General features: G+C 44.8%; 1 protein-coding gene across 13 annotated transcripts; it reads right to left on the bottom strand.

The window, feature by feature from the left end:
• Positions 1-1314: 1314 nt before the first annotated feature.
• On the bottom strand, positions 1315-60352 carry slc8a3 (solute carrier family 8 member 3). Of its 13 annotated transcripts, XM_060924554.1 has the most exons (9): positions 58614-60187; positions 23780-23859; positions 22525-22548; positions 22299-22320; positions 6784-6788; positions 3170-3285; positions 2921-3020; positions 2468-2740; positions 1315-1938 (listed from the first exon to the last, which is right to left on the bottom strand). In XM_060924554.1, the coding sequence occupies exons 1-9, from the start codon at positions 60170-60172 to the stop codon at positions 1562-1564; spliced, it is 2556 nt and encodes an 851-aa protein (XP_060780537.1). In that variant the 5' UTR covers positions 60173-60187; the 3' UTR covers positions 1315-1561. The 13 variants fall into 13 exon arrangements, with proteins under 13 accessions (XP_060780537.1, XP_060780528.1, XP_060780536.1 ...); XM_060924545.1 differs by lacking the exons at positions 6784-6788; positions 22299-22320; positions 22525-22548 and adding exons at positions 14042-14049; positions 14660-14705 and having other exon boundaries at positions 3170-3294; positions 23753-23859; XM_060924553.1 differs by lacking the exons at positions 6784-6788; positions 22299-22320; positions 22525-22548 and adding exons at positions 10441-10449; positions 17537-17551 and having other exon boundaries at positions 3170-3267; positions 23753-23859.
• Between the last annotated feature and the right edge of the window lie 5145 nt (positions 60353-65497).

A 65497-nucleotide genomic window follows, 5' to 3' on the forward strand; every position in this document is an offset into this window, starting at 1 on the left:
ATCATTTCCGATATTTTGTTTCTTTTGACTCCATGAACGTAAAACACACTTTCTTATACGTCAGTGTCGCTTGTACATGACACATCATTCAAACATGAAAATTACACAATACAGAAAAAAAAAATCGCAATCAATTTTGCCATCATGGACTTGTGGAGGTCACATAACAACCAAATGGCTGTGTTTACCTTCATCTACACTACAACATGAAGCAACGTGTCACAGCCTCAGCATGCTCCCTGCGGAGTTCGGCTCGCTTCCATGAATGCCATGATGTAACTGTGGAGCAAACGGACGCCATGCGGAGACGTTGCTCGCTGTGTCACGCTGAAGAACACGCTACACGCCCACGCATGTGATTGGTTGTTAACAGAGAGATGTGCCAAAGCTGATCTAATCCAAGATGGAAGAACGGAAATCTTCTTCCTGTTATGTATAAACTGTAACAGTGCCACCTGCAGGACTGGAGCTCTCGTCATGTACAAAACCACAGAATGTGTGTGAGCTTGTACGCTCATGATGGTAATTTAATCTTTAAACAACACTCACACACTTCTCCACATAATGTTGTAAAATATGTTTTCAGGCTTTAGTGTGTTATTGTGGACTTGCGCTCAGCTCACCAGAACTGTCACCTTTACACACGAGTGTCAAGAAGGTTTCGCTCTGAAATGGGAATTTAGTAAAAATTGGGTCAACAAACAGAACCCAAAGACGTAAACACCATGAAGCTGCAGAGTTTCTCAATTCCCTCTGTGTGTGTATCTCACTCAGTGTGTGTGTGTGTGTGTGTGTGTGTGTGTAAGCCAATTGTACAACATATACCGAAAACATGGCAACATGACGTTTCTTATCATACAATATGTAAATCCATTCAGGAAGTGAGACAAGTTGGATTCGTTTTTCTACGGTCCCTCTTTCCTCTTCTCCTCCAGTGTGATCTGATTCTTTTTGTGTGTGTGCGTGTGTGTGTGCAGTGTAAGCTTGTGAGTTTTAGCGCAGTTAGCGAACACAAAAAAAGGAACAACATCATGAGGTCCACTCAGTAACAGTGGTCATATCCGATACATAAACTCTGATCTGATACATAAATTTGAAAATAGTCCGCTCTCTTTTTGTACCTTATTTTTTAAATTGTTATCTTTTTCTGTGTTTTTTCCCCAAAATACTTAATTAGAAAAAAGAGTCCGGTTCCTCTGCAAGCGGCAAGAAAAAAATAGAGACTCTGGAGAAGCTCAGACTCCTCACACTCTGTACAGAGAGAGAGAACAAGTGCAGCGAGTCTCATCCATCCCTCTATTTCCTGTCCTCTTCTCTCTCTCGCTCTCTCTCTTTTCCTGTCTCACTTTCTCCAAAAACATACTCAATGTCAGACACAAATGTTTCCTTTCCAGGACTCTCTTTCTGTCTCTCTCTCTCTCTCTCTCTCTGTGTTCCTTGTTTGTCTCACGTCTTACTTTAAGAAGATCAGACTCCTGTGTTTCTTCAAGTTCTGCTCCACTCATCCTTCTCTCTCTCCTTCTCTCTCTCTGGCCTTCCACCCTGTCTTTCCACCGTGTCTCTAGAAGCCCTGGATGTGGCAGTAGGCCTCAAGGCTGGACAGCAGGATGTAGAGGAACCACAGCATGATGAAGAAGAGCGTCGTGATGATGCGATGGCGTCTCGGCCCGCCAAGCTCTCCGCCGATGTTGCCACGGCGACGGTACATGAGGGCAAGCACAGCAAAGACGGAGAAGACACTGAAGAGCGTGAGGGAGAAGGCGAGTGAGCCAGCTTGCACCTCAAATACACGGCCGTGAACACGCCAGTACACGGCTGCTACAGTCCAGGCCACGCCCAATCCCACAAACACATTCACTGCGTTACTCCCCGTCACATTCCCGATGGATGCGTCCGCATACACGTCCTGCACCGCCGCCACTTTACTCGCAAATGTGTCTAAGACAGGAAAGGGAGAGAGAGAGAGAGAGAGAGAGAGAGAGAGAGAAATGTCAGTAAAGAATTAAAAAGAGTAAGAAAAAAGAGGCAGAGGGAACAAGTGGAAGGAAGAGAAAGAAAGAAAGACTGAATGAAAACATTGGATTAAAGGTTTCATTACAGTATGTGAGATAAACATCAATATCCCATGTGGTGCTAATATCACTCAATAAAATGACCAGCTACGTAACATCACATCGCCACTGTAATGCTAACATTAGCTATGATAACAACAGATAGCTATCGTAGCTAATGATGTGAAGGAGTGAAAAGGTGAATAGTGATGTCACATGAGCCGATTTGAATAGTGATGTCACGCGAGCTGATCACATTTATCTTGTTAACTCTGATCACTCAGTTAAATGCAGAACATTTCATGTGCGAGATGTTTGTCATGCTCTTGCACAGGTACAGATGTTCTAGGCACAGCGTGTTGTATGTGTGTCATGTATTAACCCCTCCCACTTCCTACATGAACACACCCACACACCTGGGACAGAGGTGCCAAGGGCGACAAAGACAACAGCGGTGACGGAGTCCTTGAGGCCGATGGTGCAGCCAAAGTGTGAGGCGAGATCTCCGATGATGGCCGTGAGGAAGCCGATGATGATGATGGAGGTGAAGAAGCACGCCCAGCCATTCCAGTGCTCAGTGGGAGGGACACATGCAAACAGAACCTTCCAGAACACAGTTAGGAAGTGCATGACGTAATCGAAACAAGATGGGAGACGCTCCTCCCCAGCATCATCATCATCCTCATCACCTGGGGGAGAGACAGAGAGTCAGAGAGAGAGAGAGAGAGAGAGAGAGAGAGAGGGAGCGATGTGACGATAGTAAAAGACATCATTCAGTTGAGAAAAGCGATGAGAAGGTCCAGGCTCAGCAGTCACTGTGTGTCAGTCGAAATAAGAAGCAGGCTGTGTGTGTGTGTGTGTTTGTGTACCTGAGCTGACTGTAATGGCCTCCATGAACTGCTCTCGCCATGAGTTGGTGCCAACAACCAGAGCCAGGTTTGTCTTCTTAATCAACTTATCTACTGTGTTCTATACACACACACACACACACACACACACACACACACACACACACATATTGCTAGGGGAAGTATTCACTGTGTTAATAATACATCTTCAGTTGTGTCTTGATGACAATACAGGTTTGTGTGTGTGTGTGTGTGTGTGTGTGTGTGTGCCTTGAACTCGTAGGACTCTTCAATGATAACTTCGAGTTTTGAATGCTCTCCCAGGACTGGCTTCCCCATCTCAGCTACTCTCCTCGCTTCCTCTTCCTCTGATGACAACTTCCTGTCTGGAACATCTGACAGAGAGAGAGAGAGAGAGCGAGAGACTTGAATCTTGTACGTTGATTGGATGATGATCATGCAGTTAGACTCGATCAGATCTGATTGGTCAGGTGAATCTCTGTTTTCTCAGGCTGCGATCTGATTCGTTAATCATCCATAACATGCAAATTAGCTCAGAGCTCAGAGCAAAAACACAGCCGGTTCATATTCTCTTCACCTCAGACATGTGTGTTACAGTTACTGTGGAACCCTGAAACACACACACACGTGCACGCACGCACACACACACAGGCAGTAAATGACAGAGTTATGGTTTTGAAATTTTCACGAGTTTTTATATTTATTTAGTTTTTCAGTTTGTTTTTTATTTCAGTTTAGTTTTAGTTCATTTTACAAGTGCATACGTATTTTTATTTTGGGAATTGACAAGTTTAAGTTTAGTTTTTACTTAGTTTTAATGTTAGTTTCAGTTTTCAGATATTCCATAATAACTAGATCACTTAGACACAAGCTGTTTGCTTCTGGTGCAATTAGACGGCATATTGTTTTGCTGATTCCTGTCACAGATATCGCATTTTGTTTATTGCGTTGTAAACAGGCGTCTTCACACCGAATTAATGCTTAGCAATAATTTTCGCTGAACATGTTTTTCATATGTTTTAGCCAACACGAAAGAAATCTGTGTTTTCTAAACTAAATGACACTGGATCTCATGACTATCGTGCGTTTTATCGTAGATCTTTCTGATAGAAAATTCTGCTTTATTTCTTACAGATATAAGTTTTAGTGACTGCTTGTATCAATGGCCTCACGCGTGGAGCAGTGCCCCATCCTGAAGAGAATAAGGGAATGCATCGACCTGATTTTTGATAGCATTGACCGTATGGTGTGCATACAAACTTACGTAAGAATGACACGTGTCCCACCACGGGAAACTGACCATAAGTGCAAGGCAACGTATCTCATAAACACTTGACCACTGGACAACGAAATTTGTATCTTTATTTACGTAATATACAGTTAGGTCCATAAATATTTGGACAGAGGCAACATTTTTCTAATTTTGGTTCTGTACATTACCACAATGAATTTTGAACAAAACAATTCAGATGCAGTTGAAGTTCAGACTTTCAGCTTTAATTCAGTGGGTTGAACAAAATGATTGCATACAAATGTGAGGAACTAAAGCATTTTTTTAAACACAATCCCTTCATTTCAGGGCTCAGAAGTAATTGGACAAATTAAATAATTGTAAATAAAATGTTCATTTCTAATACTTGGTTGAAAACCCTTTGTTGGCAATGACTGCCTGAAGTCTTGAACTCATGGACATCACCAGACGCTGTGTTTCCTCCTTTTTAATGCTCTGCCAGGCCTTTACTGCAGCGGTTTTCAGTTGCTGTTTGTTTGTGGGCCTTTCTGTCTGAAGTTTAGTCTTTAACAAGTGAAATGCTGCTCAATTGGGTTGAGATCAGGTGACTGACTTGGCCATTCAAGAATATTCCACTTCTTTGCTTTAATAAACTCCTGGGTTGCTTTGGCTTTATGTTTTGGGTCATTGTCCATCTGTATTATGAAACGCCGACCAATCAGTTTGGCTGGATTTGAGCACACAGTATGTCTCTGAATACCTCAGAATTCATCCGGCTGCTTCTGTCCTGTGTCACATCATCAATAAACACTAGTGACCCAGTGCCACTGGCAGCCATGCATGCCCAAGCCATCACACTGCCTCCACCGTGTTTTACAGATGATGTGGTATGCTTTGGATCATGAGCTGTACCACGCCTTCGCCATACTTTTTCTTTCCATCATTCTGGTCGAGGTTGATCTTGGTTTCATCTGTCCAAAGAATGTTCTTCCAGAACAGTGCTGGCTTTTTTAGATGATTTTTAGCAAAGTCCAATCTAGCCTTTTTATTCTTGAGGCTTATGAGTGGCTTGCACCGTGCAGTGAACCCTCTGTATTTACTTTCATGCAGTCTTCTCTTTATGGTAGATTTGGATATTGATACGCCTACCTCCTGGAGAGTGTTGTTCACTTGGTTGGCTGTTGTGAAGGGGTTTCTCTTCACCATGGAAATTATTCTGCAATCATCCACCACTGTTGTCTTCTGTGGGCGTCCAGGTCTTTTTGCATTGATGAGTTCACCAGTGCTTTCTTTCTTTCTCAGGATGTACCAAACTGTAGATTTTGCCACTCCTAATATTGTAGCAATTTCTCGGATGGGTTTTTTCTGTTTTCACAGCTTAAGGATGGCTTGTTTCACCTGCATGGAGAGCTCCTTTGACCGCATGTTTTCTTCACAGCAAAATCTTCCAAATGCAAGCACCACACCTCAAATCAACTCCAGGCCTTTTATCTGCTTAATTGAGAATGACATAACGAAGGAATTGCCCACACCTGCCCATGAAATAGCCTTTGAGTCAATTGTCCAATTACTTTTGGTCCCTTTAAAAACAGGGTGGCACATGTTAAAGAGCTGAAACTCCTAAACCCTTCATCCAATTTTAATGTGGATACCCTCAAATGAAAGCTGAAAGTCTGGACTTTATGTCCATGTCCATTATATAACTATAACTTGAATATGTTTCAGTAAACAGGTAAAAAAAACAAAATTTGTGTCAGCGTCCAAATATATATGGACCTAACTGTAGATGGGTTTTTATCTAGAGCTTCTTTTTAATTTGCTTTTTAAAAAAAGCATTGTGGGATTATTTATGAACATATTTTTTTTCTTCTCCGTGCTCTCACGAAAGGCGGTCGCATTTCTCTGCCTCTCCCTTCCCTTATCTTCCCTGCTTCTGCTGTCTCATCTGTCTATTGTCTATACTTTTGAGAGACTCTCTCCGCACTGCTCTCCAAACTAAAAATCATGGAATTGATAAACTGGTCTCTTTATGCAATTGACACAATTTTCTCAACGAGAAGCCTGGGTTCGGGGGAACCAGCCTGTCCTGCCGGAACGTTCGCAGCTGGCTACATGATGGACGCGTGGGAGAGGTGGCGGGTCGTGTGCCTGGCGGTTCTTTCTGTGGAGGACATTGAAGACATCTACCTATTCGGAACCATGATTACAGGACTTTTGCTGATTGGATTAGGCACTGCCCTGGTTTATCGAGGAAATCAGAAGACGGTGACAGCTGTCCAAAGCCCCATAAAGCTGCCCGACATGACTGAAGCGGTGGGCAGAGCTGTCGGCACTCAGACTGTGACTATTCAGAACTTGAACCGCAACATGGATAACATCATGGAGAAGCTTTTGGCTTTGCAAAGGAAAATGGATCGATTTGGAGACCAGAATGGACAAACAGAGTAGTCGTATAAAAGAATGCGTCTACTCGCCCCAAGACCAAACAGTTCCAATCTTATCTGCTTTCGGCTCCCTCAGCCAGCACTGGCCTTGGCCAAGGCCGTTGCTGGGACAACAACTCCCCCTAGAGATCACTGCAGTGAGACTCTCTCATATTCCTTCCCTTACTTCCCGCAGTTGCTGCTTTTACCCCCACTGTGACAAGCGGGTGCGCGACCAGCGCTGTCATGGCTGCAGGAACGGACAGCTGCTTGCTTGCACTGGGTTACCTCTACCTCCACCCCTTACCCCCCACCCCTGATTGCCCCCTCCCCCTCCCAAGTCCTGAGTTTTCATGTTGTAAAGTGTACTTGTGTTATTTTGTGCTTATGTGCTGAGGTGTTTTTTTAATGTTCCCACACTGTACTCCTCACAGGAGCATAGTGTGGGGGTTGCTTTTTTCTCCTCCCCTCTCCTCATGTTACTCTGTATTTTTTTTCTTTTCATCCCTGTCTTCCTGTCCTGTCTACTCCCCCTCTGTCAATTGTATGTATGTGTATATGTAAGGATGGGTTGATGGTCAATTTCGCTGGTACTTGTGACTAGTGACAATAAAGTAAGTAAGTAAGTAATATTTATTTATAAAGCACATTTAAAAACACAGTTTTAAACTGGGGCGGCACGGTGGTGTAGTGGTTAGCGCTGTCGCCTCACAGCAAGAAGGTCCTGGGTTCGAGCCCCGGGGCCGGCGAGGGCCTTTCTGTGTGGAGTTTGCATGTTCTCCCCGTGTCCGCGTGGGTTTCCTCCGGGTGCTCCGGTTTCCCCCACAGTCCAAAGACATGCAGGTTAGGTTAACTGGTGACTCTAAATTGAGCGTAGGTGTGAATGTGAGTGTGAATGGTTCTGTGTCTATGTGTCAGCCCTGTGATGACCTGGCGACTTGTCCAGGGTGAACCCCGCCTTTCGCCCGTGGTCAGCTGGGATAGGCTCCAGCTTGCCTGCGACCCTGTAGAAGGATAAAGCGGCTAGAGATGATGAGATGAGATTTAAACTGACCAAAGTACTGTACAGAGTTAATAAAACAAGAAGGAATAAATAATCACAAAAAAGGGATAACACATGCAATCATGAACAAAACCACAAATATAAGTACACAGGAATTTTGAGAAATAAAGCAGGAAAAGGGGGTTAAGACGAAGGAAAAGCCAGAGGATAAAGGTAAGTTTTAAGCTGGGATTTGAAAATTAAAATGGAAGAGGCACTTTTAACATTAGAAGGTAATTAGTTCCATAGACATGGAGCGGCAACAGAGAAAGCCCTGTCACCTTTCGTTTTCATGCGTGTTCTGGGCACAATTAATAAGTCTTTATTTGCAGATCTAAGGGATCTGGATGTGGATTGTGTGTGGATGAGGCTACTAATATAGGATGGAGCCTGGCCATGTAAAGCCTTAAAAACAAGCAGTAAAACCTTAAATTTTACCCTGAATTGAACGGGGAGCCAATGCAAGGAGGCAAGAGTTGGAGTAATATGCTCCCACTTCCTAGTGCCTGTCAACAGTCTTGCAGCTGCATTTTGGACTAACTGAAGACGTGATAGAAAAGACTGAGGGAGGCCAAGGTATAAGGAATTGCAGTAGTCTAAGCGTGATGTGATGAAGGCATGAATGACTTTCTCCAAATCATGATAGGACAGAAAGGATTTGAGTTTGGCAATGATTTTTAACTGATAGTAACTGTTTTTGACGACATAGCTGATTATCAAGGCAGAGCTCAGAGTCAAGGATGACGCCCAAGTTCCTGGCGTGGGACTTGACATATGGGGAGAGATAATCTAAGCTATTAGAGAAGTGGTTTAGAGATTTATGAGGGCTAAAAATGATAACTTCAGTTTTATCGCTGTTTAGTTGAAGAAAATTATTTGACATCCAAGACTTAATGTCATGGAGGCGGTTAATGAGAGGTTGGATGGAAGCATTCGTTTTTAAAGGGAGATATAGCTGGAAGTCATCAGCATAAAGGTGGAAAGAGATGTTATGCTTCCTAATGATGTTGCCTAGAGGTAGCATATACAGGCAGAACAAAATTGGCCCCAGTATGGACCCTTGAGGGACCCTATAGAAGACAGGGGCAGAGGAGGAAAAGAAATTTTCTAAAGAAACGGAAAAAGTCCTCTGGGTGATGTAAGAGATGAACCAGTCTAACGCTGTACCAGTAATGCCCACCCAATGTTCAAGGCGGGACAGTAGGATGTTGTGGTCGACTGTGTCAAAAGCTGCACTAAGGTCCAATAAAATCAGAATAACATTTTCACCAGAGTCTAAAGTGAGTAAGAGATCATTTGTCACCTTTAACAGAGCAGTTTCAGTGCTATGTAGAGGTCTGAAACCTGACTGAAAGGGTTCCAGTAACTCATTTGAACTTAGGAAAGGTAACAGCTGTGACAGAACAACTTTTTCTAGCACTTTTGAGATAAAAGATAACTTTGATATGGGACGGTAATTTTTTGGACGCCTGGCATCAAGATTATGTTTCTTAAGCATGGGCTGGACAACTGCATGCTTAAAACATGCTGGGACAGTGCCGGTGGTTAGGCATGAATTAATGATAACTTGGATGCTAGGGCAAACTATATCAAAAGTATCTTTAATGATATAAGAGGGAACAACATCCTGGGGTGAGGATGTAGGTTTCATATGCATTACTATATCCTTTAGCTCTGAGAAGGAAACCTGTTGGAATTGGTTAAAAACAGCTGTGGCACCTGGCCAGTCCAGAAGAGTATGGAGTGGAGAGGAGGAGAACTGAGATCTGATCTTTTCAATTTTATCGTTAAAAAAGTTAAGAAAATTCTAAAATTCTTCAACATCCGTAGAAATCGGTGGGTTTATCGCTGAGTTAATGGTGCTAAAAAGGATTTTAGGTCTATGAGAATGTTTACTAATGAGATCAGAAAAATATTTGGCTCTTGCCTTTTTAGCTGCTGTTTGATAATTTTCTAAGGAATATTTAAAAATATCCAGAGAGACAGTAAGACGTTCCTTTTTCCATCTCTGCTCCGCTTTCCGACAGGCCTGCCTGAGAGAGCGGGTGGAGTCATCCAGCCACTGTTGAGATTTTAGTTTGGGGCGTTTATATTTTAGGGGGGCTATAGAGTCTAGTATCACCAGACAAGAGGAGTTGAAGAGGCATAGTAAATCATGAGAGCTTGAAAGAAGAGTGCCAGCAGTAGAAATGGCAGTTGAGACAGCATTACGTTGAAAACATTCAGAAAACACACTAGCAGTATGACAATTCATATAATGAGAATAGTGGCCTGGGGATTTAGCGCTAAGCAGAGACTTTGAGAGGGTGACGTCAAACACAATAGGCACATGGTCAGAGAAGGTCGCATTTTCAATTTTTACATTGTGAACAGAAAAGCCCATATGATAAAACCAGATCAAGAGTATGTCCATGAATATGAGTGGCAGTGTTAATGTGTTGAAGAAGTCTAAAAGAGTCCAGTACATGGCAGAATTCACCAACCATGGGTTTACCTGGACAACAGATGTGGATATTAAAGTCACCCAGTATTAACAGACGGTCATATAATGTTATTGACTGAGACAGAAAGTCCGAGAACTCCGCTATGAAGTCTTTGTTAGGTTTAGGAGGTCTATAGATCAGTGCGCAAACCAATGGTGCCATAGCAGAATCTATTTTTACGCACTGCAGTTCGAAGGTGGAGTAACTTTCTACAGAGAGTCTAAGCACTTTAAAACGTTTTTTAAAAACTAAAGCCACACCACCACCCCTGCCAGCAGGCCTCGGGGTGCTAATGAAGGAGCAGTTTGTAGGACAAAGTTCTCCAAAGGCAGATAACTCACCAGTGCCAGCTCCAATCCATGTCTCGGTTAAAAACAGAAAGTCCAAGTCACAATCAGTGAAGAGGTCATTTAAAATGAAAGTCTTGTTTGACACCGACCGGCAGTTTACCAGAGCCACTTTTGCCGAAGAATTAGCTGACTCTCGGCGACAACCAGTGTATTCCAGCTGACGAATGTTAAGGAGGTTCACTCCGCCGCTTCGGACGCGCAGCCTCAGCCAGGCAGAGAGCGTCTGGCTCTGGTGTGGAGCGATGGATATGTGAAAGGAGTAGCTTGGATCCTGCGATTGCCGGGCGAGGTATAGGTCACTCCGTCCTGTACGGTCGATGGATAGCAGACAGGACCTTAGCACAGGGGCAACACTCGCCCTTTTCCTGACCCATACCCGGGCACCACCACGGGTTCCCCTCTTCCTGCACCATTTTCTCCGAGGAGTGATGTAGCAGGGCAGCCAGTGGACGCAATCTGCGAGAGGGTGCGTAAACGTTGGGTGGCACCTGAATGGAGCCAGACAGTCACTAAATTGGCTTTCTAGTGAATTTCGAATGTTCAGCAGTAATTGACGGTCATAAATCCAGGTAGATGCATCTGAGTAGCCCCAGAACAACAGCAGGAGGAACACAAACACAAACAGACAAGACATCGGGCGAACAAGTAGGAGCTGACGGCAAGCCGACAAACACACTGGCGCTATCTAGCTCCAAGGAGAGACGAGCATATAAATAATAATAAAGCATTCATTCATTCATTCATTTTACGGAAAATATTCATGACAGTTTCATATAAAATGAGTTAAAACAGTTTTATTAGTCTACTCGCTTGTTGGACAGTTGACAGTTTGTCGTGTCAGGGCGATAGACGGATGTAATCACAGGAAGAGTTTTATTGAAAACACGCGAGCAAACAGATCCAAAATGGAGACAAAGGCCAAGTGGAAAATCAGGCAGTGGTAGACTGAGACACAGGCAGGATATTAGGCAGAATACAATACTCACAGTCCAAAAACACAAACAGGGTCAAAACCAGAAAAGTGATACAAAATACAAGGTTTTCATAAAGTCTGTGTGTTACTCAGAGTCTTTATATGTGTGCGCTGTGATTAAGCTCTAATCAGGAACAGGTGCATAGGGATTAATCCTAATGGTGCTGCGCTCCAAGCTCCAATGCGCGTGGCAGTGACAGATATAGCCAGATAACTGTTTAATGTATCGAGTTTGATATTGGATGGTAACTGTATAGTAATGATGTAAAGTGAAAGTGCTGGTTCACTGCTGTCTGCCAGGGTGCAGGCACTTACAGATGCAGGCACAGGGAAAAGCAGGTGCATCGCAAACCAGTAGCCAAATCCAAATTGTAATCTAGGAAACGAAGTCAGGGTCCGTCAAAGGTCCGTCAATGAGCCAACGGAATATCAGAGACAAAACTAAGGTCAAGGTCAGAAATAAATAGAAACGAGGCCAGAGTCATGGGAATACTGGAAACAGGAAACAAAGGCTTGGTAAGGTCAGGTTGTAACACTGAGCAATACTTCGCAAAGTCTATTTGTCTGAGCATGGTTTAAATAGGCAGGCTGATGATTGGGAAACGGGAAACAGGTGTGTGGTTAATATTCAGGGGAGGAGGGCTGTGGCACTTGGGAGTTGTAGTCCATTGTGGCCATGTTTGGAGGCACTCTGAACTTGGGTTTTTGGTGTTATTACTGACAGAACCCTTCCAAGGCGCTCACTCTGGGAGCAAACTCTATTTGTAGAGTAACCTCTTTTCCTGGGAGCTGGCTTATCAGGATATTGACTGTGAAATTCTTGAGTCAGGAGTGGACCTAGGATGTCTTTAGCTGGCACTCAACTTTCTTCATCCGGGCTGTATCCCTTCCAGTCCACCAGGTACTCCAGACAGCCTTGTCTGCGATGGGAGTTAAGGATCTTTTGAACTTGGTAGATTGGTTCTCCTTCCAAATCTAGGGGTAGTGGAGGTTCACTGATGGGTGAGTTGGTGGCTAAGGGACCTTGAATGGCAGGCTTGAGGCATGATACATGAAAGGTTGGGGCCATGCGGCAACGTGGTGGAAGTTCTCATTTGTAGGGTACTTCTTTGACTCTGTTTAGCATCTTGAAAGGGCCTATCGAACAAGCTTAGAGCTTATGGCATATATTGGGGTTGGGCAGGCCTTTGGTGGACACCCAAATTCAATCACTGGGTGAGTATACAGGCATGTCCCCTGTTTGTCCGCATAGTTGGCTATGATGGCGCTGACTGATGACAACACACTACGAGTCTCTCTCTTCATTTTCATAGTTTTAGCTTTAATTGTTAGTTTTTTAGCACAATCTACATCTTCCGCAATCAATTATGACTGCCAGACTCTACTGGACATCAGACAAAATGTTCCAGACTTCTGTACACCGCTGGGGATACTGAAGGACATTGTTAAACCAGAAGTATCCTGGAGTTCCAACTCAGGGGCATCCCAAGAAGACCTATGTTAACCTACTATAGGATGACACTGGCTATGAGATCCAGGAGATTGAAACCAGCATGCAGGACAGACGTTTTTGGAGAGCCATCATCAGTGCTCAACAGCAGGAGTCAAGGGAGTGAGTGAGTGGAGTTCTGGCTATGAGCATCAACATAAGTGGAAATGGGGAAAACATGGCAGGCTACTGAGGAGGAATTTTAAATTTTAAATTTACTGTACTCAAATTTTACTTTTAATTTTTAATTTTAGAGTAAAAAACTTTACTCTACTGGTGAGACTATGACGGCGTCCTACTCTGCCTCCCATCCTGAGCATTTTGCTTGCCAATGTGCAATCTATTGGCAACAAAATGGATGAGCTTCACTGCTGTATCAGCACACAACGGGACATGAGGAACTGCTGTATGTTTTGTTTCTCTGAAACATGGCTAACACCTGACACCCCAGACAGCACCATACAACCGGAGGGCTTCTCCCTGTATCACCTGGATCGCTCGAGCATCACCACCGGCAAGTCAAAGGGAGGCAGAATGTATTTCCTAGTGAACAACTCATGGAGTACCGATGTGAACACTTTCGGTTCTTAAGGCAGGATGGGACAATGGCCTGAGACAGGGACTGGTTAAAAATCCTTGTGAAGACTCCAGCCAGTTGATCCGCACAGTCTTTCAGCACCCGTCCCGTCACACAGTCAGGTCCTGCAGCCTTCCTTGGGTTCACCTTCCTCATCACCCGCCTCACCTCACACTCCTCTACCGTGAGTGTGAGGCTGCTGTGGACAGGTGGCTGTGATGGAGCTGCTGTTGGTGTCACCTCAAAGCGGGCAAAGAAGATATTCAGCTCCTCACCAGAGAAGAGTCTCCCTCCGTGGGCGGGGGGTTGCTGGATCTGTAACTGGTGATGTGCTGGATACCCTGCCACACCTGCCTGGTGTTGTTGCTCCTGAGCTGGTCCTCTATCCTCCTCCTGTATGTTGCCTTGGCCTCACGGATGCCTCTTTTCAGGTTGGCTCTAGCTGCACTGTAGAGTGCCTTATCCCCCAACCTGAAAGCAGTGTTCCTGGCTTTCAACAGGCTCTGGACCTCCTTTGTCATCCAGGGCTTCCTGTTGGGATAAATCCTTATACATTTGTCCCTGGTGGCATTGTCTGTGCAGAACCTGATGTAATCCAGGACTGCTGTAGTGTGGTTCTCCAGGTCCTGGTGAGCAAAAATCTCCCAGTCGGTTCTTTGGAAGCAGTCCTGTAGCTGGAGGGAGGCATCCTCAGGCCATGTGCTAACAGTCTAGGTCATAATGGGAGCTTGTTTCCGGAGGGGGATATATGCAGGGATCAGAAGCAGGGACATGTGATCAGACTGGCCAAGGTGTGCTAGGGGTTTAGCCCTGTAGGCCCATCTGATGTTTGTGTACAACTTGTCCAGTGTTTTACCTCCCCTGGTTGTACACTTTATGTGTTGATGGAATTTGGGGAGGACTGCTTTCAGATCAGAATGATTAAAGTCCCCGGAAATGATGTGAGCAGCCTCGGGATACTTGTTCTGTTTGTTGCTGATGGTGTCATGCAAAAGCCCCAGAGCCGAGCTAGCATTAGCATCTGGTGCTATATACACAGCAGTGAGTAGTACAGCGTTAATCTCATGGGGGAAGTACGGTACAAGGGTCTGCATTTAATTGTCATGAACTCCACATCCGGAGAGTAGTGTCTAGCAACTACTGTGGAATTCGTGCACCAGCTGTTGTTTACATAAATGCATAGCCCCCCTCCTCTTTTCTTACCAGAGCTTTCCGACCTGTCTTGCCGGTGTGCTGTGTAGCCTGCTAGCTCAATAGCCATGTCCAGTATGAGTGGATTCAACCACGTCTCTGTGATCAGCAGAATGCAGCAGCCCCGGATAAGATTATCGGTTGCAATCCGCAGCTTCCACTTGTCCAGTTTGTTCACAAGAGACCTCACATTAGAGAGGAAAATGCTTGGAAGTGGTGGTTTGTGTGGCTGCTTCCTTAGCCTCACTAGCACACCGCCCCAGCGCCCCCTCTTTTGTTTACATTCTCTGCGCCACCACCGGCTCCTCGACGCTGGGATTGTAATCCACAGAAAGCCCGGTGCCCGTGCGATGTCATCCGGAATGTTGTGGATACGGAGAAAGTCGTATGACAAGCTTCCCTCGAACTTTTGTCCTATAGATAAAATATCCAGCCTGCTATAGGTGTTTTTAACCAGACAGGATGGAAAAAACAAACTCTGAGTCAGAGAACACAAAGCTGCTGCATCTAGGCACGCCGCCATCTTGCTGAACACTTCTTTGAGCTTGTGATAACAGGTGGGGACGTGTTCAATGCCCCCAGATGAGAGGTTCTCTATGAAAGTAGAAGCCAGGGTGACTTGGGGAAGTTGCACACGTTCATGGAAACATGAAGGAGACCATTGCAGGATTTCACAGTGCTGCCAGAAAATGAGGGTCATGTTGTTGTAACCAAGGGAAACCCAACATGATGGCTTGACAAGCAGTACATATGATGAACAAGGAGATGCATTTGATATGTAGGGCCCCAACCTGAATTACTATGGGTGCAGTGCAAACAGTGACGAGCCCTTCGCCAGTGGGTCCGCCATCTATGGCTTTTAAGCTTATTGGGCGTGGAAGTCTTTCAGTAGGCAGGTTGAAGCTCTGGACGACCTCGTAATCGATGAAGATGCCTTCTGCCCCAGAGTCTATGAGGGCAGAAAGAACATGGGTCAAGTCAGGAAGTTTCAGTAAAACGTGAATTTTAAGAGAATGTTGTACTGAATAGATTCTGTGACTCACCGGGCTGTTGGGGCTGGAATCATGACGAGGGTGACCTGTTTTTCTAGGGTTGGATGGGTGCACTGGACATTGTGCTATGAGATGGTCCTGTCCTCTGCAATAGAAATATACCCCCTTTTTCCGCCTTCTCTCTCTCTCAGATTGGGTCATGCAAGTATTGGATACTTCCATCAGCATGGGGTTCCGTGGAGATTGTGAAAGAACTGGTGAGTGCTGTAAGGAGGATTGGTTGCAGAGCAGATGGTCCGGTTTGATGGCCAGGTTGATCAGGGAGTCCAGTGACAAGAGTTCATCATGACACGCCAATTTGGTGAGGACATCGGGGTTCAGACCATGGTAGAAGGTGGCTTTGCGTGCTGGCTCATTCCATCCACTTCCAAGCGTGAATGTACAGAACTACAGTGTATATTCAAACACTCTCCTCTACCCTTGCTCGATTGTGAGTAGCTACTCTCCGACTTCCACTCCCTTGGGCTGATGATCAAACACTCCTTTGAACAACTCCATAAAACGGTCATATGAGGTTGTGTGCTCACTGCCGCGCTCCCATATGGCACTAGCCCACTTCATAGCCTTGCCCGTGAAAAGGTTAATGAACTGGGTGAGCTTCTGTTCTTCAGTAGCACCCGTGAAGAACAGTGAACACTGGAGGAGGAAGCCTTTGTATTCCGATACCACTCCGGAGAATTTTTAGGGTTGAGGAACCATCGTGGCAGCACTGGTTGAGGACATGGGATGTGTCAGGAGGACCTGCGAGACAACAGTTGTGACATTCGAGTATTGAGTTCACTTAACATCTGCTGGTGTTCTCCCAATAGGTGTCCATGCGCATTAAGAGCAGTTTGCTTCATTTCCTCTGTTGCATCCATGTTGGCGAAGTATCCTGTCAGGGTGCAGGCACTTACAGATGTAGGCATAGGGGAGAGCAGGTGCATTGCAAACTGGTAACCAAATCCAAGTTATAATCCAGGAAAAGAAGTAAGGGTCAGGCAAAGGTCGGTTGATGAGCAAACACAATATCAGAGACTAAACTAAGGTCGAGGTCAGAAATAAACAGAAATGAGGTCAGAGTCTGGAAACAGGAAACAACGACTCAATAAGGTCAGGTCGTCACACTGAGCGAGACTTTGCAAAGTCTGTTTGAGCATGGTTTAAACAGGCAGGCTGATTACTGGGAAATGGGAAACAGGTGTGTAATTAATATTCAGGGGAGGAAGGGCACTGTGGTGCTTGGGAGTTATAGTCCATCATGACCATGTTTGGGGGCTGCTCTGAACTTGAACACCCAGCAGAGTCACACCATAATAAATGTGGTGGTGGTGTTTCTGGCACATGGCATGTGGTGTCAAAGAAAGGAATAAATATGTATCATAACTGTGATGCGTATCTCATTATTGGTCTCATTGTCACAAGACAATGCAGTGATTTATTGAGGTGAAATACACAAAACTACACAATTCAATGGTTCATATGCTATAATATTATTAGGGCTGTCAAACGATTAAAAAAATGAATCGCGATTAATCTCAGAATTTCATATAGTTAATCGCGATTAATCACATTTTTAAAAATCTATGTAAATGAATAAGGCTTTTAAAGCGAAATGTTACAATTAAAATGGTGAACACATTTTATGCTAAAAGTACTTGTTAAAAACTGCTGGGACAAGAGAAAATGGTAAGGGAGTTTATTCACTCACATACTAGGCAGTACTGAACATACGAAACACAAAATTGGATTTTGTGATGGATTAGGGAGCTGTAGTCTCAAATATAAAACATGGCGTCTTCCACACCAACACCTGCCCGGTACACGAACTGCAGACAGTCCTGGGCACGTTGTACCTGGGGTCTGAGGAGGCCGAGGAAGAGCCACTCCAACGTCTTCATCAGATGTGAAGTGAGTGCCACCGGTCGGAAGTCGTTCAGCTCGCTGGGCCAATTCTTTTTGGGAACTGGAATGATACATGATGCCTTCCAGAGGGTGGGCACTCTCCCCAGCTGCAGGCTGAGGTTGAAGATGTGTTGGAGTGGTTCACCCAGTTCAGCAACACAGGTCTTCAGTAGTCGGGGACACACCTTGTACGGGCCTGCTGTTTTCCTAGGGTGAAGCTTTCTCAGTTGACCTCTGACCTGGTCTGCAGTAATGCATAGAGGAGTCTGTGTTGAGGTGGGGGAGGAGGGGAAGGAGGGGGCTGCTGTGATGACTGGGGGGAGGTGTGTTGAAGGAAGAAGGAGAGGTGGCTACAGTAAGGGGGAGGGTGGGGGGACGTGGGCTGGTTGAACCAATTGAAGAAGTCATTCAACTCGTTCGCCCTCTCCACTGTCCCCTCAACAACTCTGGTCTTTGTGTTGTGGCCTGTGATGGTTTTCACACCTTCCCAGACCTCCCTCATGCTGTTCTCCTTCAGCTTCTGCTCCACCTTTCTCCTGTAGCTGTCCTTAGCTTCCCTCACGCAGCGTTTCACCTCCTGTTGTGCTGCTTTCATCGCCTCCCTATCCCTGCTCCTGAAGGCGGCCTTTTTCCTGTTGAGGACAGCTTTGACTTCCTGTGTTACCCATGGCTTGTTATTAGGGTAACACCGTACAGTCTTAGCGGGGGAGACCACATATGCACAGAAGTTGAGGTAATCCGTCAGACAGTGTGTCAGCCTCTCTATGTCCTCACAGTGTGGGTTAAGCAGCACATCCCAGTCCGTGGTGTCCTAACAGTCTCTGAGGGCATCTTCCATTTCAGGGGACCACCTCCTGATGGAGCTAGTTGTTGCAGGCTGCCTTTGAACCAGGGGGGTGTACTTCAGCTGTAGATGAACCAAGTTGTGGTCAGACTTCCCTAGTGGGGGGAGGGGTGTGACTCTGTATGCATCCCTCACATTAGCATACAGCAAGTCAATTGTCCTGTTGTTCCTTGTTGGACAATCCACAGCCTGGTAAAAAGCCAAAGTAGAGTCCAAAGTAGCGTGATTAAAGTCCCCAGAAATTATGATAAATGCCTCAGGGTGCTGTGTCTGCAGCCTTGCTGTGACAGAGTGAATCCTCTTACATGCAGCGGCTGCGTCTGCCCTCGGAGGGATGTAAACACAGATGGTGATCACGTGACTGAACTCCCTCGGCAGATAATATGGCCGCAGGCTAACGGCTAGCAGCTCCAAGTCCGGGCAACATAAAACTGTCTTTACGGAGATATGTCCCGGGTTACACCAGTGGTTGTTAACATAAATGATGAGTCCCCCACCTTTGCTTTTCCCGCATGTATTAGTGTCTCTGTCGGCTCTCACAGCAGTGAATCCCCGCAGGTCCACGTTAGCATCCGGTACAAGGTGTGTTAGCCATGTCTCCGTAAAGATAAATAAGCTGCTCTCCCGATAAATCCGCTGGTTGTTCAGAGCGGAAAGCTCGTCGACTTTATTCGGCAGCGAGTTTACATTCCCCATGATAACGGAGGGAATGGATGGTTTGTAGCGCCGCCAGTTGTCCGGTAGCCTAGCCTTTAGCTTAGCTCCAGCTTTGCAGCCCCTGGGTTTCCTCCTCAACTCGGCCAGGATGGAGTGTCATATCCCGGCTCGTCTCACTGTTTTCAGGGCCATCACCTCCTCTCTCAAATAAGTGAGAAAACTGGCTCCTGGTTGCGTGTTAAAGTTAAAAATATCCATGTGATATAAGTAAAACACACTATGTCTTCGTAAGAAGAGCAAAAATGTAATAAAGGTGGAAAAAAAGAGGTTTAAAGAGCTAAAAACTACAGAGCTACTGGAGAGGCAGCCGTCTCACACAGCTGGAAGACTGGACTCAGCAGACTGCGTGGAGGAGACCATCACCTGGTGATTCAACAGGCAGGAAGACGGACCCAGCAAAGAGTTTTTGGAGTGTGATCAGGGCACAGTGTAACACATAGAACACTGTTGGCCATCCACTGCATCCCGGCCTAGCTCCAGCCGTCTTGAGTCTGTCTTGTCCCTGGACCCAGTGAGGTCAGGACGAAAGAGTGAGGCTGACGGCTGCGCAATGCTCCCTCACTCTAATCCAAGTCACGTGCAAGTCATGACTTCAAATTCAAGTCCTGTGGTGATGGGCAAGTGGCTAAGCAGCAGGTGCAGAAACACTGGAAGCTGTAGTCACGAACCTGCACACAGGCAGCCCAGGGCATAGGGTCGCTCTCTGCTGGAACAAAGCAGCAGCAGAGTCCGGGAGCCCCCTGGGTGTCTGAGCAGCCCTGTTTAGGATTTGCTCTGCTCACCTCCATGGAGGAAGGGGCTAGAAAATGTGCCCCAAACATAGCCTGCTTCACCTCACGCTGGCCAGCACACCACAGCTGGGGGGATCCCATTCAGCAGTCGAATTACAACAAAAAGATAGTGAAGGTACTCAACCTTGGCACGTGGAATGTCGACACGTGGGTGTACCTTCAAAGCCCGGACTGGCCTCATCAGTCATGGTGAGGACCCACACCCACCACCCATCAAAATGAAGTCATGGTCATCTTCGACCCCGAAGGACAAACATCATCATCAAATATCTACATTATATTCCAGCCCATTTTGGTGATACTTCTGTAATATATCACTAATAGACATGTTGTGTAATGAACGGGAATGAAGTAGATTATTTATTCTACCATTATTTTTCCTCTAAAATATATGTTTGAAAGAAAACCTGAAAGTGGATAGAGTGAGCGCACATCGTCTCATCAAATTACACAAAAGGACAGAACACAAAACCATAAGTTTAGTGCTTTTTTGGTAACAAGTTATAACTTTTCTGTATCATGTTTGTTATTCAGACAAAATGCAGTTCAGATTCAAATGCCAAAAGTTGTACATAAACTTTTAAATTACATATTAATGATATGCTGACTGCACCCCCCAAAAATGTACCACCAGCCACCAAATATCAGCTTTATTTATTTGTCACTAAGTATTGATTTAGTTTAAAATGATTGTAAATAAATAAACAGTGTTTGATTGTAATGTTGGAGACTTGTGTCAGGTGTTGTACCTGATGTGACACTGAGACTCTTCATCGTAGAGAGGAACATTTCAGTGTGTTTTTGAGGTTGATGAAAACAGGGGAGTTGTTTTGATTAATATGCTGTTGGTTCGTGCAGAAATCCCTCTGGGAAAGTTCGTTTGCGGTTCACTATTCGGAATTCAGCAAGCTGTAAAAACGTACACGGACTTTACTGAGCTCCATCCATTCCTCCCTCCAGTCTCATCCTTTACATAAATAAATCAACTTTACTCACGTCCTTCCAGATAGAAATCATTGTAATGGGAGCATGTTAGAATATGATCCTGTTCTGTAGAGAGCCCTTTATCAGTGTACTGGATGAAACTCAGCACACAAACACCACAATCCTGTAAACAGCCCAGAAATCTGTCTAACTTCAACTTCCACTTGTAGAAGGTGACAGCAGGTGGCGCCCGACAGAGAAAGCGCTCAGAGACGCTCCTTTTCAGACAACCATTCATATGGCAGTTAGAGTGTTGACATGTTTCAAAATAATATTGCCATAAAAGCAAAACGTGACGCACAACATGGGAATGCTTTTTACTGACGCGCTCCACAGCATCTTGTTCGTGCTTTTCGGCCAGAAAAAAAAAACGAAATGGAAACGAAAACGAAGCTGATTTTACCTGGAATTCTATTTCCTTTTAGTTCATGTTGCATTATTGAAAACTGTTGTTTTTATTTTTATTTAAGTTCAGGAAACAACTGCTAGTTTTAGTTTCAGTTAAAGCTGTACTGCCTTTCAGATTTTTCAAGTGTAGGTCATAAAAAGGATTTTCCCCGACACCCAATTATTTTTGTTTAGTGACCGAAAGCTACTGAATTTGAATCGCAGACTTCCAATTTTAATAGTTTTTTTTTCTTTTTAAGTAGAACAATTAATTAATTTAGGGCTACATGGCCCTAAATTCTCTGCTATTTTGTCCTGCTTCAACATGACACAATTCAAGATACTATGTCATGCATCTCGTGGTGGGCTTTCCCCGTTCACGCAAGGCATTGTGGGATACAAATTTGAAACAAGAGAGAAAAATGGAGGACGTGAGTGTGCGAATGAAACGTGACAGACTGACTACAGTAACAGAAAGCGAAAAGAAAAGATGTTATGTTCTATACGAAGGAAAGGAAACGCAGGACCAAACTAATAAATATTGGCGCTCAGCGAGCACCTCGGTGTGATCAGCTGTTCGTTTAGCGACAGAATGATGGAACTGTCAGTGCACGCTCAAAGGGAAACCTGTAGATGGCAGTAATGCAACACTGTGGATGCCAGCTGCTGTAAAACCCAAAAGAAGAAGAAGGTAAACCTGCGCATGCGCACACGGACTTCCTCTGTCTGCTTGACTGCGCCAAGCGAGCGATTTCATGCACATTATTTGCTTTAATCCCCTCAAATTAAATAACTTCCCAGCCACAGAATGGCCTGATATTTTGTGAGATATTCCAGAAATAAACAGATATCACAATCACCTCATTTCAGACGGAACTAAATTTCACCGATTTTATGAAATTGAAAGGCCGTACAGCTTTAATTATATTATCCCTGTGAGGGAAACCATGACAACAATACTCACCATCAGCTAACAACAGAGCTACAGCAGAGAGAGAGAGAGAGAGAGAGAGAGAGAGAGAATGAAGTAAATGTCAGTGAAAAAAAACAGAAGATGAGATGATGATAATGTGATGATTTCACAACATGCAGTGGTTTATTCATCTGTTTGTTTATTTTCTTCATGTGTGTGATTTAGTGGATTAATTTTGCAATCCCAGCCACTAACAAAGTCCTGTTACTGCACATGAAACTCCAAATCCCAACAATTCTCTCTTACTCACTCTCTCTGTCTGTCTGTCTGTCTGTCTCTCCCTCTCTCTGTCTCTCTCTCTCTGGTTTAATTTAAACCCATTACACTGTGGTGCTAGCAGACAGACATCACCATGACAACAGTTACTGGACAACCGCCTCCACCTCATCTCCTACTCACTGAGCACAGGGGTGGGTGTGTGTGTGTGTGTGTGTGTGTGTACTTCAAGACAACTGTCTTCCTGTTCCCGCTGATGTATATCATAACCTTAGATACTTGATTAATAAAAGAAAGAGAAGGGATGGTGAATGGAACAATCCATGGAGGGGTGGGGTGTCTGGGGTAATGGAATGTTCCAGAGAAGTGGGGTGAGATCATCAGCTGTCACCCTGTTGAGGAACTGCTGAAACATGAGAGACACAAATCCCCTAAAACTGCTTTCTATTTTAAAGCATTACTGACTGTAGTCCACAAAGTATTGGCACCCCACCTACCCAGTGCAGGAGCAGATCTGAGTTGAGTTCATACTTACTACGACTTAACATGGTGGTGTGTATGTATGTGTGTGTGTGTGTGTGTGTGTGTGTGTGTGTGTGTGTGTATACACTGTGATTAGCTGAAACGTCATGTGTAAGCATCTCAGTTAAAATCCATGTTTCTCAGGGGAGGATTATCAGTGTCACACTACTGTAATTCAGGAAGTCTCCTCATGTATTAAAGTAAATCCCACTTCCTGTCATTAACAGCGTCGTTAGTGTTCCTGAAGGAGGCTGTGTTCTCTCTCTCTCACACACACACACACACACACACACCATACTCTGTGTGTGTCTTTGGTTTTACGGCCAGCCAAGCTGAATGCAACACAAACAACCCCAAAGTCAAATGGCTCAACTGTCGGGGTTTTATTAAATAAAAGATTAAATAACAAAAGGAAAATGGGGGAAATTTTAATAAGAAAATAGAAAAAGCTTAGACAAAGCAGGAAGACATAGTTGGCATGGCAGCCATCCAGCTACAAAAACCTCTGCCCCAACTTCCAGGGCAGAGGAAGTTTTAAAGCACAGACTCCGCCCATCCGCCTGCTCACCTGTAATTACTGAAGACAAAAAACAAAAAAGCTTCCAAACAGCCAAAAATAAACTGGGAAATAGTGCCACCATTAGGGAGAAGCGAGACATAATAATGTGTGTGTGTGTGTGTGTGTGTGTGTGTGTGTGTGTACCTTTCTGCAGGCTCATGTCCACCATGCGCGGCTCCGCCAATTCCAGGAAGAAGTTTTTATTCTTCTCATACTCCTCATCATCAATTATCCTCACCTGGATCATTTTACTGACAGAGAGACAGATGGAGAGAGAGAGAGAGACACAGACCAATGGAGAGAAAGACAGACAGAGAAACCCAGAGAGTGAGAGAAACAAAGAAACAGGTAGGCAAAAAAGACAGACAGAGAAATAAACAGATTGAGGTGGACAGAGAGAGCAGCAAACGGAAAGTTAAATGGAGAGAGAGAGACAGACAGGGAGAAAGTTAGTGTGTCACAGTTGTAGAAGAGGTCAAAGGTCAAAGTCAACCCTCCATAAATTTGAGGTCTGATCAGTCAAAATATATATTTTCAGCTCTTACACACACATGCACACACAGGTAAACCCTAGTTCAGAAAGTTCCTTATCCCATCTGTCTGATTCCCACTGTGAACGTGGGAGGAGTCTCTGAACAGTGAGGGGCAGAGCCTAATGATGGGCATGATCGGCAGACAGACAGTTACAGGACTGTACCGGTAGATAACTGAGGTGTACTGTCCTCTTGAACACCAGTCACGTTAATCAGGATGAACCTATGTTCGTTGTGTTTGACCAATCAGTGACTTGTGCTGTCTAGAGCTCCGCCCACATGTCTTTGTTCAGTTCTCTTGTTATTCTGTATGAAGGAAGAGCAAATTCAGTCCTGGTACAGCGCCACCCACAGCGTAGTGGAGATGACACGTGGGATCAGGAGTTTGTGACTGTCAAGAAATTTTACAACAAAATGTTAATTAAGAACTATAAAAAATGTAAAAATATACAAATAAAATACAAAGTTTTGCTTTGAGCTCAGTGAGAGTGAAACATTTGTCAGCTCTACACAAAGGTTTAAAGACTGCTATAGTATCAGCTTCATTCATGAAATAATGGTGGATACATGAACATCACACCTCTATTGTGAAAAAGGAAACAGGAAGTGCAGCTAGTGACGTTTTGGAGTATTTATGAGTAAGGAGTTATGGCGAGTTATCAGAAGAACCTGCATCTGTTTTCACTGGATCACATGGAGTTTATGTGCACCAACGATGACGATCCAGTGACTATCATGTCGCAGGAAGAAATACCAAAATAAACAAACTCAACAGTAAGAAATATTAGCATCCTGCTGTTTTTTATGATGAACGAACTCTAGTGGTTCCTCGTACCTTCGTACAGCTGGTTTACAGCAATTACATTTGGTCATGTTTTGACTGAGAGTCAGGGTTGCTAGATTGGGTTGGTTTCATCAGTATCATCTTTTCTGCGTTACTGTCTCAGTCATTTACAGGTTACGGAGAGAGAGAGAGAGAGAGAGAGAGAGAGAGAGAGAGAGAGCACGCACAGTGGTGCCTGATGATTTTTTGAGAATTAGAAGTTTTAATTTGACGGCTCTGTGTAACGAAGGTAAACAGTGTTCTGGTGATCCAGCTATGTCACAGGTCAGATATCTGGTTTCAGTGCAGATGGTTACATCCAGCGAAGCCTATTTTCAGCACCATTATAACTTTTAAAATGGATAAACTGCTGTTATAAAGGCAGCACGGTGGTGTAGTGGTTAGCGCTGTCGCCTCACAGCAAGAAGGTCCTGGGTTCGAGCCCCGGGGCCGGTGAGGGCCTTTCTGTGTGGAGTTTGCATGTTCTCCCCGTGTCCGCGTGGGTTTCCTCCGGGTGCTCCGGTTTCCCCCACAGTCCAAAGACATGCAGGTTAGGTTAACTGGTGACTCTAAATTGAGCGTAGGTGTGAATGTGAGTGTGAATGGTTGTCTGTGTCTATGTGTCAGCCCTGTGATGACCTGGCGACTTGTCCAGGGTGAACCCCGCCTTTCGCCTGTAGTCAGCTGGGATAGGATCCAGCTCGCCTGCGACCCTGTAGAAGGATAAAGCGGCTACAGATAATGGATGGATGGATGTTGTTATAAAGTTTTTTTTTTAAATTTAAATATGCGGAGGCACATTAGGGCACTGACCGGCAAACAGAGTTTATTTCTAGGTTTGGTTTGACTTTAACGTTACCTCAGGCGCATTACTTTGCTCATTTTGCTCATTTTGAGAAGCAAAGCAGAAACAGTTCTCAGAGAATAACAGCTTTTATTCTATCCACATTCACTGGATATGTGCAATCCCACACTCTGACTGGCTACTCTACTACTAGGATATCAGCTCATGTACCATGAGTAAAGAAAAACAAAAGGGCGAAGCATGTTGCTGAACCAACCAAGGACGAAATAAAAAGTCTACTCAAAAACAAAATCCCAAAAAATACAACAAAGTAACCAAACAGAGAATGAAAGTCTTTGATGGTAAGAACAAATCTTTTTTTATTTTTCAAGAGTTATTGTTACAGCATTTTTCACAAATTGCTCCTGTCATTTCACCAGTTTGTTTACGTTCTAATTGGAAATGATTTTATCAGATGTTTTGTATAAAGTTTTTATTGATCAAATTTGCAAAAAATATAAAAATAAAAATGCTTTTTCTCAAAGTCCAGTGAATGTAAAGAGAATAAAACAGTTATTCCACTCAATCTCGTCGTACATGGCTTATAGACAACTCTGTGCTACACGCCTGTCAGTAAACCTATTGAAAATGAACAAACTACAAACATGGACACCTTGAATTACAGTTCCCAAGAACCACAGTGCCCTCTGTCTCCAGCCTATTGAATCTTAGTTGTCACTTGTTTCCTTAATCACCTGTCCCTCTATTTAAGCTCCCCTAACACACACACCGGTGCAAAGTATCGTTCTGCTTACTCAGTTCATGCCAAGCCTTGTTTCTTTCTGACTGCTTCTCGTATTTCTGACCCTTTGCTATTTCTCTCACGGTTTCACTTTTTGTCTTCCCTTTACTATGTTGTTCGCCGATTGCCCAACCCTCGCTAGTTTACCGACTCAGATTCTAGTCTCTCGTCTTAGCTTTGTTGACAGTTTGTATCTTGCTCTCCTCTACACATACATCTGTAAGTGTCTGACTCTAACAGGATACTTCGCCTAACGTGGATGTAGCGAAGGATGCGAAACAGACTGCTCTGAACGTGTAGGGGCGTTTACTAGGAGAACATCAACAGATGCTCGCCGACCTCAACACTCAGATGACACAACTCGCAACTGTGATGTCGCAAGCCCCCCTAGCATGCCCTGAGTCTCCTCCTAGCCCAGCACTGCAACTCTCCACACCGGAGAAGTTCACCAGAGACACCATCACATGCAAAGGTTTTCTACTTTAAGGTTCTATGTATTTCGCTACCATGCCTAATCTATCTGACGAGAACAAGATGGCTAAGTTCCTATCCTTTCTCACTGGCAAAGCACTCCGCTGGGCTACTGCCATTTGGCACAAGGGTGGTGAGCAGACTATGTCATACGAGCAGTTCCTCTCCCTATTCAAGAGAGTTTTCGACCATGAACCGGAAGGGATTGAGGTTAGTGAAAGTCTACTTGCCAGCTCTCAAGGTTCTTGCAGTGTGGCTGAGTATGCCCTGGACTTCAGGACATTGGTGGTTGCCAGTGGATGGAACGATCCAGCCCTGAAAGCAGTTTTTTGCCAAGGTCTGTGCCCTGAGATCATTAGTGAACTGGTCTGTAGAGATGAGAACCTCACACTGGACTCCTTCATTGACTTAGCTATTCATCTCAACCATCTGTTAAAACATTGACCCTCTATCCAAGAAAGTGCCAGGTCTGCTCAGCCTTCTGAGGACAGCTCACCCATGGAGGTGTCACGCACCCGGTTAACCCGCGCCAAACGTGCGAGACGATGTAAGGAGGGTTTGTGCTTCTACTGCGGGAGCTCTGAGCATAATATCAGGCACTGTCCTATCCGTCCAGCCCATGTAGCTCCAGCAGAGACTCCAGCAAGATCTACGAATCCAGTGAGAAAGTTCAACTCAAAATCTTTTAAGATTCCAGTCTTATTAAAGGTGGTGTCCTCCACATACGTCCTTTCTGCTTTTGTTGATTCTGGGGCAGAGGGGAACTTTATCAGCAGTACCATTGTTCAGAGGCTCAACCTGCCGACCACCCCTCTGCACAATGCACTCTGTATTAGGACCATCGATTGAGGACCCATAGGAGACCGTCTCATCACCACACACCAACTCAGTTCAGATTCAAGTAGGAGCATTGCACAAAGAATTAATTTCCCTGTATGTGAACACAACCGTGGTTCATGATATCATCCTTGGGTATCCCTGGCTACAGCCTGCACAACCCTCTGATCTCGTGGCAAAATAAGGAAATTCTTCAGTGGCCACCCAAGTGCTTCCAGAGCTGTCTCTCTCGTCCCCAGGTCAAGGTATCGTCCACCTCAGTGGAGAGTCCTCAACCAGACTCCATGGACAACGTTCCTGACTGTTATCGGGACCTTTCGGAGGTCTTTAGTAAGGGGAAGGCCTGCGGGCTACCACCACAATAATGTTAACTATCAACCGATTTTCGAAAGCACTCAAACTCATCCCGTTACCATGCCTGGTTGTGAAGCCCCACAGCTTCACAAACTGCAGAGCTACTGTTCCAACAAATCTTCAGGTACTATAGCATCCCCGAGGATATAGTCAGTGACCGAGGCTCTCAATTCGTTTCACATTTTTGGACAAGCTTCATGGAGAGGTCGAGGGTATCTTTAAGTCTCACGTCGAGCTACCACCCTCAGTCTAACAGCCAAGTAGAGAGAGCCAATCAGGAAATCGGCTGTTTCCTGAGGATCTACTGCATGCGTAACCAGGGGGACTGGGCACGCTTCCTTCCTTGGGTCAAGTATGCACAGAACTCGCTCAAACACTCTGCAACACAGTTAACACCGCTTCAGTGCATACTTGGCTACTAACCGCCGTTGTTTCCCTGGAACGACACACCCAGCCAGGTACAAGCCGTTGACGACTGGTTCACACGTAGTCAAACAATCTGGGAGGAGGTCCATCAGTGTCTAGAATCAGTCAATGCCAAGTATAAAGAATATGTGGATAAACATAGAGGAGATACTCCAAACTTTTCCCCAGGCGACAGAGTATGGGTGGCCACAAAAAACCTGAGAGAACCCAACACCTGTAGAAAACTCCAACCATGCTACATTGGGCCATTCAAGGTATTGCGCCGTATCAATGAGGTATTATACCATCTTGAACTTCCCCCTCACAGCCGAATATCCCCTACCTTCCATGTATCCCACCTGAAACCTGCTATCCCAGGCCCCAGTTCAGGAGCACCCTACACTCAATCTAGAGGGTGAGCCCATCTACCAGGTAAATAAGATCCTCGACTCAAGACAAAGAAGAGGCCAAGTCAAATACCTGGTAGATTGGAAAGGATATGGATCCAAGGAACAAAGTTGGGTCACGACCAAGGACATTCTCGACCCACTTCTCAAACAAGAATTTCATGCCCAGTATCCTGACAAACCATCACCAAGAGGTAGGGGTCATCCGAGAAAGAATGTAGCTCCTCTAGGGGGGTTCTGTCAGTAAACCTGTTGAAAATGAACAAACTACAAACATGGACACCTTGAACGACAGTTCCCAAGAACCACAGTGCCCTCTGTCTCCAGCCTATTGAATCTCAGCTGTCACTTGTTTCCTTAATCACCTGTCCCTCTATTTAAGCTCCCCAAACACACACACCAGTGCAAAGTATCGTTCTGCTTACTCAGTTCATACAGAGACTCAGATTGTTTTGCAGGTCAAGGGGCCCACAGGGCCCCTCCTGGGAAAAAACAGGGGCCCATTTCTACAATGGGGGGCCCAGTGATTATCCTTCAGTTGAAGCAAACCTAGTGAGCGAAGCGAGCCCAATGAACAGCTGGGGCAGCCCAGGGGCTGTTTTTTTCTTCTCAATTCTGTTTTTTTTTTGTATTAGAAGCCATATGAAGCAATGTAGATGACAAAAATCAATGCTTCAACCAAATATATTGAGATATTGTTTAATCAGTGGCAATATTTTGGAATTCAACCACAGGCCACTATATATCACATCTATATTATCTCCTCCTTGTAAATTATAGCACAAGAATGGGTTTGTAGTAGTAGTAGTCACCAGTGGTAGTGGCAGTGGTAGTGGCAGTGGTAGTAGTGGTTGATGTTGCAGTAGTTGATGTTGCGGTAGTTGTTGTAAATCTAGTAAGACTAATTACCTTGGGTATTAGGGGTATCAGTTTTTTCAGGTGAATGTACTCTCTTTCTGCCGAAGAATGACAAAATAGATGTATTTTTCTTTTTTTCTTATCCATGTTTTCTTGTCTCTTTCGAATATTCGTACATAGACCATAAGACGCCACCTAGCGAAAGACTTGGATCAGGTTTTACTTGCTTGGGACGCTACAAACGGGGCGGCGTAAATACACGAACGGGTCCAACGTATATTCAATATGGCGGCGGTCAAAATTCATCTGATGCTGAAATCTGTTGAATATCCAGATAATTATGTTGGAAGTTGCATATTTGTGCAAGATTTTCGATATTGAGACCATGAAGTCAAGTAATACGCCAGTGTAGGAAATTGATTGAAAATATCAGCCAGACCACAGGGCAGGCAACTCTGAAAAGTTGCCTGCCCTGCTCAAAAGTTGCCTGCCCCAATTTCAACTATAATCCGCTGTAATATCGCATAATTTTCGAAAAATTGTAAAAGAGGCAATGCATGTAATGTTGTATCATGCATGTAATTTCATATATTCAATTTAGTTTTATGATTTATTACTGGTGTTTATGTATATAAATGTATATGTGGCCTATGTTTGATTGAGTTCCTATCTAACAAAAAATAATGTGGTGTTAGCGCTGCTATCTTTGTACCCTATCCTGCACACTATGTACCCAGCTCTACACACCTTACAGTAGATAGTTTGTTTGTTGTCATCGGATACCAGCCAGTCAAACTCTTGCTTCCAACTGTCCACAACAGTTCTTCTCTTATCTTTATCATATTTTTGTTGTGCTTTCTTTCTCTCTTCTTCAGTTTGTTTTCGTTTTTGAGAGGTCTTTGGACTGGTGGTTTTATCCCAAGATAGTCATACAACATTTTCAGATATTTGGAACAATTAACAATCAATTTTATGTGATATTTTGAAAAAACTCATGTGGTAGGATGCTGGTTTTCAAAGTCACAGACATAGATGTGACTTGGGGAGACTTGGGGTGGACTTCACTGAGCTGTGTGTATCGAGCTCTCTGATTGGCTGAACCTCCAAAGCAAGAGCCAATCAGAGCGCTCGTTTCATTTCTAAGCGAAAACAATATGGCCGCGCCTGCATCGGTAAACAAACCAACAGAATCTAGTGAAAATGTCTTGAAAAGTCCTTCAATATGATGAAATATCGAGAGAACGATGAACCCCCTCAAAGAGGGACCGCCCGTGGGGCTGGCAACTTATAAATTCATTCCGCCCTTGCTGTAAACTGACCGTGACGGGCGGTGGGGCGGGCACCCATTTCCTACACTGAATACGCCATGAAACGTTCCAAATAGGGTATAAAATGCTCGCGTCCATATTGGCCCCTGCCCCTCTCGACAATGCGTTCATTATTCGAAATAGTGCGTCTTAGACGCGGGCGCGCCAACAATCTGAGTCTCTGTTCATACAAAGCCTTGTTTCTTTCTGATTGCTTCTCGTATTTCTGACCCTTTGCTATTTCTCTCACATTTTCGCTCTGTCTTCCCTTTACTACGTTGTTCACTGATCACCCGACCCTCACTAGTTTACTGACTCCGATTCGAGTCTCTCGTCTTGGCTTTGTTGACAGTTTGTATCCTGCTCTCCTCTGCACATACATCTGTAAGTGCCTGCATTCTGACAGTGCCTTGTCGACTATCAGCTCACGTACGACTTGATTTCATGGACTAACTATTAAATATTGAAATACACTATGTGGGGGATTCTTTTGTAATTTAGCATATGGACTCCAGAGTTAATCCATATTTTCACTTGTTGCTATGATGCGAGTTTGTTGTTAGCCTTTTACTTTCAAGCTGTTTTGAAAGTAAAAACAGTAAAAAACTACTTTTATTCATGAGACAGAGAGCAGGACAGACAGACAGACAGACAGGGACAAACACACAGGCTCTGTGTAGGACAGGGTTTAGTCACAAACTCAAACAGGTCCAGAGATGATGATGAATACCTGTCTCCCTCTCTGTCTGTCTGTGTTCCTCTGTTTGTCTCTTTCTGTTTGTCTGTCTCTATCCCTTCTCTGAGCATCATACAGGAACAGAAGCTCTGCCTTGCTGTTGCCATGGTTACTTTAACATATACACACACTGTCAGCAGGGCGGGGTCTGTTCAATCCACTACTTCCACCTGTCGAGGGCACTGACTGAAGAGAACAGGCTCTACTAATGAACTCCTTTAATTGTGTGTGTGTGTGTGTGTGTGTGTGTGTGTGTGTGTGTGTGTGTGCGTGTAAAACCTGTCAGTGAGGTGTAATAAAGTTGTCGTGCTATTTTAAAGGTCTACCTCCTGATTACAAAGCCTCACTTATTCCCTTCTGTCCTCCCATATTATCACTCCCTACAGAGTGAGAGAAGGTGAGTCAGTGTGCGCACACACATACCGTACATCACTTCATCAGGGTTAGAGTGGTGAAGAGGTGCTAGCGCTGACGAGTGAGAACCACCACAGGATTGGAACCTTCAACAACCTTCCACAAATTGTACAATAAATTGTGTGTGTGTGTGTGTGTGTGTGTGTGTGTGTGTTCACACCACAAGAAGATGTGAATGTGTATTAGCGTAAACATGGCCCAGACAAAACTGCTGATTGGTCATCTGCTGTAATGCCCACTCTGACATCATCATCTGTCAGTGTGAATTTAAATTCTCAAACATTCCATCAGTGTGTGAGAAAGTGGATTGCATTAACACTCGCTCGCCGAACTGTCCCTCATCTGCCCCCTCACCTGCCCTCAACAACCACACACAGAGATAAACAAAAAAGCATGAGCTGTCTCTCTCTCCTGTCTGTCTCTCCTTCATGTCACCCTGATTATATAACACACACACACACACACACACACACACACACACACACACACAAACACGCCTGTCCTCTGTGGTTGCCATGGAGATCCAGCCTTCTTCATCTGGAAAGCAGCAGAGCAATGACTTCCTGGAGGGACACACACATACACAACACACACATACATACATACATACACACACACACACACACACACACACACACATATATATATATATATATATATATATATATATATATATATATATATATATATATATATATATAATAATCCAGAAGGAGTAAGCAGAAGGGAAGACACACTGCTCTCCAGTGACCTCCCCTTCCTAATACACTAGCCCCCAAGCTGTGTGTGTGTGTGTGTGTGTGTGTGTGTGTGTGTGTGTGTGTGTGTGTGTGTGTGTGTGTGTGTGTGTGAAAATGCTGAAGCCTGCTGCACTCACACTGTAACTGAACTATGAAAACACACACACACATCAAGTGTACCTGCAGCAAAAATTAAAGATACACTTCTGTGTCCATTTCGTCTGAAAGCACAAGATCTTCAGTTAAATGTGTTTGTGGGGTGCCAATATTTTCAGCAGTGGTTCAGATTGCTGTAATGATTAATGTCTCTGTCACACACTGCACTGCAATTATACTCTGTGAATAATAATCAGGGCGGTTTCCTCCAATACATACTGTAAATGTCATTACTGCGTCAACTCCAGCAGGTTCCTAATGAAGGAACAGAGAACCAAGCAGGTCTAAAGTTACTCACTTTAGGTTGTCATGGCAACAAGTCCAACAACAGCTTCAGAGAACACAATAAGCCCTGAATCTTATCCAGTATACTGACTAATCCACACATGAGGAACAAGCTTCTGGTGTAAAGTGTAAAAATGTTTACTTTATGGTGCTCCAGTGATAAACAGGAACCATGTGGAGAACGCGAGTGAAAGAGGGGACTGTAGAGAAGGGTGGAGTGATAAAGGGACTCCACAGAGCCCACCTTTGATCTAAAGGTAGGACTATGAACTATCAGGTCTCTTACATCTAAAATGCTAATTGTTAATGAACTTATTACTGATCAGCAGTTTAATGTACAGTGTTTAACAGAAACATGGATTAAACCAAACTAATATAGAGCATTAAATGAAGCTAGTCCTCCTGGCTACAGTTATATACACCAGCCTCATCTAACTGGCAGAATCTGTCATCCTCTGTCCTGACTCTCCTAGACCTTTCCGCTGCATTTGGCATTGTTGATCACCCCATCCTCCTGTCATCCTTATCAGCTGTAGGAATCTGCAGGACAGCCCTAGACTGGTTCAAGTCCTACCCTGGGGTTACCCTGGGGTCTTTTGTGACCTCGCCAACTAGTAGCGGAGCTCCATACTTAAGAAAATATGGTAACCCACTGAATTGATTTTTCATGGACACACAGGGATCCCAGCCGTGTACGTACGTACATGCCCCTCGCGATTCTGATTGGCTGTTTGATTTTGGCCGGAACTAGAAACGCGAGCACGCCTACATAACTTATTTTTGTCTACAGATATTTTCATATTTATTGGGTTTTTCCACCGAGAACAACTCAAACAATGCAACAAAAATAATATTAATTTTTACAAACTTTAGCACAAACTTTAAAAAGATGTCAGAACAAGTTAACCAAGGAGAGAAAGATGACGTCAAAACCAGGAAGAGAAAGAGAGTTTTCACAGAAGAAGAAAAGGAAAGAAGACGTGAAAGAGCAAGAGAAAGGCGAAGAAATCTTTCACAAGAAAAGTGACAAGCTGAAAGAGAAAGAAAACGTGTAAAAATTAATTAATAGAAATGATGAGTTGTAGGAATTTAATTCTAAATAGTGATGTTGATTTTGAAATCACTGCGAAATCCTTCAGGATCTGACGAGTTGACCTGAATCCAGTCAGTGTTTTCATGAATCGTTTATCTTTTGTTTTCAAAACATTTTGCTATAAATCCCTAAAGCACACTGTAGTTTATAGGAATAAAAAGAATAATATACACGTGAGTTTGGAGAAATTTATCTTCTCATGATAAAATTCAAATTGAAACACATCAGAGTACATCATCTGTTGCATGGTTGTTTTCATTTGAATGGAAGCTCTGCTATTAGGTAATACCTAATTTTATATTACATGCCTTGCTCTTGGAGTGGTCTTTGTTGGTCGACCACTCCTGGGGAGCGTAACAATTAGGGATGGCGAAAACTAAAAAAAATCTTGACCGACCACCGAGCCTCATTAGCCGGTTAAAGTCGGTTAACCTATGAGTTTAAACAGGGATGCAAACAGAAAACAGTAAATCAGAAAGCTGCGCACGTTTGCGTGGAAGCTGCGCAAATGCGCGCAGCTTTCTGATTTACTGTTTTCTTCTCATACTTCCTATGTTTCATGGACTGTAACGGCATTTGCTTATTTAGTCATTTTAATACAGAATTTACTCTGATGAAATTATTCAGACACTCCAACGCCCCCCCCCAAAAAAAAAATCGGATCTGCACGATTCAGCCGTGAAAAAGGCGGCATCCGCCAAAAGGCGTGCCGTTTGCATCCCTGTAATAATAATTTAAAAAAAAAAACAGAACAGTAATGTGTAAGCTAAAAAGCCTGTGTCTACACTTTTCTTTCACCAAGTGGCAGCTGTCTTCAACTGGGGCGGGAGGGCGGGACGTGACTGAATGGGTGTTTCTGATTTGTCAGCTGTCGTCCTTACACCGTATGGCATGCCCCAAGCGTTTACAACACAGAATTCCAGGTTCTCCACTCCAAAATCGGCAGCTTCAAAATGATTGATTTTTTTTTAACCGACAACCAAAAAAAAATTTAACCGGTTGACGTTGATTTGGTCAACCATCGGTCAAACAGTCACCGGTTAACATCCCTAGTAACAATGGTCTTGAATTTCCTCCATTTGTACACAATCTGTCTGACTGTGGATTGGTGGAGTCCAAACTCTTTTGAGATGGTTTTGTAACCTTTTCCAGCCTGATGAGCATCAACAACGCTTTTTCTGAGGTCCTCAGAAATCTCCTTTGTTCGTGCCATGATACACTTCCACAAACATGTGTTGTGAAGATCAGACTTTGATAGATCCCTGTTCTTTAAATAAAACAGGGTGCCCACTCACACCTGATTGTCATCCCATTGATTGAAAACACCTGACTCTAATTTCACCTTCAAATTAACTGCTAATCCTAGAGGTTCACATACTTTTGCCACTCACAGATATGTAATATTGGATCATTCTCCTCAATAAATAAATGACCAAGTATAATATTTTTGTCTCATTTGTTTAACTGGGTTCTCTTTATCTACTTTTAGGACTTGTGTGAAAATCTGATGATGTTTTAGGTCATATTTATGCAGAAATATAGAAAATTCTAAAGGGTTCACAAACTTTCAAGCACCACTGTAAAAGAACTATCGAGGAGAAGACAGGACAACCTCGAACTTCAATCATCATTTAGCAAGATTCCACCCAGAGAAGGAAGTGACACACTTTGTTCATTGTCCTGTTAATAGCAGGGCTTGCTGAGCGATGAACAAGCTTTTTATCTGTAGCCTGTTAACTAAAATGGGGCAGTCAAGCAGTGATGTTAGTCCAACACAGTAGCAGAAACAGTTTCACATAAAGGCAGCAACAGCCACCATCAAATGGTGCAGGTGGAGTTTTGTTCTCGGACTCGACTCGGCTCAATAGTGGACTCGGCTCGGACTTGACTCGAAATTTTCTTTTATGACTTGGACTTGACTCAGACGTAAACACTGAGGACTCAAGACTGGACTCAGACTCGAGGTTTAGTGACTCGACTCCAACACTGACTGAAGTTACCTCAGATCATTATCTCCTGTTGTAGCAATAATACAGGGTTAGTCAAAATTACGTTAACACTTAAATGGTAGAAACCATTTATTCACAAAACATACAACATGTGTGCAAGATGATTTACAAGACGGTCTCAACCTGTTCGCCATCGTGTTCAACACACAAAAACCAGCGAGCAACAGCACCATTTAATCTGCCACCTATGGCATACGTCTATCTACAGGAGAAAAATAATCCATTAGTGATAACATAATTTTGACTAACCCTGTATATGCACCTCACCATGTTACTGTGTCAAACATACATTCACATCAACTACTTCACAGAGTTTTATAAATAGTATCCCAGAGTTATCAACTTTGATTGGATCACTGTCAGACCCCACAGAACTTGATCAGGCAACTGAATGCTTCGAGTCAATGTTCCGCTATACTTTAGATAATGTAGCTCCACGTAAAGGAAAATGATTAGAGAGAAAAAAATTTGCACCCTGGTATAACGATTACACTCGCATTTTAAAACAGACCACTCAAAAATTAGAACGTAAATAGCATCAAAGAAAATTGGGAGTATTCCAATTAGCATGGAAGGAAAGCCTCCTGAAGTATGGATAGTTTTCACTGATGTCACAGAATTCCGGGAAAAGCCCAAATGCTGCCATCTTTAGGGTCAAGCCAACAAGAGTATTTTCATTATTGGTAGCTACACTGCCAAATAAAATTTAGAAATTTTCGTCGCTACATAACAATGACCATAAAACCAGCAAAGGGAAAGTACACAGACACTTTGGATAACATTTCTAGACAAGGATATAAATTGAGGAATCGACCCAGATGAAGTGGATAAAGCCCTTCTCCAGTGACTATGCAGACCTGCTACCCATTTCATATCCTGCCATCGTAAACTATTTTGTAAATACTCAGAGTGCCGACACACTCGACGATCCCAAGGCTTACAAATCTTGAGTCGTACAATTATTCTGTACGTGCTCAGGTACAGGGTTGCTAGCATCTGGGAGCAAGTGAAAATCGCATGCTGATTGCAGCCAAGCTCTGTATAACGCAACACTAACCATGCAGGATGAACTATTACGTAGGGTTAGACTCTGAATGTCTGATCATGTAGATGTGATTAACTGAGCTTTGTCTATATTTTTAATAAGTTGTAACACGCTGAGAAAATAAATTTAGAAACAATGTTAGTCTTTATAAACATATGAAAATGAAAACAGTCCTTGTGTGATTCAACAGAGATAATAAATTATTTGACATAAACAAGTCCCGGGCGGCACGGTGGTGTAGTGGTTAGCGCTGTCGCCTCACAGCAAGAAGGTCCGGGTTTGAGCCCCGGGGCCGGCGAGGGCCTTTCTGTGCGGAGTTTGCATGTTCTCCCCGTGTCCGCGTGGGTTTCCTCCGGGTGCTCCGGTTTCCCCCACAGTCCAAAGACATGCAGGTTAGGTTAACTGGTGACTCTAAATTGAGCGTAGGTGTGAATGTGAGTGTGAATGGTTGTCTGTGTCTATGTGTCAGCCCTGTGATGACCTGGCGACTTGTCCAGGGTGAACCCCGCCTTTCGCCCGTAGTCAGCTGGGATAGGATCCAGCTCGCCTGCGACCCTGTAGAAGGATAAAGCGGCTACAGATAATGAGATGAGATGAAACAAGTCCCCTGGATGAGTAAATAATCAACGTGCCATTACAGCATTAGTGAGCGATAATAAATCTCGATTGCAGTGAAAACACTGACCAGAGAGGTAATGTTTACACAATAGTACGGATAGGTTTACGTTAGAGCTGGGCGATACAGCCTAAAAAAAAATCGATTTTTTCACAAAAAATCTGATTTTTTATTTTAATTGATTTTCCCCCTACTAAAAATCAAACTACACATGACAAAGAAATGGTTCAAAACAAGTTTTACCTTTATTTTGTTTTCACTTAAATTTCCCCTTTGGGCTTAAAGTGCAAGCAGAAGCCAAAAAACAAGCGTGTAGATGAGATGGCAGACCATGCCATTGTAAACAGTGAGAACATACAGTAACTTTTAGAAAGCTTTCTCCAACATAGCTTAGTTTCAAACTGGCACTGACACAATGCACCCTCAAACTTAAAAAAAAATAATAATAAATGCCCCCTCAAAAAATATAAATAAATAATAATAAATAAAATTGTGTCCTTTTCGATAAAACTGACAAAATAGGAAAAAAAATCCCGACTTTTCCACCATATGTATGGGCACCATGTCTTTTGCAATAAACATCGTGATCACACCTGTGATTGCCTTCCACCGCGCCCCATTCTTATCATAAGGCACACAGTTGGAAAATGTGTCAGGGACGGCTGCTTGCTTTACTTTGGATGGTGTGCTAGTGCTGCGGCTGTTTTCATTCCGCTGTTTTTCATTCCACTTCTCCCGCTCCGCTGCAGGCTTCTGTTTAAGGTGTTGCAATAAATTTGTCGTGCTGCTTCCTTTGGAAACAAGCGTTTTCAAACACACCTTACAGCGAGGACTTGTTTGGTCTGTGTCCGACGCCACAAAGCCAAACCAATTCCAGATCACGGAGGAAGTTACTCCTTTCTTGGGCACAAGTTGCGGCTTTCCCCCCAATCGCTGCCATGTTGTTTGTGTGTGTCTATGGCAAGCGCGCGGGAGGAGGGCTATAGTGTCAGTGCCCGATCCGTCCCTACTGCCCGATCCGTTCTGCACATGCGCAGAGGGGAGCGTCGGTGGCGGAAGTTAAAACTGAGAGAAAACTGATTTTCATAAAAACATATCGTCCTTAACTGTAAATTCAAATTAATCGATAAAATCAATTTATTGCCCAGCTCTAGTTTACGCATTTCACTGCTTAGTTGTTTATTTAAAATACACACTCTTATTGACGCGGTGTGAGCAGACTCAACTGTCTTGGAATGGCTGCAAGTTTTTTCTATTAATTCTTGCAATCCAAAGAGTCCTCCTTTGTACACTCAGCTGGTTTGTTTGGTCGCCTTCTTGCTCTCTAATTGCGGGAATGCTGTGAAAGCTACGACTAACTGGGTCATGTGACCTATTACGGCAGCCATGAATGCAGCAGGTATGGACCATTGTTGGCTTTAAAGCTTTAACTTTGGACAAATTTAACTTGAAGGCCTTATAAAAGTTCTATGCATTAACAAAGCTTGCTCCATGAACCGAGCCATTTGACCCCAGTAATGGTGGATACCAGGGAATCCCTAGCTCTGTGATGTCATGTGAAAACTATCTTTAAAAAAGCTCTTAGTGCTGCTAGATCAACGAATCTCTCCAACTTAATGGAAGATAATAAATATATAGATTATTATTTCATACTGTAGAAAAATGAACAAGGAATAAGACACAGAAACATACACACTTTCAAAATGTTGTAGTGATGACTTTGTGGATTTTTTTCAATCAGGCAAAAAAATAAATAAATAAAACTATTAATTTAAAGCCAGACAATTTGATAAGTAGCTATAGATTTTACCTTCCGCATCTGTTCCATTTGTTCTTTCAGTCCCTGTTACTTCTTGAACTTCTCGTGCTCCCTCTGCCTGATGTTACTGTCAGCTGGGATTGCCACATCTATCACAACTACACTCTTCTGCTCCTTATCCACCACCGCTATGTCTGGTTGGTTAAACAGCACCTGCTTGTCAGTCTGAAACTTGAAGTCCCACAGGATCTTAGCTCTGTTGTTGTTCTCAGCCACTATATATCACACAACCCCAATTCCAAAAATGTTGGGATGCTATATAAAATATAAATCAAAACAGAATGTGAAGATTTGCAAATCATGGAAACCCGATATTTCATTGAAAATGGTACAAAGACAACATATCAAATGTGAAAACTGACAAAATTTATTGTTTTTTGAAAAATTAGGAGGGGTTCACTGCTCTGTGAAAGACAGTGCAACAGTTTAAGAATAATGTTTCTCAATGTAAAATTGCAAAAAATCTGGGGATCACATCATCTATAGTCCATAATATCATTAAAAGATTCAGAGAATCTGGAGAAATCTCTGTAAGCAAGAGACAAGGCTAAAAACTGACATTGGATGCCTGTGATCTTCAGGCCCTCAGGAGACACTGCATGAAAAGCAGACACGTGTCTGTAGTGGAAATCACTGTATGGGCTCAGGAACACTTCAGAAAACCCTCGTCTGTGAAAACACTTCATTACTGCATCCACAAACGCAAGTTAAAACCAGATACAAACAATATCCAGAAACCCCGCCCCCTTCTCTGGGCCCGAGCTCTTTTACGATGGACTGAGGTGAAGTGGAAAACTGTCCTAAGGTCTGACGAATCAAAAGTCAAAATTCTTTTTAGAAATCATGGACCCCACGTCCTCCAAGCTAAAGAGGAGAGGCACCATCCGGCTTGTTATCAGTGCACAGTTCAAAAGCAGCATCTGTGATGGTATGGGGGGGCATTAGTGCGCATGACATGGGTAGCTTGTACATCTGGGAAGGCATCATTAATGCTGCATGATATGTACATGTTTCAGAGCAACATGCTGCCATCCAGACAAAATCTTTTTCAGTGAAGGCCTTCCTTCCTTCAGCAAGACAACGCCAAACCGCTTTCTGCACATATTAAAACTGCATGGCTCTGTAGTAAAAGAGTCCAGATCTGTATTATGAAATACAAAATATGACAAAGGGGACCCCGAACTGTTGAGCAACTGAAATTGTATATCAAGCAAGAATGGGACAACATTTCACTTTCAAAACTACAGCAACTGGTCTCCTCAGTTCCCAAACATTTACAGAGTGTTGTTAAAAGTAGAGGTGATGCAACACAGTGGTAAACACGCCCCGTCCCAACTTTTCTGAAACATGCTGCTGACATCAAATTCAAAATGAGCATATATTTTTCAAAAAACAATAAAATTTCTCAGTTTTAACATGTGATCTGTTGTCTTTGTATTATTTTCAATGAAATATAGGGTTTCTATGATTTGAAAATGATCACATTCTGTTTTTATTTACAGTTTACACAGCATCCCAACTTTTTTGGAGTTGGTATGGGTGATATTCAGAAGCATGGTATTAGCTTCCACTGTTATGCTGATGACACACAGTTGTATGTTTCTGTAAAACCAGATGACAAACACCAGATTAATAGAATTGAGGAATGTGCGAAGGACATTAGACACTGGATGCTTATTAACTTCCTTCTACTTAATGCTGACAAGACTGAAGTACTTGTACTCGGACCACATGCAACTAGAAGTAGGTTTTATGATTACACAGTAACTCTGGATGGCCTTTCTGTTTCTTCACGTGCAGCAGTAAAAGACCTCGGAGTGATTATTGACTCCAGTCTTTCGTTTGAAACTCATGTTGATAACATTACGAGGATAGCTTTCTTTCATCTCAGAAATATTGCTAGGATGAGAAATATAATGTACACATGATGCAGAAAAACTAGTTCATGTTTTTGTTACGGCGGCACGGTGGTGTAGTGGTTAGCGCTGTCGCCTCACAGCAAGAAGGTCCTGGGTTCGAGCCCCGTGGCCGGCGAGGGCCTTTCTGTGCGGAGTTTGCATGTTCTCCCCATGTCCGCGTGGGTTTCCTCCGGGTGCTCCGGTTTCCCCCACAGTCCAAAGACATGCAGGTTAGGTTAACTGGTGACTCTAAATTGAGCGTAGGTGTGAATGTGAGTGTGAATGGTTGTCTGTGTCTATGTGTCAGCCCTGTGATGACCTGGCGACTTGTCCAGGGTGAACCCCGCCTTTCGCCCATAGTCAGCTGGGATAGGCTCCAGCTTGCCTGCGACCCTGTAGAAGGATAAAGCGGCTAGAGATAATGAGATGAGATGAGATGTTTTTGTTACCTCTAGGTTGGATTACTGTAATGCCTTACTGTCTGGATGTCCCAGTAGGAGCATAAACAAGCCCCAGTTAGTTCAAAATGCAGCAGCAAGAGTCCTTACTAGTGTCAGTCCTGCGCGCTGTGGCGCGTGTACCTGAATAACTCTCTGGTGCATTCCGGACTGCACATGCGTCAAGCGGACTCCAGCACGTGCACGGTTAACGACGCACACCTGAACTTAATTAAGGAGCTATGTGTGCACCTATTTAAGGACTGTTCTGATGCATGATCAGTGCGAAGTATTACACTACATCAGTATGCATTACCGATTCTTGCTTCCTGTTTCTGATTTCCTGTTTCCTGTGCCTGTTCCTCGTTCTCGTTTTTTGCTCTGCCTTTGATATTCTGTTTGTGCCTCACCTGACCCTTTGCCTGATTAACGTTTTGGATTTAGCCTGCCGATTTGGACTGTTTGCCTTTGTGTGTGTTTCTCATCTCATCTCATTATCTCTAGCCGCTTTATCCTTCTACAGGGTCGCAGGCAAGCCGGAGCCCATCCCAGCCGACTACGGGTGAAAGGCGGGGTACACCCTGGACAAGTCGCCAGGTCATCACAGGGCTGACACATAGACACAGACAACCATTCACACTCACATTCACACCTACGCTCAATTTAGAGTCACCAGTTAACCTAACCTGCATGTCTTTGGACTGTGGGGGAAACCGGAGCACCCGGAGGAAACCCACGCGGACACGGGGAGAACATGCAAACTCCACACAGAAAGGCCCTCGCCGGCCCCGGGGCTCGAACCCAGGACCTTCTTGCTGTGAGGCGACAGCGCTAACCACTACACCACCGTGCCGCCTGTGTGTGTTTGCACTTCAATAAATATATAATTCTGCACTTACATCTGCCGCCTACCTGGTATCTGACAGAATACTTCGCCAACAATGGATGCAGTGTAAGTAATACAGTTTGCCATACCTCACATATACTGTGTTCCTGTAACTTAACCCCTCACCTCGTACTTCCGGCAGCATTTCGGAATGATCGGCCCACTTGTGTACTATGGAATATGTCAACCTAGGGGATTCAGCTTGCAGTGTAATCTGTTTTATGAGGACTATGTAGAACATAAGCCTCCTGAACCGATCTGGGTGAGCCTTCTGCTCATGTAGACAGCTGGACGAGCTTGCAGATGGGTGGAGTATCTCAAGCCCATGCCTGAGTCCAGTTCCGAGTCCTCTACTGAGCCCGAGTACAGCCTGGAGCCCGAGTCAAAGCTCACTTCCTGCCTTGAGACCAAGTCATCCCCAGAGCTCAAGTCCAGTCTAAAGCCCAAGTCAAGTCCAGAGCTCAAGCACACTTCCAACCCTGAGTCCAAGCCAGTTCCAGAACTCAAATCTGAGTCATCTCCTGAGATGGAGTCAGAGTCCAGTCCAGAACTCAAATCATCTCCAGAGCTTGAGTCCAGCCCTGAGCTCAAGCACACTGCCAGCCCTGAGTCCGAGCCAGATCCAGAGCTCAAGCCTGAGTCATCTCCTGAGCTGAAGCCAGAGTCCAGCCCAAAGCTCAAGTCCACTGTAAGTCCTGGGTCTGAGCCAAGCCCAGGGTCCAAGTCAAGTCCAGAGTCTGAGCGTACTTCCTGCACAGAGCCCAAGTCATTTCCAGAGCTCGTGTCCAGTCCAGAGCCAGAGTCATCTCCACAGCTCAAGCCCAAGAACAGTACAGAGATCAAGTCCAAGTCCAGTCCAGAACCTGAGTCATCTCCAGAGCCTGAAACCAGTGCAAGTCAGGAGTCCAAGTTTTGTCCTGAGCCTGAACCCGAGCCCCCACCAGAGCCAAGTAGGATTTTGGATTGGGCGGCACGGTGGTGTAGTGGTTAGCATGGTCGCCTCACAGCAAGAAGGTTCTGGGTTCGAACCCAGCGGCCGGCGAGGGCCTTTCTGTGTGGAGTTTGCATGTTCTCCCTGTGTCAGCGTGGGTTTCCTCCGGGTGCTCCGGTTTCCCCCACAATCCAAAGACATGCAGTTAGGTTGACGTGGGGCGGCCTTGGGCTGAGGTGCCCTTCAGCAAGGTACCTGATCCCTGACTGCTCCCCGGGCGCTCTAGTGTGGCTGCCCACTGCTCTGAGTGTGTGCGTGTGTTCACTGCTTCAGATGGGTTAAATGCAGAGGATGAATTTCATTGTGCTTGAAGTGTGCATGTGACGAATAAAGGTTCTTCTTTTTCTTCTTCTTTTTGCTCCCAGAGGGAGCTCTTTGGGGGGGGGGGGGGTTCTGTCAGTCCTGCGCACTGTGGCGCTTGCACCTGAAGGCGCGCCCCAGGCTGTGCACACGTTGAGAGGACTCCAGCACATGCGCCATTAACAACGCACACCTGAACTTAATTAAGGAGCTATATGTGCACCTATTTAAGGACTGTTCTGATGCACAATCAGTGCAACATATTAAGTTACATCAGTATGCATTACTGAGCCTTTCTACCCTTGTTCCTGATTTCCTGGTTTCCTGATCGTTGTTCCTATTTCTCGTTCCTGTTCTCACTCTGCCTTTGATATCCTGTTTGCACCTAGCCCGACCCTTTGCATGTTTAACGTTTTGGATGTAGCCTGCCAATTTGGACTGTTTGCCTGTGGGTCTGTTTTCACTCATGTATATATCTTCACTGTTGTTATTAAATATATATTCTGCACATACATCCACCTACCTCATACCTGACAACTAGAGCTAGAAGATATGACTACATCACTCCATCTTATCCACACTGCATTGGCTCCCAATCAAATTTTGTACTGATTATAAAATACTACTACACTGTGTGCACAATTATTAGGCAAGTGAGTACTCTGACCCTACCATTATTTCTATGCATGTTTTCCAACCGCAGGCTAGATACACTTGAATGCTAATTGGATTTAAGCATTCTCAGGTGGTATTTATTTGTGTAATGAGGGAGGGTGTGACCTAAAGTCATTAATACCCTATATTAAGGTGTGCATAATTATTAGGCAGCTTCTTTATCTCAGGCAAAATGGGCCAAAATAGAGATTTAACAGACACTGAAAAGACAAAAATTGTAAAATGCCTATCAGAGGGATGCAGCACTCTTGAAATAGCTAAGCTATAGAAATGTGAGCACAAAACAATCAAACGTTTTGTTGCAAATAGTCAACAGGGTCGCAAAAAATGTGTGGAGAAGAAAAGACACAAATTAACCGCAAAAGACTTGAGAAGGATTAAACATGAAGCTACCAGGAACCCATTATCCTCCAGTGCCACAATATTCTAGAACTGCAACCGACCTGGAGTGTCCAGAAGGACAAGGTGTTCGGTGCTCAGAGACATGGCCAAGGTAAGGAAGGCTGAAACACGACCACCACTAAACAAGACTCACAAGTTGAAATGTCAAGATTGGGCCAAGAAATATCTGAAGACAGATTTTCCAAAGGTTTTATGGACGGATGAAATGAGAGTGACTCTGGATAGACCAGATGGATGGGCCCATAGCTGGATAACTAATGGACACAGGGCACTTTGACTCAGACACCAGCAAGGTGGTGGAGGGGTAATGGCATGGGCTGCTATTATTAAGGATGAGCTAGTTTGACCATTTCAGGTTGAAGATGGACTTAACATCAACTTCCAAACCTACTGCCAGTTTCTAAAAGATACATTCTTCAAGCAGTGGTATGGGAAGAAGTCTGCATCATTCAAGAAGGCCATGATTGTTATGCAGAACAATGCACCATCACATGCACCCAAGTACTCCACTGCTTGGCGAGCCCACAAAGGCCTTAAAGATGACAAAGTAATGACCTGGCCCCCTTCCTCACCTGACTTAAACCCTATTGAGTACTTGTGGCCCCTTCTTAAGCATGAGATTTACAGCGAGGGAAGACAATACACCACTCTGAATAGCATTTGGGAGGCCGTGGTTGCTCCTGCACAAAAAGTTGATCGTCAACAAATCAAAAAACTAACAGACTGGATGGAAGGCTCATGGCAGTTATTGAAAAGAAGGGTGGCTATATTGGTCACTGAATATTTTTGAAATGCTAGAAGTGTTTATTTGTTAATTCTGAGTTGTTTATTTGTTACACTGAAAATTAAAATAAACAAGTGAGATGGGAAACTTTAAGCTTTTCATTTAGTTGTATAATAATTCTGCACACTAAATGTTGCCTAATAATTCTGCACACTTATATATTCCCCTGAGAAGGCCTAAACTCCCCTTTCCTTTGTTAATCATTCTGGTTTTAGGTTTATTAACAATTTGGATTGACTGAGAGCACTGTATTTGTTCAACGATAAAATTAATCATCAGGAATACAACTTGCCTAATAATTGTGCACACAGTGTATTGACCTTTAAAGCACCGAATGATCTTGTGCCACAGTACCTGAGTGAACTTCTGGTCCTTTATGATCCACCACACCTACTTAGATCAAAAGGTGCAGGCTGTTTGTTGGTGTCAGTAACAGCATTGAAAACACAAGCTCAGAACAGCCTCCAAACATGGCTGCTCCGGACTACAACACCCAAGAGTCACAGCACCCTCTGTCACCTGATTACTAATTGCACCTGTCTCTCATTCCTCAGCAATCACCTTGCCTAGTTAAGCCCAGCTCTCACACACATCGCACAGTGTCATTCAGTGTTTCCATGCCTAACTTTATCAAGCCGTTTACTTTCTGCCTGACTTCCCGTGTTTAGACTGTTATCTACGTTCAGTCCCCGACCTCGCTCTATTGTTTTCTCTGCGTTATCCTGTTTGCCGATCAACTGATCCCTGCCTATTACTCTGATTATGATTCCTGCTTTTCATTTTGACTCAGTCTGCAGTTTGCTTCTCCCTGCTCTCCCCTACGCCTGCATCCATAAGTGCCTGCACCCTGACAGGATACTTCGCCACCGATGGATGCAGCAGAGGAGGTGAAGCAGACCGCACTCGATGCTCAGCGGTGCTTATTAGGTGAACATCAGCAGATGCTTAGCGGCCTCAACACTAGGATGGTGCAGCTCGCTGCTGTTATGTTGCAGGTCCTCCTAACGTGCCCCGCATCTTCTGCCAGTGCCACTCAACTCATTCCACTACCGGAGAAGTTCTTGGATGAAGCATCAAACTGTAAGGGATTTATTCTCCAGTGTTCCTTATATTTCTCCTCACTCACCAGAATCTCTGATGAACAGAAAATCGCTAAATTTCTCATGTTACTTACAGGCAAGGCTCTACGGTGGGCTAGTGCAGTATGGGAGCACGGCAGTGAACACACCACATCCTACAACCATTTCTTGGATCTGTTTAAGCAAGTGTTTGATCATGAATCCGAAGGAATAGAGGTTGGAGAGAGTCTCTTGTCCACCAAGCAGGGAAATAGAAGAGTCGCAGAGTATGCCCTGGACTTCCATACATTGGCTGCTGGTCGTGGTTGGAATGAGCCTGCACTAAAAGCCACTTTTCACCAAGAGTTACGTCCAGAGGTGCTGAGTGAATTGGCCTGTTGTGACAAGCATCTATTCCTTGACTCACTCATCAATTTGGCCATTCCTCTGAACCACCTCATCACAAATAGACCCTCTCTGCAACCTACCATTACTCTGTCTCCTGCCACTAGCATGCCCACTCCTATGGAGGTTTCTCATGCTCGGCTAAAACGATCAGCGAGAGGGAGACGATGGCGAGAGGGTTTGTGCTTCTACTGTGGTGAGTCCAGCCATCTCATCGCTAAATGTCCTGTCTGTCCACCTTGGGGTGCTCCAGCTCATCCAGTTAACAGTCCACCCAGCCCGGTGAGTTCCATATTTAGTTGTAAAGCACAATCCTTCAAATTACCTGTACTCTTGAAGCTGCCAGACTCGACCCATATCCTCTCTGCATTTATAAATTCAGGGCAGAAGGGAACTTCATTAACTGTTCAATCATCCAGAGATTCAGCCTCCCCACAGATACCTTGCAAAGCCCGCTTAACATAAGGACCATCGACAGGGGTCCCATTGGGGATGGACTAATCTCTACCCGCACAACCCCTCTACAGATTCAGGTGGGAGCTCTCCATTCTGAACTCATTTCTCTATTCATCACCCGAACTGCTCATCATGACATCATCCTAGGTTACCCCTGGCTTCAACTCCATGACCTGTTAATCTCTTGGCAAAATAAAGACATTCTTCAATGGTCACTGGCATGTTTTCAAAACTGTCTTCATCGTCCTAAACTAACCGTCTCGTCCACCTCCGTGGACAGCCCACAGCCCGATTCTCTAGACAGTGTTCCTGCATGCTATCTGGACTTGAAAGAATTATCCAGCATGATTTTTTGTGGAAAAAAAAAAAAGAAAAACAGGAAAAAAGAGAGCAGTTGAAGTGACTTCTGTGAGGACTGTGTTTGCATGAATGAATGACAGGACTGTAAAAGATGGTCAAAGCCCCATTTGTGTTTTTTTTTCTTTTTTTTTGGGGGGGGGGGGTTACTTTGGGAGATCAACACTTGATTGGATCACTATCAGCCCCCACAGAACTTGATCAGGCAACCGAATGCTTAGTCAATGTTCCACTATACTTTAGATAATGTAGCTCTACTTAAAAGGAAAATGATTAGAGAGAAAAAATTAGCACCCTGGTATAATGATGACACTCGCACTTTAAAACAGACCACTCGAAAATTGGAATGTAAATGGCGTCAAACAAAATTGGTAGTGTTCAAATTAGCTCGGAAGGAGAGCTTCCTGAAGTATAGAAAAGCTCTTAGTGCTGCGAGATCAACATATCTCTCCTCCCTAATAGAAGATAACAAAAATAATCCTAGATTCCTATTTAATACTGTAGCAAAATTAACCAGGAATAAGTCCACTATAGGGTGGCACGGTGGTGTAGTAGTTAGCGCTGTCTCCTCACAGCAAGAAGGTCCAGGTTCGAGCCCCGGGGCTGGCGAGGGCCTTTCTGTGTGGAGTTTGCATGTTCTCCCCGTGTCCGCGTGGGTTTCATCCGGGTGCTCCGGTTTCCCCCACAGTCCAAAGACATGCAGGTTAGGTTAACTGGTGACTCTAAATTGAGCGTAGGTGTGAGTGTGACTGGTTGTCTGTGTCTATGTGCAGCCCTGTGATGACCTGGCGACTTGTCCAGGGTGTACCCCGCCTTTCACCCGTAGTCAGCTGGGATAGGCTCCAGCTTGCCTGCGACCCTGTAGAACAGGATAAAGCGGCTACAGATAATGAGATGAGATGAGTCCACTATAGACACATGCACACCTGCAGTATGTAGTAGCAACGACTTCATTAATTTTTTCAATGATAAAATTGAAAATATCTGACAAAAAATTCAAACTACTAATTTAAGGCCTGACAATTTAAGTAACCCTGTAGTTAACAATATAACTCTATCAGATCAGCAATTAGAATGTTTTACTCCCCTTAGAGAAATCGAATTACTTTTCATTAATCTCAGCATCAAAAGCCTCAACGTGTGTACTAGATCCCTTACCTACACGTCTATTCAAACAGATAATACCTGAAGTAATTGAACCACTTCTAAAAATAATAAATTCTTCTCTTAAGATTGGCTATGTACTCAAATCCTTTAAACTAGCAGTTATCAAACCCCTGATTAAAAAACCTGACCTTGATCCCTGTCAGCTGTCCAATTATCAGCCAATATCAAACCTCCCCTTTATCTCCAAGATCCTTGAAAAAGCTGTGGCACAGCAGTTATGCTCATATTTACATAGGAATAACATCCATGAAATGTATCAGTCAGGATTTAGACCTCATCATAGCACAGAGACAGCTCTGGTTAAAGTAGTAAACGACCTACTGTTGGCGTCTGATCAGGGCTGTGTCTCGCTGCTTGTGTTGCTTGACCTTAGTGCAGCATTTGATATCATTGATCATTCCATTCTTCTGGATAGAATAGAAAATGTTGTGGGAGTTAAGGGAACGGCCCTCTCCTGGCTCAGCTCTTATTTAACTGATCGCTATCAGTATGTTGATATAAATGGTGATATTTCTAGACATACACAGGTAAAATTTGGTGTTCCACGAGGTTCTCTCTTAGGCCCACTGCCTTTTTCTTTATATATGTTACCTCTGGGCGATATTATTCGTAAACATTGTATTAGTTTCCACTGTTATGCTGATGACACACAGTTGTATGTTTCTGCAAAACCAGATGAGAGACACCAGCTTAATAGAACTGAGGAATGTGTGAAGGACATTAGACACTGGATGCTTATTAATTTCCTTCTGCTTAACTCTGACGAGACTGAAGTACTTGTACTCGGACCACATGCAGCTAGACGGGTTTCTGATTACACAGTAACTCTGGATGGCCTTTCTGTTTCTTCATGTGCAGCTGTAAAAGACCTCGGGGTGATAGTTGACCCCAGTCTTTCATTTGAAACTCATATCGATAATATTACCCAGATAACTTTCTTTCATCTCAGAAATATTGCTAAGATCAGAAATTTAATGTCACTACATGACGCAGAAAAACTTGTTCATGTTTTTGTTCCCTCCAGGTTGGATTATTGTAATGCCTTACTGTCTGGATGTTCCAATAAGTGCATAAAAAAGCTCCAGTTAGTTCAAAATGCAGCAGCAAGAGTCCTTACTAGAACTAGAAGATATGACCCCATCACCCCTGTCTTATCCACACTGCATTGGCTCCCAATCAAATTTCGTACTCTTTATAAAATACTACTATTGACGTTTAAAGCACTGAACGGTCTTGTGCCACTGTACCTGAGCAAACTTCTGGTTCTTTATGACCTGCCGCGCCTCCATAGATCAAAAGGTGCAGGCTATCTGTTGGTACCTTGTATAGTGAAGGCTACATCAAGGGGCACAGCTTTTTCTTACAAAGCCCCACAGTTATGGAACAGCCTTCCAAGTAGTGCTCAGGACTCAGACAGTCTCAGCATTTAAGTCTCGACTGAAAACATATCTGTTTAGTCAAGCCTTTTGTTAATGGTGTTTATGAGGTAAAGGTGTAGATCTGGAGGGTCCTCAGACAGAGTGTTTTGGTAAACTGGGATGTATGGATGCTGTCAGTGCCCCACTCACTCGCTCACTCACATTTGTTGACAGTGTAGTGACTGCTGCTTTGTCCCGGTGCTCCCTCATGCCTTTGCTACCTTCTGGCTCTCCCCTTTTAGTTATGCTGTTGTAGTTAGTTTTGCTGGAGTCCCTGCTTGCACTCAGCGCAAAATGTATACTGTTCTTACTCAGCAGGTGACATTGGGCATACCTAACCAGTCCCCCCAGGATTTCGCGGGCCTTTTTTGTGATTGTTGCGGGCTAAAATGTCTGATGTTGCGGGGGGGGTTCCAAAAAATTGCAATGAAAGTTGCGGTATTTTTTAGGTTTTTGTTGCGATTACATTGCGGGAGGAAGTGAAAGTTGCGAGAAATTGTTGTGATTTTCTCTTTTTGTGATTAAAATTGAGTGATATGTTAAATATTAAAGTTATTACTGAAAAACTATTGATTAAAAAAACAAAACACTGAGAAATGGTCCTATAAACAACTTTACCAATATAAAAGATTACCAGGACTACAAAAATGCAGAAAAATAGGCTTTACTTATCCAAATGCACCTGTTGGTTCAAAAGTTAAGGTGCATAGAACCTCACAGCACAACATGAAGTTACCTTAAAATATAATATAAATGCCTCAGCTTTCATGTAAGAAAAAAAAAACTATTAATACTAGTACTGTGTGCAGGCAGTCTCTCCTGAAGACTAAATTAAACAATAATTATAAACTAATAAAATAAATGGCTCAGGCTTCATAGAAGAAAAAAAAACAATTTGAACAGAATCTCACAGTATGATGCTGAAGCTGCCTAAACAATGGAAAATAAAATACCATTTTGGCAAAAATGTTGGCATCCATTAATTTCTTGTATTAAGTAAAAAAAAATGTAAAGTGCGCACAGTCCTTCACTGTAAACATAACACACTTTCAGTAACAGAATTTAAGCCTATGTAAACACTGACTCGCACATGCTGCTTCTCTTGAACGGAAACACGGAAGTAAGCAGTGTTGCCAGATACTGCTGACGTTTTCCAGCCCAAAATATATTTAAAACCCGCCAAAATGCACTTAAAACCGCCCAATCTGGCAACACTGGAAGTAAGGCGGAAGGTAGTTTGTCGACGTCAATTCAAGACAACGCCAACGATTGGTCAAATTTGCAGGAAATTTGCAGTGATTGGATATAATTGCAACACCGCCCTGAATTCGCGGGAATTGGTTGAATTTGCATTGAAGTTGCAAATTGCAACATCGCGAAATCCTGGAGGGTCTGCCTAACAACCTGTGTTTTCTCTCTCTTCTCTTCAGATCGAGATGCTGACCTCTTCTGCTCCTCGGACCTGCCTGATCCATCCTGATGCCCTATGTCTGGTTGGAGTCTCATCACATCACTTCTATGGAGGACAGTCCCATATGGACAGCTGAAAGTCACACCTGGAGGACGCTCTGGACACTTACAGTAATGCTTTTATGGCTGAGGACTACAGTTGACTTGCTAACTTTAGGACTGCAGTTGTCATGAACAGTTTTGCATGCAAGTTTCCATCAATGAACAGTTTATAACTTCAACAAAACAGACTTCATGTTAAAACTGTTAAAATGTTATAATCATGCTATTTGTTATCACCTAAATGAGGATGGGTTTCCTTTTGAGTCTAATTCCTCTTGAGGTTTCTTCCTCATTTCATCTGAGGGAGTTTTTCCTTGCCACTGTCGCCACAGGCTTCATCATTGGGGATAGACTAGGGCAGGGGTGTCAAACCTGATCCATAAAGGGCCGTGTGGCTACAGGTTTTCATTCCAGCCATGCAGCAGCACCCTGATTTGGCTTATTCAATCAACTGACACACCCACCCTTTAATCAAGGGTGGGTGTGGCTGCAAGTATTTGACTGTGTGAAGACAGTTCAGTTGATTGAATGAGCCAAGTCAGGTGTGCTGCTGCATGGCTGGAATGAAAACCTGCAGCCACAAGGCCCTTTATGGATCAGGTTTGACACCCCTGGACTAGGGATAGACTACGGATAAAGTGCTTAAAGTCACTAAAATTCTGTAAAGCTGCTTTGTGACAATGTCTATTGTTAAAAGCACTATAAAAATAAATATGACTTGACTTGAGGTAAGGCATGTGGCCTGCCCCCTCACCATCCCTATGACTGTGCCATTGACCTCCTTCCAGGCACTGCTCCTCCAGGCAGTTGTCTCTATCCATTGTCCCTAACTGAACAATCAGCTATGGAGGAATATGTGCAAGAAGCCCTGAACCAAGAATACATCAGATCATCCACCTCACCAGCTTCAGCAGGCTTCTTCTTTGTTGAAAAGAAGGGAGGAGGTCTTCGGCCATGTATAGACTATCGGTGTCTGAACCAAATCACTGTGAAGTACCCCTACCCACTTCCATTAGTGTCCTCTGCCTTGGAACAACTACGTTCTGTCAGAATCTTTTCTAAATTGGACCTACACAGCGCCTTTAACTTAGTCAGAATTCAAGAAGGGGATGAGTGGAAGACAGTCTTTAGCACCACCGCCAGCTATTTTGAGTACTTAGTAATGCCTTATGGCCTTTCTTCAGCACCAAGCGTTGTCCAGTGCCTGATCAACAATGTCTTAAGGGGTATGCTGGGGAAATTTGCAATAGCTTAAACTGACAACATATTAATCTACTCCTCAGATGAAGACAGTCACCACAAGCATGTCCAGTCAATACTCTCCCGCTTACTTGAAAACCATTTCTATGTTGAGACAGAGAAATGCGAATTTCACATCTGCCAGATCTCATTCTTTGGGTACATTATCAGTTCTGAAGGGGTAAGCATGGACCAGTCTAAGATCTCCGCAGTCACATTTTGACCCGCTCCCACATCTGTGAAAGAGTTGCAACGTTTCCTGGGCTTTGCGAACTTTTACCGGCACTTCATTCGGGGATTCAGCACCATCGCCACTTCTCTAACCTCGCTGTTAAAGAACGGGCCATATCACCTCCAGTGGAACCCAGCAGCTGAAGAAGCATTCAACCAGCTCAAGGCAGTCTTCACCTCCGCTCCCATACTACTACATCCATACCCTACTAAACCATTTGTGGTGGAAGTAGATGCATCTGAAATGGGAGTAGGATGGGTGCTCTCGCAAAAATTTGGGGAGAGGCCCAAGCTGCACCCAGTAGCTTTCTTTTCAATGAAGCTTACACCCACTGAGAGGAACTATGACACCAGCAATCGAGAACTCTTGGCTATCAAGCTGGCCCTGGAAGAGTGGAAACATTGGCTGGAGGGTGCTGCACACCCATTTATGATACTAACGGATCACAAGAACTTAGAATACCTAAAGACCACCAAACGACTCAACCTACGACAAGTCAGGTGGGCCCTGTTTTTCACTCGCTTTCAGTTAACGATATCATATTGTTCCGGCACCAGAAGTACCAAAGCGGATGCACTCTCTCAGATCCACAACTCTTCATCCCACACCTCTGAACCGACTCCCATTTTATCACCAGAATGTTTCGCACAAGCCATCGTCTGGGACTTAGACAAGGAGATCAAACAGTCACAACCCCCGACTCCTCCCAAGAACTGTCCATCCGGACTTCTGTACATCCCACCTGACCTCAGAGGAAGACTTGTCACCTGGGCACATGCATCCCCCACCACTGGTCATCCCAGCAGTCACCACACATACCAACTGATAAAGAACAAGTACTGGTGGGAGAAGATGATTTCAGATATCAGTCACTTTGTCTCCTCATGCTCAGCCTGTACCCAAGCCAAAGTACCATGTGCTCCACCTGCCAGGCAATTATGTCCTCTCCTGGTACCTCAGAGACCCTGGTCACACATCGCCATCAACTTCATCACAGACCTACCACTATCCCAAGGTAACATAGTCATTACTTTAGAGAATCTGTCTATGATTATCATAATCAGACTTACCCCATTATCAGGACTACCCACTACATTCCAAACTGCTGAACTAATCTTTAACCATGTCTTCCATTATCTTGGTAACCCTGAGGACACAGTGAGTGACCAGGGTCCTCAATTCGCTTCCAGACTATGGTCCAGTTTCATGGAAAGACTAGGAATTTCAGTAAGCCTCACGTCCGGTTACCACCCTCAATCCAACGGCCAGGTAGAACGCGCCAATCAGGAGGTGGGATGTTTTCTGCGCATCTGTTGCATGCAAAACCAGGGGGATTCCTCCCATGGGCCAAGTATGCACAAAATTTACTCAAACATTCCGCCACACAGTTGAACCCATTCCAGTGCATACTCGGCTATCAACCCCCCCCCCCCCCCCCCCCCCCCCCCCCCCCCCCCCCGTTCCCATGGGACGACACACCCACCCAGGTACTGACAATTGACTCCTGGTTCAAGCATAGCCAGCAGGTATGGGAAGAGGTACACAAAGTATAAACAATATGCAGACAAATGCAGAACTAAAAATCCGGAGTACTCTCCAGGAGATTGGGTATGTGTCTCCACAAGGGATCTAAGGGAGCCCAACTCATGCAAAAAACTGTAAGCCCGGTACATTGGCCCATACAAAGTTCTACGCAAAATGAATGAAGTATCCTACAAACTAGAGCTTCCACCTCACAGCAGAATGGCACCAACTTTCCACATTTCCTGCCTGAAGCCAGCCATCCAAGGTCCCCTAGCCACAAACATACCCACTCGAGCCCCCCTCGCCAGACATCAAAGGCGAACCCATCTACCAGGTAAACAAGATCCTGAACTCCAGGTGCAGACAAGGTCAGCTGGAGTACCTGGTAGACTGGGAGGGCTATGGTCCAGAGGAGTGAAGTTGGGTGAGCTCCAGAGACATCCTGGACCAATTCCTGATACAGGAGTTCCACAGCTAGCATCTTAACAAGCCTGCACCTAGAGGGAGAGGGTGAATAAGAAAGATAGCTGCTCCTAGAGGGAGCTCCTTGGGGGGATGGGGGGGTGGTGGTTCTGTCAGTAATGGCATTGAATACACAAGCTCAGAATAGCTTCCAAACATGGCTGCTCCGGACTATAACACCCAAGAGTCACAGCACCCTCTGTCACCTGATTACTAATTGCACCTGTCTCTCATTCCTCAGCAATCACCTCGCCTACTTAAGTCCAGCTCTCACACACTCACGTCGCGAAGTATCGTTGTGTTTCCATGCCTAACTTTACCGAGCTGTTTACTTTTTGCCTGACTTCCCATGTTTAGACCGTGATCTACGTTCAGTCCCCGACCTCGCGCTATTGTTTTCTCTGTGTTAACCTGTTTGCCAATCGACCGACCCCTGCCCGTTACTCTGACTATGACTCCTGCTCTTTGTTTTGGCTCAGTCTGCAGTTTGCTCCTCCCCGCTCTCCCCTGCACCTGCTTCCGTAAGTGCCTGCACCCTGACAGTTGGTACCTCATATAGTGAAGGCTACATCAGGGGATGGAGCCTTTTCTTACAAAGCCCCACAATTATGGAACAGCCTTCCAAGTTGTGTTCAGGACTCAGACACAGTCTCAGTGTTTAAGTCTCGGCTGAAAACATATCTGTTTAGTCAAGCCTTTTGTTAATAGTTTTTTTATGAAGTAAAGGAGTAGATCTGGAGGGTCCTGAGGCATAGAGTGTTTTGGTAAACTGGGATGTATGGATGCTGTCGCCTCCCCCCCCACTCTCACTCACTCACTTGTGTTTGTTGACGGTGTAGTGGCTGCTGCTTTATGTTCCAAAGCACCCTCATGACTGTGTTACCTTCTGGGTCTCCCCTTTTAGTTATGCTGTCATAGTTAGTCTTGCTGGAGTCCCTGCTTGCACTCAGCGCAAAACATATACTGTTCTGAACTATTAGGTCACACCAAGCATACCTAACAACCTGTGTTTTCTCTGTCTCTCTCTCCACATCACTCCTGAGACACCAGTGATGCTGAACTGCTCCTGCTCTTCTGACCTGCCTGATCCATCCTGATCCCCTACTTCTAGCTGACATTCTCATAACTTTGCTCCTGTGGAGGATGGCCCCATATGGATAGCCTAAAGATACACTTAGAAGATGGATTTGGAAAATTAATACAAACAGTTTTGCGACAACAAAACCGACTTCCTGTTAAACTATAACGAATTTCCTGGTGACACAGTTGTACTTTGTGATTCTATAGGACACAGTTATAGAAGTGATTTATTTATAATCATGCTATCCGTTATCACCCAGATGAGGATGGGTTCCCTTTAAAGTCTGGTTCCTCTCAGGGTTTATTCCTTGTGTCGTTTCAGAGAGTTTTTTCCTTTAACACCATCACCTCAGGCTTCCACATTAAGGATAAATTCACACACATTTATATTTTTCTGTAAAGCTGCTTTGCGGCAGTGTCTATTGTTAAAAGTGCTAAATAATTCAAATTGACTTGACTTAAAAGGGACAATCACTCTGGAACTCTGGAGTAATACACAGGGACTATATGGAACTCTGCAGTGAAAGACTGGGACTGGATGGAACACTGGAGTAATAAAGGGGACTGGAGAGAGGGCTGGAGTGATAAAGGGGACAGTATGGAACTCTAGAGCAATAAAAAGAGGGACCATACAGAATGCTGGAGTGATAACCATATCCATATGGTACACTGCAGTGATAAAGGGGGACCGTACCAATCTATGGAGTTATCAACACACATACAGTGTGTGTGTGAGAAAGAGAAAACGTGAGCGAGAGCTGCATAACTCAGCGACATCAAATGAAGGGAACTGCCCCATTTCTAAATATAGTGTGTGTGTGTGTGTGTGTGTGTGTTTGCTTTTTTGTCAAGTTGATCTCAAGTAGCAAATGGGACACAACTCCATACAGTAGATTCCTGCATCTCTCACACACACACACAGCTAATTTGCCTGAGAGACAGACAGCTCTGTGTCAGTGAGGGCGGAGCTTCGTTCACCTAATGATAGGTAGCTAGCTACTGAATTTGTCTCGTGAAATATTCCAACGTTAACTAGCATGCTAAAAAAAGGTCTCCACTTAACATTTGATAACTTCACTAGATAATGTTGCTAAACTGTTATATTCTGTATTTTAAACAAGTATTTTATGCAAATTAGTGCGAGTTTTCCTCAGGATACGTCACCCTGTCATTCCAATCAAAAGGTACGATGTACAGACATACGGTACAGAAGAGTGGTTATCCTCACCAAGTCTCATCGTTTTTGAACTCCAGCTCTCCATACGTGTCCTCAAAGTCTTCCCCACCTCCTATAGCGAGTCCCTCGACAGTGCGGTATGGAACAATGACAGTCCCTCTTGCCCCAGACGTCCTGAGCACCTTGACATCCATAATTCCCACACTTTCACTCACATGCACTGTCCCACTCTCAAATGTGAAGATCCCTGCATGATCGTCATCTAGGATGGTCACGGTGGCTACAGCAGGAAACCCGAGCACCACTGTGGGGTACGGTGGCATCTCGTCGTTATTCACCGAGTCGAGCGCCCGAACGTTGCTGAGCCGAACAAAGAAGTGCTCATCTTCCTCAAAGATATCGTCATCAATGATGCCAATGGCAATCTCCTTGATTACCTCGCCAGGTTTGAACACCACGGTGCCCTCTGTGAACTCATAATCAGCACCAGCATTGGCTGAGCCATCTTCAGTCTTGTAGTCAACATATACTGTCTTAGAGACATCACCACCTTTGCGCATGATGGTTAGCAGGACAGCGCCACAGTTCTCCAAGCACTGATATGCAGCAGGTTCAAATCCAATCTGTGTCACAAAATCCTCTGGCTCTTCGACATGCACTTCCTGTATACTAGTGCTGCGTTTTGCCTGCTCTGCAACATGCTTCTTCAGGATGTTGCCAGCACCCGTCATCATCCGTGTGGCCTGGATGCGGTAGAACGCTCGGCTCTTCTGCTGGTGTGACAATGCATAGTAGTTTGCCATTTCTACCAGCTGGTCCAGGTCCTTCTCCGGATGTTTCTGCTTTAGGTCCTTCAAAATTCGGATCATCTCCCGACGTGATTCGTCCATTTCTTTTCCCTCTGTCAGTCCCATCAGGTTAGTAGCAGCACCACCGTCCAGGAAGTGCGAGTTCGCCATTTTCCCATCCATCTCAATGCCTTTGGACCGCTCACCCTCAGTCTCAATGATCACGCCGCGGTGCTTGTCGGCTCTGTAGGTCTTCTGCATGAACTTGTTGAACAGCAGATGACGGTCAGCAGCCCAAGCCAAGATAACACAGGCAGGGAAAAAAGCAAGTGTTATAAGTCCCTCCCACACATGCACCTCATTGGGTGAAAAAACAGCGAGGATCATGTAGAGCCAAACGTATGCAAACACACTGCAAGCCGCCGTCACAAAGAACACACGCAGGTGTTTCACCTTACGTACTTCACCATCTGGCACTGCAGACACACAAATGCCAATGATAACAAACATGTTAAAGGCAGCACTGCCTACAATGGTGGATGGTCCTAAATGGCCAGCATAGAAACCATGACCGCAGATCTCAATCACTGACAGCAGGATCTCAGGAGCAGATGAGCCCAGAGCCAGTAGTGTCAGGTTCGACACAGTTTCATTCCAAATGCGCACTGTTGTTGTCATCGTCTCCCCGTTTGCCCTCTTCACCACAATCTCTCTTTCCTGAGACGTGATGACCTCGATGGCAGCCATGAAGCGGTCAGCGATGATGGAGACCCCCAGGAACATGTAGATCATTGCAACAAAGTAGACGATCACACGTGCCATTTTGTCCCCAGTTGAGGGGTTCTCGGGATACCAGATCGGCAGCAGGATTCCTGGCTTGCATTTTGATGTCCCCTCTGAACATGTCTCGTTTACGACCCCAGCATCACCTTGTGTCAGGGTCGTCGCCAAGGAGACCAGGCCTAACCAGAGGCAGACGCCGCTCGTCCTTGAGCACTCCATGGACTGTTTCGTCCTCTAAAAGTTACCCTCTGAGATCCAGCACCTGGATGTTCTTGGTTCCAGCGGCCGAACCTGAAAGACAGACAGAAGGAAAGAAATTTATTTACATAAGAAGGAAATGTGACATCACAATTTACTTCAGCCAAAAGCAGCACAGGAAGATGCACACATAAGGAGCTCCCATACGAGAGTCAAAAATGACATCAGATCAAGTAAAGCCAATAAAAGCTCAGTGTGAACACAGCAGAGTGAACACAGCAGAGTGAACACAGCACACTGAACACAGCAGGGTGAACATGGCACACTGAACACGGCACACTGAACACAGCCGGGTGAACACAGCACCCTGACCACAGCATACTGAACACAGCAGGGTGAACATGGCACACTGAACACAACAGGGTGAACACAGCACCCTGGCCACAGCATACTGAACACAGCCGGGCAGCATGGCACACTAAACACATCATACTGAATACAGCAGGGTAAACACAGCACACTGAACACAGCAGGATGAACACAGCACACTGAACACAGCAGGATGAACACAGCACACTGAGCACAGCAGGATGAACACAGCACACTGAGCACAGCAGGATGAACACAGCACACTGAACACAGCAGGATGAACACAGCACACTGAACACAGCACACTGAGCACAGCAGGATGAACACAGCACACTGAACACAGCAGGATGAACACAGCACACTGAGCACAGCAGGATGAATACAGCACACTGAGCACAGCAGGATGAACACAGCACACTGAACACAGCAGGATGAACACAGCACACTGAACACAGCACACTGAGCACAGCAGGATGAACACAGCACACTGAGCACAGCAGGATGAATACAGCACACTGAGCACAGCAGGATGAATACAGCACACTGAACACAGCAGGATGAACACAGCACACTGAACACAGCACACTGAGCACAGCAGGATGAACACAGCACACTGAACACAGCAGGATGAACACAGCACACTGAGCACAGCAGGATGAATACAGCACACTGAGCACAGCAGGATGAACACAGCACACTGAACACAGCACACTGAGCACAGCAGGATGAACACAGCACACTGAGCACAGCAGGATGAATACAGCACACTGAGCACAGCAGGATGAACACAGCACACTGAACACAGCACACTGAGCACAGCAGGATGAACACAGCACACTGAACACAGCAGGATGAACACAGCACACTGAGCACAGCAGGATGAACACAGCACACTGAGCACAGCACACTGAACACAGCACACTGAGCACAGCAGGATGAACACAGCACACTGAGCACAGCAGGATGAACACAGCACACTGAACACAGCACACTGAGCACAGCAGGATGAACACAGCACACTGAGCACAGCACACTGAACACAGCACACTGAACACAGCACACTGAGCACAGCAGGATGAACACAGCACACTGAGCACAGCAGGATGAACACAGCACACTGAGCACAGCACACTGAACACAGCACACTGAACACAGCACACTGAACACAGCAGGATGAACACAGCACACTGAGCACAGCACACTGAACACAGCACACTGAACACAGCACACTGAGCACAGCAGGATGAACACAGCACACTGAACACAGCACACTGAGCACAGCAGGATGAACACAGCACACTGAACACAGCAGGATGAACACAGCACACTGAGCACAGCACACTGAACACAGCACACTGAACACAGCACACTGAGCACAGCAGGATGAACACAGCACACTGAACACAGCAGGATGAACACAGCACACTGAACACAGCACACTGAGCACAGCAGGATGAACACAGCACACTGAACACAGCAGGATGAACACAGCACACTGAGCACAGCAGGATGAACACAGCACACTGAGCACAGCAGGATGAACACAGCAGGATGAACACAGCACACTGAGCACAGCAGGATGAACACAGCACACTGAACACAGCACACTGAGCACAGCAGGATGAACACAGCACACTGAGCACAGCAGGATGAACACAGCACACTGAACACAGCAGGATGAACACAGCACACTGAACACAGCAGGATGAACACAGCACACTGAACACAGCAGGATGAACACAGCACACTGAGCACAGCAGGATGAACACAGCACACTGAACACAGCAGGATGAACACAGCACACTGAACACAGCAGGATGAACACAGCACACTGAGCACAGCAGGATGAACACAGCACACTGAACACAGCAGGATGAACACAGCACACTGAACACAGCACACTGAGCACAGCAGGATGAACACAGCACACTGAGCACAGCAGGATGAACACAGCACACTGAACACAGCAGGATGAACACAGCACATTGAACACAGCACACTGAGCACAGCAGGATGAACACAGCACACTGAACACAGCAGGATGAACACAGCACATTGAACACAGCACACTGAGCACAGCAGGATGAACACAGCACACTGAACACAGCAGGATGAACACAGCACATTGAACACAGCACACTGAGCACAGCAGGATGAACACAGCACACTGAACACAGCAGGATGAACACAGCACACTGAGCACAGCAGGATGAATACAGCACACTGAGCACAGCAGGATGAACACAGCACACTGAACACAGCAGGGTGAGCATGGCACACTGAACATAGCACACTGAACACAGCCGGGCAGCATGGCACACTGAACACAGCAGGGTGAACATGGCACACTGAACACAGCCGGGCAGCATGGCACACTGAACACAGCACACTGAACACAGCCGGGCAGCATGGCACACTGAACACAGCAGGGTGAACATGGCACACTGAACATGGCACACTGAACACAGCAGGGTGAATACAGCACACTGAACACAGCAGGGTGAACACAGTGCAATGAACACGGCAGAGTGAACACAGCACACAGAACACAGCAGGGTGAACACAGCATACTGAACACAGCAGGTTGAACACAGTGCAATGAATATGGCAGGGTGAACACAGAAAGGTTAACACAGCACACTGAACACAGCAGGGTGAACACAGTGCAATGAATATGGCAGGGTGAACACTGCAGAGTGAACACAGCACACTCAACACAGCAGGGTGAACCCAGTGCAATGAACACAGCAGGGTGAACACAGCATACTGAACACAGCAGGGTGAACACGGTGCACTGAACACAGCGCACTGAACACAGCAGGGTGAACATGGCACAGTGAAAACAGCAGGGTGAACACAGTGCACTGAACACAGCAGGGTGAACACGGCACATTGAACACAGCAGGGTGAGCACAGTGCACTGAACACAGCACAGTGAACACATTGCAATGAATACGGCAGGGTGAACACACCATACTCAACACAGCACACTGAACACAGCAGGGTGAACACAGTGCACTGAACATGGCACACTGAACACAGCAGCGTGAACACAGCACAGTAAACACAACACATTGAACACAGCAGAGTGAGTACGGCACCCTGAACACAGGAGGGTGAATACAGCAGGGTGAACACATAATGAGTGCAGCTTTAATTTCAGGTGGTGTGTGTGTGTGTGTGTGTGTGTGTGTGTGTGTGTGTGTGTGTGTGTTTCATCCACAAACTGTTCATCATTACTATATTCGGTCTGAGTTGTCCGTCTCGCCTGGGCCTGTTGCCATAGTAACAGAGCAGTGCGTGAGAGGCTTGAATATTTTTTACGTGAGACCTGGGAATCACGCTCATAAAAATACACAACAGTAACAGAAGGAGGTTGTGTGTGTGTGTGTGTGTGTGTGTGTGTGTGTGTGTGTGTGTGTGTCTTAACTTCACTCTATGTCTGGCAGAGTGGTGCATCAGTACAGAATCCTACACTACTATAGAGTTATATACAGCATCGTGTACAGCAGGGTTCTGGCGCAAACACACTGATTGATTTATATCCCATGTGTCATGTTCTAGAGCACAGTGACTGATAATCAGCACTTTATCATCATCACCTTTATACAGATCACAACTCTGTCTCTACATAACCCATCATTCACTGCATCCCCACAACAGGCCAGGTCTGCAGATCACACACTACAAAAGGTGTTTACATTTTTAAGAAGAAGAGGCCTTTATTTTTGTCACATGTACACTCAAGCACAGTGAAATTCCTCCTCTGCATTTTACCCATCTGAAGCAGTGAAAACACTCTCACACACACACACACACACACACACACACACACACACACACACACACACACACACACACACACCCAGAGCAGTGAGCAGCTATGCTACAGTGCCCGGGGAGCAGTTGGGGGTTAGGTGCCTTGCTCAAGGGCACTTCAGCCATGACAAAGAAGGAGGGGAAAGTGCTATTCATTTAACTTCTGCAATATAACATATTTATGAGTAAAAACAGATCTTCAGACAAAAATAATGTACACTCCTGTTTGTTATATGACACTGATAAACTGATAAACATTCTGACCATGAGCAGTGTGTGTGTGTGTGTGTGTGTGTGTGTGTGTGTGTGTGTGTGTGTGTGCGCTTCATGCTAAACTGGAGACTATTTGCTTACACTGCCTGTTCACTACTTTAGCCTCATAGCAAACATCACACACTGAGCATGTCTCTATGTTGGACATAAAATAGTACACTTCATCCAGGACTGAAACGCTCCTGACAAAGTTTGTTGGCTGCAGTGAATTTTGTAACACGTGTGTATTCTGGAAGTGCACGCCTTTAACACATGGACGCAGTGTGTTGTCATGGCTGCTGTGTGCCGCTTAAGCATTTCTGGAGTCGTGAGTGAGGAGCTGCTGAGCCCCTGATTCAGCAGCCTATTTACAGAATCCTGACACTTGAGAGGGTCGTAAACATGAACGTGTGTGTGTGTGTGTGTGTGTGTGTGTGTGTGTGTGTGTGTGTGTGTGTGTGTGTGTGTAAGGTGTCAGCTGCCCAGAAATCAATCCCGCATCTACCCAAGCATGTCTGAGGACCTTCATTCCATCAGTGACCAAACACTAATCCAAAATTTCACACACTCAGTCTACATTGTTCAGTAATCTGTTATTTATCCGAAAAGATTTCAAATTAAAATGAGTTCTTGAGTCATTGTGGGCGGGGCTTAAATATGATGAGCCAGTGACAAACAGGATCTTAACACATCAGTGCGCCCATCAGGAGGAGGCTCCTGAGTCGA

This window comes from Neoarius graeffei, chromosome 7 (assembly GCF_027579695.1).
Source record: "Neoarius graeffei isolate fNeoGra1 chromosome 7, fNeoGra1.pri, whole genome shotgun sequence".
In the NCBI taxonomy this organism is placed as follows: Eukaryota; Metazoa; Chordata; class Actinopteri; order Siluriformes; family Ariidae; genus Neoarius; species Neoarius graeffei.

Excerpts from the sequence above, each read along its gene's own strand:
- slc8a3 (XM_060924542.1), bottom strand. The coding sequence starts at position 60,352 with ATGGAGTGCTCAAGGACGAGCGGCGTCTGCCTCTGGTTAGGCCTGGTC. Across the intron at positions 3,021-3,169 it reads AAGAGTCCTACGAGTTCAAG|AACACAGTAGATAAGTTGAT; the intron begins GCACACACACAC and ends GTGTGTGTATAG. Across the intron at positions 1,939-2,467 it reads CCTTGGCACCTCTGTCCCAG|ACACATTTGCGAGTAAAGTG; the intron begins GTGTGTGGGTGT and ends TTCCTGTCTTAG.